This window comes from Akebia trifoliata, chromosome 13, assembly GCF_017979445.1.
Source record: "Akebia trifoliata isolate Shusen 1 chromosome 13, ASM1797944v1, whole genome shotgun sequence".
Taxonomy (NCBI): domain Eukaryota; kingdom Viridiplantae; phylum Streptophyta; class Magnoliopsida; order Ranunculales; family Lardizabalaceae; genus Akebia; species Akebia trifoliata.
The window spans coordinates 7,335,799-7,387,203 of NC_141387.1; the positions used below are offsets into that span (position 1 = coordinate 7,335,799).

General features: G+C 34.4%; 2 protein-coding genes across 2 annotated transcripts; both read left to right on the plus strand.

The window, feature by feature from the left end:
- The first annotated feature begins 14,654 nt into the window (after window positions 1-14,654).
- HPY2 (RING/U-box superfamily protein) lies at window positions 14,655-26,738 on the plus strand. Its single transcript, XM_086421762.1, has 7 exons — window positions 14,655-14,825; window positions 14,908-14,979; window positions 22,507-22,617; window positions 22,745-22,855; window positions 24,722-24,861; window positions 26,107-26,192; window positions 26,286-26,738. Exons 1-7 carry the CDS (start codon window positions 14,730-14,732, stop codon window positions 26,426-26,428), a joined length of 759 nt encoding a protein of 252 aa, XP_086277888.1. The 5' UTR covers window positions 14,655-14,729; the 3' UTR covers window positions 26,429-26,738.
- Window positions 26,739-31,666: 4,928 nt separating this feature from the next.
- On the plus strand, window positions 31,667-48,216 carry LOC147387643 (P-loop containing nucleoside triphosphate hydrolases superfamily protein). The gene is made up of 6 exons (XM_086420000.1): window positions 31,667-33,411; window positions 36,644-36,784; window positions 36,901-38,644; window positions 40,559-40,788; window positions 45,752-46,734; window positions 46,817-48,216. The coding sequence occupies exons 1-6, from the start codon at window positions 32,026-32,028 to the stop codon at window positions 48,018-48,020; spliced, it is 5,688 nt and encodes a 1,895-aa protein (XP_086276126.1). The 5' UTR covers window positions 31,667-32,025; the 3' UTR covers window positions 48,021-48,216.
- Window positions 48,217-51,405: the final 3,189 nt, after the last annotated feature.

A 51,405-nucleotide genomic window follows, 5' to 3' on the forward strand; every position in this document is an offset into this window, starting at 1 on the left:
GACCAACGCATTTGATATGAGGATGGAGTTATGAACTACAATCAGCTTATAAATATGATTCCGATTCAATTATATTTCTCATATTTGATAGTAAATTTTCCTATCATCGACGGAGAAAGTTTGTTCAAGCACCTTTTAATAATTTTGTGAATTTTTTAATACATTTCATGGTAATAAATTAATTACTATTTTGAAAATATACAATTTTAAATATTTTTATGATTTTCTTTTAACCTTGTTATGGTAAAAATTTGGTTATTTTAGTGAGAAATTAGAATAACTCATTTATAATTATTTGTGTTGTAGGACTATGTTTTAAAACATTGAACTTAAGGTTGAGATGTTGGAGAAAACTAATAAAGAAAAAGGTAAGTAATATCATTGTCATATTAGTATTTCTTCTTAATTCATTTAATTATTTAATTATATATATATATTGCGAAAATCTACAAGTCAGAATCTCTCATTTTGTTAATGTATTCTCAATCTTCTTCTTTAATAATAATGTCTGCTTAAATCAGCCAAAAGTAAATATTTTTCTTTTGGATTTTACTAAATAGGAACACTAGACAAAAATTGTGAAAATATGTATTTTATTACTAAGAAACTCTAAAAAGAAAATAAGATTTATTAATTAAGCAATTCATAGTTTTAAGGAACTTAAAAAAAGAAAAACAAATGTTTATTAACTTAAGAAATTCTATTTCTTATAAAAAATAGTTCATTATATTAGAAAAGAAAAACATGTAATTTATTTTTTACTTGAATAATCCAATACCATCCGAAAGTCCATTAATTGTTAAAAATTATATTATAAAGAAAAACACTTTCCATGAATTGTTAAAAAGTATATTATAAAGAAAAACACTTTCGTTAGTGGGTTAGTAAGGAAAACTTTGGCTCCAGTTCTCTTTTAATTGGAATTGATTAGAGAAAGGTTTAATATGAAATTATATCAATAGGAATCGAAATCATTAGGTTCTATCTAATGGGTACTCACGGGTACTTGGTATTGATTTGTTTATAATTTATTTTTACACTATACACGATTTAAAGTTTTCTTATATTCAAATGAGTCGTCTTTTTCTAAAAGTTTATTAATGGTAAAGAAGATGAATTTTAATCTTTGAAAAAGAAAAAAAAAAAAAAAAACCATTAACTCATATTTTAAGTAGAAAATTTATAATTAAGTTGTTATTTGTAGTAATATGTCAATTTTAAAAGAAAAAATTATACAATAATTTGAAAAAAGAAGTTACCGTTCGATTCTTGGAGACCAGAATTGATGGGTAGAGTTGAGATAAAAATTTCATAATGGACTGATTTTTTGTGAAGATAACCTCTATGGTGAGGAAATCATCCTCACAAAAAAATCAGCCCATTTAAAAACTTCTAATCCCATCAAAATGGTTTTACAAAATAACGATAAAAATTGACGATCCACGATTCTTCAACTTATAAACTGGGGTTAGAAGTTTTAGAATTGGTTAGTTTTTTGTGAGGATGGTCTCCTCACCATAGAGATCATGCTAACAAAAAGTCAACTCAGTCCAAAACTTTTAGTCCATATAGGACAAAACACTTTGGCTATGATATATATAGTGGTTATGGTTCTAATTACCTTAAGAACCGAATCGGATCTGACCGATTGACCCTCTTAAAAAAAAGGACGAAACTCTAAGAACGTGTAAGGTTTGATTTCTTATTGGGCTAGTCAAACTATTATAATGTAAGAAACTCAAGTTTGAAAACTAATGTATATATTAAATAAGAGTCACAATAGTGCACAAGAGATATATCTCTTCTTTTTTTTGGGATACAAAGGAAAAGGATCTACAGTTCTATGTACATGCCACAAGAGCATCAGTGAAGATCGCCAAGTTTACAAGTCAGTTTACCATTAGTCATTAAATAAATAAAATCATCTCTACCATCTTCTAATTATAAATGGTTTTTTTTTACAATTGATAGGTGGGAGTACGAGCAGCCACACTTTGCAGTGGATGACATACTTGCAATAGAGTTACTATTCATACACGGTGTGACCTGCCACCCCCATTACCACCCCTAGTACTGAGTTTGTTTTTGCTGTGGGAAGTTCGTTGAACATGCCAAAAATTCAATTATTTTTTGCCGAATCAGTCGACCTCTGTCACTCTCACTCTGACTGTGTGAAAGAATAGAAGGTGAATCGAGATTTCTCCTGAATTCTCTAGCGTCTTCTTTGAGATTGGTTTCTAAAAATGTATCTGTTTGTGGAAGCTCCGCTAGGAGAGGGAGAGACAAATTTTTTATATTTATAAAAACACATAGAACAAATACTCAAACAGGAGAGAGAGAGGGATGAAAGAGTGGTCAACATTGGTTCAAATCAATCAAATAAATGGATCAAAATGGACCACTGAATCCATCCAGGCATCCATTAGTCTTTAGTCAGTAACTCGAATCCCTGTAATATGAATGCTTTAGAAATTGGGACTACCAATGGATCAGATTGAGCTTCAAATACAATCTGGTTTATTATTATTAAGATTGGATCTGGATCTGGATTGAGGCCATACCTGTTTTTCCAAGACAATAATGTAATTAATTATTTTCCTGATCCAAACTACTGTACAGGAAAAATCTCTTTATTTTGATTTTGAATTTGTTTTTAATTTTTATTTATTTATTTTTATTTTTTTTGCTTTCTTTGTTTTTCTTCCTCATTTTATAAAAACAAAGGAACGACTCTTTATTTTGAAATTAAAATAATAATAATAATCTTTATTTTTTGGGAAACATTTTGCTTTTTATGTATTATTTTAAAACTATTTTATTGTTCTTTTTCAAAATATTGTTTGGTTATTTTTTTTTTCAAAATGATTTTTTAATATTTTTTTAATCTATTTTGTGTATATTTATTTTTATATTTTATCTTTTATTTTCAATAATGATTAAATTATTGTATTTATAGAAAGGCCTAATATTTGGGATATCCGCATCTTTCATGTATGTGAGAAATTGAGAGAAATATATATATATATATATATATAATATTACAAATTAATAATCACATTTTAAAATTTTATTTATATAATTATATTGTTATTTTGAAGTTGTTTGAATGTTTCATAATTAAAAACGGTAAAACTTGTCATAAGGTAAGATAGTAAAAGAGTAAAAAAAAAATTATTTGATAAAAGGAAGAATTGATTGCTGATATGAATATTGTACGAGATGAGATTGCTCAACAGATTTATAATGTTATATATACAAGATGATGTAAAATTTTATCTAATTATTTATTATTTGTTTGATAGACATTAAGTATGTTAGTATAGAAAAAAATGAAATTGAATTTTATTTTTTTATTTTTTTAATATTAAATCCTATATTTATGCTTATTATTAATATAATAATACTTATATCAGATAAATAATATATTTTTTTTAATATTATTTTTAATATCATCCACCAAATTCTAGACATCAGGTTACCAAACAATTTAACATTTTGATAGCACAATTAGTTAAGAGCAATAGCAGCTCTAATAAAGTTAAGTGTGCAGAAGATTCTCTCACCACTACTGCCACCACTAATGTTGGTTCATCATTTACTTGCACACCTTAAGAGAACCTGGACCCACTATCACTTCCATATTGAAGTATAGGGGTGATAGGAAGAAGTTTAGTTGTTGTAGTAGTTGTATTGTTTTTTCAGTTTCTATGTTTTTCTTTTTTTACATTGTCCTCAACACTGGCATACTTAATTGAATTACAGTTGGATACATTTGTCTGTTATAATTATTTTTAGTTTTTTTTTATACATGAAATATAATGGATGAGATTTATCATCGGGATAAGTAACAAATATATGTTAATGGGATACGTATAAATCTTGACCATCAGAGTTCGTGTTTGCCCGATATAGATCATGGGTATTCTCATGAGTCATCCTTCGTGAGTCACCAAAACCCGACCCTAAATATAAAGATTGTTTCTTTCTATAACATTCAAGCATATAGAGATAATAAATAAAAAAACATTAATAAGGATGATTTGTAGAACTTGGACCCTAAAAATGGTTCTATCTACTTCAATTTATCACAACTACTCTTATCATCAATTACTTGTAAAAATGTTCATTTCCCTCTTAAAAATTCTATAATCCTCCAAGCCTGGATGTGATATAGAATTGGAAGTGATTTCACACTAAGAGAATTTGAAAATATAATTAGAAGAATTTGGCAATCATTATATTCTTCCATCTTTTGTGTTTCTATTAATTCTAAAGAAAGGGCCTGCCATGATTGATAATAGGGGCGGAACCGATATTTTCTTGTAGTGGGAGCAAATCACTTAGGTTTTTGGTTATGAAAACTCCTTGACATTTTATATATATTGGATTTGGGTATTTTTGAGGGATTAGGAGTTGCCACCTAGTTTTAGGTTCAGGCATCAATGATTGACTCCAAAAGGATTTTGGTTGATCCACGGGTAAGAGAAATGGGCAAGGGGCCAAGTTATGGGGATGTACAGTTGTGTGTCCTAAGGGGAAAAAGCTACTGTTCTAACTCATGCCATGTCAAGGGCCGTGTGTCAGAGGGGATGTCAGAAAATCACAACTCTTTAAGTAATTTAAAATTTTGAAGGATATCCTAAATTTCGTTTAGAAAGCTTGAGCCATGCTAGATTATCATTATTTTAATAATTGTTTTGTAACAACTCCCACCCATGGCCATATTCGGTCAACACATACATAGTGCACAAGTTTTGTTTTTTTTTAATTGTTTAAAATTTTTAACTTGGCTTACAAATATTCAACTTTTTTAAAGATATAAAAATTGGTTTGCAATTTTCATTTTTTTTTCTCAAATTAAATTGGTCAAAATTTCATTATTGATTTTTAAGATTGCTCAGAGGTGGAGTTTTATTCACTGATTGATGATTTGGAAAATTGATTGGTCAAAGACTCGAAAATTGATCAAAGGGTGCATTATGAATTTAAGATTGATTGAGAGGTGGATTTATCGATTTGATTGGTGATTTGTGATTTTTTAAGGTTGATTGGTTAAAAACAAATTTCATTTGATTTGTTCATTGATTGGTTCACGATTGATTCAATTGGCTTCATTGGTTAATTGGAATTATCTGATCGGAAATTGATTACTTAAATTTGTGATTGATTCAATCGAGACCATTTAATGAATTTTTAAGTTCTGATCTTTTTTAATTTTCGATTTAAGGTTTCAATTATTGGTTTGAATTTTATCATTTTATGTGATTGAATATGTCACTTTGAGATCGAAATTATTTATATTGCTATCGATTGTATGTTCCTCGACATAATGGTTTCTAATTTCGTTATGAATTTCAAGGGTAATTTGATCATTTTGACATTTTGAATATTGACAAGAAGCTCTGTTTAGTTTTAGGGTGATGATCTCTAAGTCCAAGATCTCATTTCCCCAACATCGCGTGGTCTTTGAATGCATTCGAATTCTTAAAATTTGGTGTAAATCTTATTTGGTCCCAAGGTGATTATTTATGTCTCAAACCCCGTGTTCTTAGCATTACAAGGTCTCTAAAATCGTCAAAATGTGTAGCAATCTTAAACGTGCGTGGTTTCTATGTTGAACATGGAATGTGGTAGTGATCATACACGTGCGTAACTTCTATGCTGAGTGTGATAATAAATGGGAGAAACCACAAAGGACTTGGGGAATCAGAGGAATTTGAAAGGAGTTTAGAGAGGCTTCAATCAAACTATTTCAATCTTTTAAATTTTCCTTTGCTCGTCATTAGGAATCCACATCAAGTGGTCGTTGGATCAGACAAATGCAAAATGAGGTGTCATGGGGTATGTAATTAGTTGAAAGTACAAGGGTATCTCAAAAGTTGGGGGGAGGGGGGTGGCAGATGGGGAGGGTGGCAAGGGAGTTTGGGCAAGTGGCATGTAATTAGTTGAAAATGTAGGGTCTCTCAATGTTTAGTGGGGGCAATTTCCCCCACTGCATCCTTGCTAGCTTTGCCCCTCGGAGTATCATCCCTTACTTTTTTTTCTTTTTTCCAAACCTATGCATGCAATGCACGAGGAATCTACTTAAGTGAGCTAAGTGTAGTGATAATCACAAGCGTTACATTAATCTCATGTTCTAATAAAGCAAATAAAAAAGTGGATTAGAATAAACAATGGTGGAGGTGGGGCAACTAAAAGTAGAAAAAAATTGTGGGGGTAATAACAACAATTTTTTTTTATCTGCCATTGGTATATGTCTCAGTAGTTCACAAATTCTTTAATTTTGAAAATTCTTGTGTAGGCAAGTGTCTCCACTGCCCTCAATGTAAATCCGCCCCCAAGAATAAAGAAGGAGGGATAATGTAACTATAATAATATATAAAGTGCTACTTACTTATGCACCTTTGAATATTGTCTTTCTTCTTCTTCAAGGCTTATGAAAGTAAAAAGAAATCGTAGTGTCTCCTTATAATTCTCTTACCTCTAGGCGGTGATGCAATTGGTTTCTTAGAGTATCATATATTCACCCAAATCCCTTAGGTAGGGCTTGAACTCTAAGGCCTCGATTGATTTAGCTACCTAAATCTACTATCAACTTGTACTGTCAAAATTTATTGTTAGAAGCTGAAACACTGAAAAGCTTATTTGATAGAGTTTTGTAAAAGTGATGTGTTGTTTACCAGAATCTGGTAATTGTTGTTTGATACAGTTTCTAGAATCTGGTGTATTACGATAAAATGACCAGAATACCCTTAAAGTTGATAATGCACCTAGTATACATTAAAAATTATCAGAATACCCCTATAAATATATAATTACACTAAATGTATATAAATATAATAAAATTATATAAAAATAAAAAAATAATTTTATTAATTTTAAAATATTTACAATTCTAAAAAAAATATATATAAAAAAATTTATAATTCTATAGAAATTTCGACAGCATCTCCTATTAAAAATAGACATATGAAATTTTCCTGATAAGTAAAATACCTGCATAATACGCAATCTAACATAATGCACCCAGAATGCATAAAAATTTACTAAAATACCCCTATAAATATATAATTACATTAACCATATAAAAGAAGAAATAGACATGCTTCTACAAGGTAGACAATGTTATTAATGGGTATCAATATTTTAAAAAACACAAGCTTTATACGAGACTTTCTACTTCTTTCTGCTTCCTTAAGGCAAGGTAGGAGCCTCAAGACGGTGCTAGGCATTCTACACAAAGACTAATGTAGCTATGTAATTAAATGTGTGGTGAAATAGTGTGAAGTAATACAAGTGAAGTTTTAGTGACATTTTTATTGTATCAAAGTTATGTTATTCTTATTCTATCTCTTCCATGGTTTTAAAGTACTTGGCATGTACGCGTGTCTTTGTTATTTTATTTCTTTGTCACACACATAACCACACATATAAGGGATCTTGGTGGTTATTTTATTTCTTTGTTATACACTTGGCCACACATGTTAGGTATCTTGTTTTGTAGAACCCAATTTGGTTCTAAAATTGGATTCTGGTTTGAGCCCGATTCTCATTTCTAACACCTCGGGAGATTTCGAAACCATAGGCATGTTAAGAATGCCAAGCCCAATTGAAGTTGCTCCCTCTTCCCCCTCTGCTGAAAAATAAAGTAACTATGGGGGAAAACTAGTTTTGTCCTTGACCTGCAGGCACTCGTGCATAATCGTCTTCCCATACACTTCATAAATTAGTTTATCTTCTCGAAATCTTGGTAGAGCACAAGGTACTCTGAGTTGGGACTTATGAGTTATTACTGAGTAGGACAAACCCATAAACCATAACCCACAACCCACAACCCACAACCTATCGATTGCATCCATTCCATGGTTTAAAATATCGTAATGTATCGAAATGTATTGGTTAATACGTATCGATATTGGCCAATACCAATACGAAACATTCACCCTAAAAGATTGAATTTATCGGGTTTGTATCAAAATGTCGGCTGATACCATATTGATTTTTTTCATTAATCGAAACATTTAATTAATAAAATTAACAATCATAATTCCAAAATCCCTTACATACTTAGGCTTAAAATAGTATGGACAAAATGAAATTTAGTTCTTATAAGTATTTCCCAATAACATAAACCCAAATATATGCATGAAAAACACCCACTAAGTATAAAATTCCACAATCCCCTAAATTAAATAAAAATAAAACCAACAATTATGTTAAATAAAGGAAACAAACAACACAACCATATCTATTGAATCTAATAACAATTGTAGGAATTTAAGCTTAAATACTAATTGAACAGTTAAGCTCTATACTTGAATCGATGCGAGTCCTTTACCTGAGATTTTAATAGGGACAATAATCATAGTAGAATAAGAATAATACCAATTCATACTCATACTCAAATTCGCAGTGCCATTCGACGCAACAATTGTGATCCCCGTGTCACCGGGCTTAACATACAAAGAAGAAACATTGATTTGATTAATAGTGATATTCGATAAAGACATATGAACACTTCCAATAAGTGGGATTTTTACAGATTTTTGAAATTCGGGTAATTGAAGAGGAGTTTGAGACAAAATTGTCTTTTTTATAAGAATATCTTTAGCAAAATCAAGACCCTTTTTAGAGAGGACTACATAAATGAACCCTTCTTCATTGGATTGAAAATAGGTATTTGTAGGAATGAAGAACAAAGCTATGAGAATGAAGAAAATAGTGGGTGCCATGAAATTTTGGGGAGAAACCCAGATGGGGAAACAACTAAGTTTAAAGAAGAGGAACAAAGGTGAAGAAACTAAAGAGAAGTTGTTGATGGTGAGATGATGACTAAAGAATTGAAATCACATGGATGGAACTTTAAAGAACTAATTTTGTTTGTTTAGGGAGAAACCCAAATGGGGAAACAATCTGAGAAGATGAAGATATGAGATAAACAAAAGTGAAGAGACTCAATTCTCAAGAAAAGCTACTGAAGGTGAGATGGGGATTGGGGACTAAAGAGTTGATTGTCGTCAATGGGTTCGATTCAGTGCTGTGGTGGTAGTCGTCGATGGGTTTCAATCGAAAATATGGTGGTGGTCGTCGTCGAGGTGGGTCGTCGCTACTGTCAAAATCGATGAGAGTGAGAAAGTGATAAGAATGAATGACAGTAGAGATTTTATCGCGGATTGTGACGCCCCGCCAAACACTAACACAAAGTCCCATGTCAAATCTTGAAGCACAAGGTGGCACCTCAAAATTTTGGCATGAACTCCTCTGTTTATGTTAGCATTCCAAGGCGTTCAACCTGCACCTAATAGACGACATACATAATCCTACATATATACATACAAAATATAATACTAGCGGAAGCCTATATACATCTAATAACGTACGAAAATAAGAGTGTAGAAGAAAAAGTTAATATATACGATTATATCGAAATTTCTCACTCTAACAAAATTCCTAACACTCAAAATCAAAATCTATATTACTACTTGGACAATCTGACTCTACTAAGTATAGCCCAGTGCTTACCATGAAAAGGACTTTGATCGTCTATCTGACCCATTAGATGATCCTCACTTGTGCTCTAGACCTGTCTCGCCAAACTCTGAATCTGAAATTAAAAAAATGGAGGAAAAAAGGGTGAGTCACAATGGTTATCTAGTAGTGAAGCAAATAATTTCTACGAATAACCTCTCCTAAAATAAACGAATAAACATACTGAATCATTTTAAGATATGCAAAGTTTTACAGAGAAAACTACGATTAATTGGTATATATAGTCAGGGATGAGCAATTAAACATTTTAAAACTCACATTACATCAATCAATAGTACCCACTATAACATTTTCTTTTTATACAAATCTAATTGACCCAAATATAAACATTAAGTTTGCATTTCATTTTATATATCAAAATAAGGCAACAAATATATAATACACAATGGTGGAGTGGTGGAATTAGAGAATTTGGATTAACGATTGGATTACTCCTAGTCAGGACATAATGTTTCATAATAAAGTATTAGTTCCTGATTTTGTGGCTGATCGTTGTTTACCACACTTGCGGGATCATTCATCCGGTTCAGGTTGACCGTTTGACGTGATCATAAGCAATGAGTCTCTTTTCGATGTGTCAAAACGTTCGACTACTATAGATTGTTAGTGATCACTGACTAATCATCTTCGTTTATGTCTATCATGCGTGCATGTGATTCCAAAATATACAAATCATTCGTATACGACCACCTTTACATTACAAGTTCATTGGTAAATAGAGAAAGGAATAAACCCGGATTCTAATTGTGACTCCACTCTCATACACGTCCCATACCACGTATAAGCTTGGTAATCCCTACCGTACATTTTAAGATGATACATCATGACGTACTATCCCTTTAAGCATTCACAGACTTTTTAACAGCTCACAAAATAACTATATATATATATATATATTTTTCTTTTAAAAATAAAAGAGAAATAAAAAATACAAGGTTAAGAATAGATATCCAGTTTCCTATCATATAACTGCGGTCACTCGGCCTAAAATAAATAACAGAACTTGGAACCTCTACACCAACAGAATTTAAATAAACATGCAACTAATCATTATCCTTAGATATCCCTTCACTAACCTACATACATCATTACAATGTAAAACGCAGACATCATCCTTCGGATGTAATTCTTGGATTTTACCGTTTCATCCCATTTTCCTCTTATTTTTTTAATTTTTGCAGTTTTCAATCTGTCAAACAAGATATTCACTTTCTGATATTTATCAACTCAATATGAGTTCATTGAATATTAAATCATTTTTCAACTATGAAATTCATTTTTTTCAATAACATTAAAAAATTCAAAACTTAGATCAAAATGGGGTCCGAGCGGTGCATAAAACCCAACTGACGAAAATAACTCGATGAAATATGCTACCAATGTATAATTTGTTATAAAATACAATTAAACATATCAACTATGCAAGTTCTGACGTGAATTTGAAATAATTAATTGAATTCTATATCTTTGAAAACACATCACAAATTTTTAATAAAATCTTAAATGCAATTTTCATAATCTACGATTACTAATAGAAATTGAGAGTTCCTTACTATCTCTGTGCGATGAGATCGAAACATGTGCACGAAAATCGAGACGATTGGCGCAAAAATCTAGATGGATCAAATTTTGAGGTGACTGATTTTTTAATCTAATCTAGTGATCTCGAAGATCTCGATGCCGTCGTCCTTTCTCCCTTTTGTGGTAGAGAATGGTTTGACCCCAAAATAGATGAAATTTAGGGTCGAAGGTACGAAACCCCCATATCACATACAACTGTTTTTTGATGATATGGGATGAAAAATATGAGAAAAATAAATTAAATTGGGTAGGTTTTGTAGAGGTCGAGGCTGCAGACATTTTTTTCTTCTGCGTCGGAAGTCGAAAACGGATTGTTCGTGACGAATCTGAGTTGAAAAGTCGAGGAAAAAATCAAAATTAAAAAAAAAACGTTGGCTAGTTTTAAATGACGATGAATAGTGAAAAATTTTAAAAATTTATTTATATAAATTTTTAGGACGAAATCAGTATTTTACATATTATTTCGTTTAAAGATAACTTGACCATCCGGACTCTAAAAATAGCGAATGTATATTTTATTTTGTCTAATTTTTCATTCTGGATATAATTGTATGATCAATTTCTACAAATTATATCTCTAACAAAAATTTACAATTTTGACCCAATGGGATCCTAAAATTGACGTCGTTTTCATTTAACGATAATTCAACTTTTTGATCTCCAAAAATGACAAGTAAATAGTCCATTTTTTATAATTTTTCGTTATGAACCCAATGGTATGATAGAATCTTAACAATTCTTGTTCTAGCAAAAAGTCATTATTTTAGTCTGGTCCGACTCGATAATCAAGGATTTTGTAATTTTTTGTTCGGACTCGCATTTGAGCATGCTTACAAGCTAAAATATGTTTTTTGATCATTTTGAATCCAATGGTAAGGTCAGATTTCATTAAAAATGATCAGAACAAAATGCTACAATTTTACCCTAAGTCCCACTTTTAGGATTTTCTCAAACTTCCACTTTATTTTTTTCTTCGAGACACGAATCGAAAACTTAGGGTTTTACACGGACTGTGCATAGAAATATAATAAATGACGAAGGGTAATTTCATCATTTCAGTCCAGCGTTTTAAAACGCGGTTGTGCGAAGCTCCTCTCGTGTGATTTTCAAAATAATGATTTTTATAACAAATTTACGTTTAAAATTTCGAAACGCGAATTTTGGAGCTGTTATCTAACACGCAAAATTTTGGAAAATTCGACTTTTTGATGCAAACGCAAAAAAATTTGCGTTTAGAAACGGAATCAATCAGGCCCTAAACCTCTCCCTTTTAGATGGAGGCCTTGTCCACTATGCCCAACATTCGTTATAGTGCAATTATTAGTTAATGGATCTTGTCATATGAAATATAAACTTGTGTTTTCTTTTTAATGTATGAACTTGCTTTTTGGTGAGATTGATAAATGAGAAAAATGTAATAATGAGAGAGTAGAAAATGAAAAAGTTAAGACTAGACAAATCTATACTAAATAACCAAATTGGTTCCATGCTAATAGGACTATTTCATGACATAAAATGCAGATGTTTTGAGATAAATAACATCCCCTTCCTTTTCTTATTTTATTGATTGAAAATTCTATATGATGTTATTTCGAAAGTTAATTTCGCAAACAAATTAACATTACATGGCATGAGTTTATAAGAAAATTACTTATAATGTTTATTCATTATATAATGGTGTTGTAACATCACTTTTACTAAAAATGCAGAGTTGTGCAGGAGTAGCATTGAAATGTACGTTGTGGGGGACATTTCTGACATGGATGTGTGTCAGAACCATAAATGCTTTTCATCGAGATACAAGTGAGATCTCGATGAAAGCATTTATAGTTTTGATACACATCCATGTGAGAAATGTCTCCCATGATGTACATTTTAATATTACTTCATCATTATCCAAAAGTATATTAGATGACTTGATATGTCGTACGAAATGAGATGGCTCCAAAAGTCCACTTGATGTCCACATGTTTTAAAACCATGGTGGATTAGAAGCATGGTTTCAAATCTTGTCTGAGATCGATATTACTTGCCCAAGTCATCTTGCTCTTGTCCACTAATGAGATGGTCATGATTTTATATTATTTGATTCAAATAACTATTTTTATGATTGAAATATTTATTATTTTAATTTAAAAAATGATATTTATGATTAATGTGAACTTATAATCTATCTTATTTTATGACTATCCATATGTATACATATATTATAATAAGTAACTATAAGCCAAGTTAAATGGTTTATCTCTTCCGATATAACTTGATCTTGCCCATGAACAAGATGAGATGCCAAATTGAGATCGAGAAAGTGGATAGGAAGTAGGGCTTAAAATGGGTCAGACCTGGGTGAGACATGAGTGTATTCAGATGCAAGTTTTAAAAAAATATTTAATTGAATTTGAATTCATATTTGAACCAGACTCAAATCCTAGTAGATAAAATCATATTTGAATCATTTTGCTTTCAATTAATCCATATCCAACCCAATCTAAATCATGCCATTTAATTTCAAATCGTTCAACAAATTTTTTGCTAACCTCTTTGCCAAGTACTATGATATTTTATTTTATCATTATAATCATTCTATTTTAGAAGAATTCATATTATAATATAGTAGTAAAAAATAATATTTTGAAAATATAAAAACATAATTTTCAAAACAATATATGGTTGGGATATAAGAATGAATCCATATCCAACCTAGATCAAGGGACATCAAACTAGGGATGCAACTTGATCCAGTTCAAATCGAGAATCGAACCAAAAGATAGCTTTAAATTGGTTTGAAACAAGTTGTAGTTCTGTTTTAGGTTTAGAAAATGGAGAATCGGTCGATTTGGTTCGGTTCTTGGTTTAAGGTTTGTATAAAACCGAACCAAGTCGAGAATCAAGCCTTCTAAAATAAATAAATAAATATATTCATTTATTATGAATTGTTTTTGGAGCTAGGACATATATAAATGTCTTCTTTTTGGAGAAATCAAGAGAGCTATTATTGCCACACCAACTTTTATTAAAATCACATCAATTCCCATATAAACCACCAAAGAATTGCAAATAGCTGGCATGTCGTTAATAAAAATTGGTGTGGCAATAACAACACTCTAAATTAATAAAAAAAATTATGAATAAACTAATGGTTTACTGTATGAAATTTTATGTTTATTATTTATTTATTTTGTTAAAAATATGTTGTTTCCAACTAAGTTTATAGGATGTTGGAAACTCATAAAATCAATTTAGTCTGGTTTGGGTTAATTTGGTTCTATTGGCATTTCGGTTTGTTTCTAGTTCTTATTTATTGGAATCGACCTATGTTGGATCGATTTAGCCACAAACTGAACCGAGTTGCACCCTACATCAAACCATAGTCTAGCCATTTTTTTATAATTCGGATCCAGTACAAGGATCCAAACCCGTTAAATTCGGGGTTTCGGATCCCATTTTATGCTCTAGATTAGGAAGAAATTAATTCTTCCACGTACATCTCACGTGTCCGACTGATTATTCTCCCCTGTTTTCCCTCCTAAGCATTTCTTACGAATTGATGCTCGACGTTGGAAGCAGAGAGATTGCGCACAAGTGTTGGTAGAAAAAGAATGGCGTCGACCTCGGCTGCTCGTGGTGATGGAGGAGTTTCGAGAATCAGAAACGCATCTTCTACCCTTTACTCCGAAAACCAGTCCCTCATCACTGTAACTCTCTCTCTCTCTCTCTCTCTCTCTAGTACATTTTTTTTTATTTATAAATTTATTGAACACCAACTGTTTGTTGTAGGAAATTCGGAAATTTTTGTCTGTGGCAAAGGGAATTGCGGTGGATTTAGAGAAAGATGGACAGTCCCAAATGGTAATCATTCCGATCAAACCCTAATGGCGAATCCTTGCAATTTTGGTTGTTGTTTGTTTAATTATGGATATTTTTAAATATTACATGCCCACTTAAATAATTAGTAATTTTAGTAGTTATTGTTAAGATTTCTATGCAGCGGAGTCTAAATTTTCTTGAGCTTTTATTATTGCGGACACATAAAACAAAGAGAAGCACGTCACACGCTATACCACACGTAGAAGATGGAGGAGAGAGCAATAAAATAATATAAAACTTTATTATCTCTAAAGAAAAATTCAGCACACATACTAACTCATGGCTATAGGTGTCTTCGTATCGAAAACAAATTAAACTCCTATCTCAACTAGAATTCTTAAAATGATCTAGTTCTATAAAACAATCATAATCTAACGCAAATAAAATCCCAATCTAACTCTATTTAATTAAAAACAATCCTAATTTAACACAAATAGAATCCTAATATAACTTAAAGTTTAATCTAATCTAGGAATCATTCCACCGATCCAATAGTTGTAGGTCAGTGATGACTCTAACACTCTTCCTCAGCGCCGACTCTTTATTCATAATGCCAAGTTGCTATTGAAATTTAGAGAACTTCGGAAAAGAAAATTCCTTTGAGAAAATGTCCGCCGTCTGTTCTTCTGTATTAACTGGGAGAAGACTGATATCACCTTTTAGTACCTTCTCTCTAATGAAATGATGATGCACTTCAATGTGCTTCGTACGAGCATGAAACACTGGATTTTTCATCGAATCGCTTTCATTGTCGCAGTATAGTTCAATTGAATAGTTATTCTGTTGCTTGATGTTTGACATCAATTGCATGAGCCATTCACATTCTTGTGTTGCCATAGTTGTTGCTTTGTATTTTGCTTCGGTCGTCAAAAGTGATACTGTTGGTTGTCTTTTCCTACACCAAGATGTTGTTCCCGAACTCAAGCTGAATGCATATCCAGTAGTTGATCTGCGTGTTGATAAATCACCTGCGTAATCTGCATCACAGTACCCAACTACTTCATATGAGACTCCTTTTTCATAAAGAATCCTAAAATCAACTGTGCCTTTTACATATCATAAGATGCGCCGAATTGCTTCCAAGTATGGCTTCCTCAGATTTTGCATTAATCTGCTTATCATTCCAACTTCATAAGCAATATATGGTCGTGTCAGCGTTAAATAAATTAAGCTTCTAACTAACTGTCGATCCATGGTTCCATCCTCCAGTAGCTCTCCCACATCACTTTCCAACTTGCTATTTATTTCTGTTGGGGTTGAGATTGACTTGCAGTTTACCATCCCAAACTTGTCTAGCAAGTCTGTAGAATACTTCTTTTGGCACAAGAACACTCCATTATCACATCGATCTACTTCTAAACCAAGGAAGTGTCTGAGCTCCTTAAACTCCTTCATCTCAAACCTCACTGAAAAACTATCACGAATTAATATAACTTCCTTTGTGTCATCTCCAGTAATGATGAGATCATTCACGTAGATTGACACAATGGTAATCTACCCATTTTGTTGCTTGACAAATAGGCTCGAATCTACTAGCGCCACTACGTAACCACTAAAAACTAAAAATTCTGCAATCTTGCCGTACCAAACTTGTGATGCTTGTTTCAAACCATAAAGAGCTTTTCGTAACTTACAGACATGGTCTAGTTTCTGTTGGTCCTCAAATCCATGTAGTTGCTCCATAAATATCTCTTTATCAATCTCTCCGTGCAAAAATGCATTCTTAACATCCAATTGCCAAAGCTTCCACCCTTTAGTTGTTGCAATTGCAATCAACACACGTATAAAAGTGATTTTTGCAACTAAACTGAATGTTTCGTCAAAGTCAATTCCATATTGTTGACTAAATCCGCGTGCCACTAAATGTGCCTTGTAACGATCTATTGTTCCATTTGACAGTCTCTTCACCTTGTACACCCAATTACATGTAACTAGTTTTACTCCTTGAGGACGTGAGACCAATTCTCATGTTTCATTCTTGATCAAGGCAGTGAACTCTTCACCCATTGTGATTTTTCACTCATTAACTCCTTCTGCTGCTTCAAAAGAAGTCGGTTCCTCTATGTTGTGGGCTTCCAAGTTGTACAATAAATTTTCTCTCCTATAATGATTTCTGCAAAAGCACTATCTGTGTATTTGAGGTCAGGTCTTATACGTGAAGATCTCCAAGGCTTCAGTTTTGCATCTCCCTCCACGGTCTCAAGCTGTAAAAGACGTTTTTCTTCTGATGTCATGTTCTTTGGTGAACTGATTCCAATTTTCCAAGGGTCATTACGACTTCTTGGAGAACTTTCGGGCTCAACAGCATTACCAACCTTTGTCACTAGAGTGCCTGATCAACCTCCCCCTACTTTGATTCATCTTTATTGAGATAAATTTGAACTTCATCTTCAAACTCTAACGAATCTGGTAACAAAATATTGTCGTTTGATCTCCATGATGATGCTTCATCGAAGATTACATCCTGTGAGACATAGATCTTCCCTGTTGACGAATCACAACACCTCCAACCTTTTCTCTTGGAATCGTAACCCACAAAGATGCACCTCAACGCCCTTTTATTAAGTTTTGTTCGTAGATTTTTTGTAAAAAAAAAAACTTAACAAACACACCCAAAAACACGGAGATGTTTTACTATTGGTTTCTGTCCAAGTAGTTTCTTGTGCAGAGATAGAAACCCGAGCCAAAGTTGCAGCAGCCGATTGATCACATACATTGCTGTTGTCATTGACTCAACCCAAAATTGTGGTTGCACGTTTTTAGAGTGTAACATGCATCGACACGTGTTACCTAAATGTCAATTCTTCCGTTCAGTTACTTCGTTCTGTTGTGGCGTATTTACACAAGTGAGTTTCCTTCTAATTTTGTGTTGTTTCAAGTACTCGTTGAACTCCTCTGAGGTATATTCTCCACCATTGTTGGACCGTATACAACAAATGTTATGCCCGACCAATGTCTTTGCCTCCACATGAAATTCCTTGAACTTCTTGAATGCTTTAAATATTTCTTTTAAGAAGTACGCCCAAACATACCTTGAGAAGTGGTCGATGAAAATGATCATGTAGCGTTTTTCACTTATTGACGAGTACTTCACCTTACCAAATACATTAGTGTGTACTAGCTCCAATGGTTCTTTCGACTGAAACTTTGATTCTTCAAAAGGCAGTCGATGCGCTTTTCCGAACTGAAATCCTGCACATAGTATGTCTAAATGAAAATCAAGCTTTGGAAGTCCTCTGACAAATTCAGGTTTCGCCATCTTATGGAGCTTTTTGTATCCCGCATGCCCTAACCAACCATGCCAAAGGTTCGGTGTCTTCCACAATGATAACATGACTTTTTAATCTGCTTATCCTGTGCCTTTTTGTCATTCTTTCCGTTGATGTTGGTATCACCCCCGTTCTTTAATCCACTTTTGTTGCAATTCGATTAAAATTTGCTTCGTCACTTACTTTTGGAATCTTTAGAAAACATGGGTTCTTCCTTGTCTTTAGTCTTCAAGGTACCGGTTTTGACAAGCACCATCTCGTGACTAATGAGCAAATTTTCTAACTCATCCACAAAAGGTTGTGTCGCCCACTCGGCAATAGCCGCCACGTATGCCGCATACTCTAGCCAGAGACCGTTGATCAAGAGTCTCCTCATCTTGGCATTCGAGATTTTATTCTCTGGATCCAACATGGACAATTCCCTGCACACAGTCTCCATGCGAAGGAAATACTCTACCATCGAAAGTTTTCCTTGTTCTAGACTTCCAATTTCCTTTTCTAATAGTTGAAGGCAATGTGTGTTTTTCTTTGAGAATAGACCTGCAAAAATATCACACGCCTCTTTTGGTGTTTTCACATTCGAAATACGAATTAGCATGTCGTTATCCATGGATTGCTTTAGTGCATAGAGAGCTCTACCCACCTTGGCATTCCACTTTGTTTTCGATGTAGGGTCTTCTGGTGGCACCATGTTGTCTCCACACATCATGTCCCAGAGCTCGTGACCCATCATATACGATTCCTTATACATGATTTCCATAAACCATAGTTGGAGTTGTTGAGTTTTCACAAAAATGAGAAACCCGAGTCACCAGTCATCTTCTTCAATAAAATCGTTGCGTAGCCGTGCCGAAAACTCTCCCAATGAATCGTCCCGTTCTGATACCAATTGTTAAGATTTCTATGCAGCGGAGTCGAAATTTTCTTGAGCTTATATTATTGCGGACATATAAAACAAAAAGAAGGACATCACTCACTACACCACATGTAGAAGATGGAGGGGAGAAGTTGGGAGAGAACAATAAAATAATATAAAACTTTATTATCTCTAAAGTGAAATTCAGCACACATACCAACTCATGGCTATGGGTGTCTTTACATAGAAAACAAATTAAACTCCTATATCAACTAGAATTCTTAAAATAATCTAACTCTATAAAAACAATCTAACTCTATAAAAACAATCCTAATCTAACACAAATAAAATCCTAATCTAATTCTATTTAATTAAAAACAATCCTAATCTAACACAAATAGAATCCTAATCTAACTCTATTTAATTAAAAAACAATCATAATCTAACACAAATAGATTCCTAATATAACTTAAAGTTTAATCTAATCTAGGAATCATTCCACCGATCCAATAGTTGTAGGTCGGTGATGCCTGTAACAGTTATTAGATTGGATATTTAGTATCTTGTCTAATGGGATTGAATTGATTTGAATTAGGGGTTTTAGATTTTTAATTGAAGAAATAATTGGGAGAAGTACATTAGGAGGTTTTACCCGTTGGAAGAGGCGAGATGTAAAGAGTAATGCCCTTGAAGTGATTACTTTCGTTATGTCAGGTCTATTATACATAAGGATGGAAAGATTGGATGGTTAAAGTTGAGGTGCACTTCTAGAGTGTTATGTGACAGACACTTATGATCAAATTAAAAAGAAAATTTTATGAGATGGTAGTAAGATCAACTATGCTTGTGAAGCTGAATGTTGGGCGCTAAGAAGTATCGTGTTAATAAATTGAGTGTAATAGAGATGAGGATGTTGAAATGGATAAGTGAAAAGACTAGAAAAGATAAAGTTAGAAATGATAGCTTTCAGGAAAATGTAGTAGTTATACTAGGAGATAAATTAAGAGAAAGTCAATGGAGATGGTTTGGGAGTGTTTAGCCAAGGCTGATTGTAGCCTTAATTAGAAATATTCAAGTTGAAGGTTTAAAGAGAGAAAAGATGATCCATAAAAAGGTTTATGGATTTAGTAAAAATAAATGTGAAGTTATGAACCCACTTTCAATAATAGAAGACTTGGCTCTGGATAAGGTGAAACAAAGGAACATGATTGTTTTGCCGACCATAAATTTTTGGGGATAAGACTTTGTTGTTTTTGAAGAATTGGTTATGCCATAATGGTTTCTTGGCAGAATAAATCCACAGATGTATAATCATCTCTGAAAGAATGGTTGCCAAACGAGGCCTAAAATTATATTAGTTTTTCTTATTTTCAAGTTTATAACGTGATCCCAACCACCATTGATCTATTAGTAAACTAGTTACATCACATGCCTACTTTTAATCACTACAACAAAGGGATGTTATGGATCCGTGAACCATCATCAAGGTTGCTAAGTTACTACCATGCATCACGACACTTCATGGCATGCCAATGTTACCTTAGCACTTCCAATTTTCAAGTTTTTTTGTTTTTCTAGCACGACATAACACTCCATGGCACTTGCCATACATATGGTGGGACAATTTCCCCTAATTTTGAATTAACATCAAGAGTGTTGTTCCCAAATCTTAGGTTCAAACCCCCTTAAACCCGACTTCACTTGCCAACCACTAACCCTTTACATATAAAAAAAAGTTTAACTACAAAAAAAAACTAAGATTGTGGATGATGTAGTCTAGTAACTTGGATAGCATCCCAATGTTATCTTGGCACTTTTGATTTTCAAGTAGTTGCCATGTCGTCCTGACACAACATTGCATGGCACTTTTCATACACATGGTTGATCCAATTTTCCCGAGTTAGGGTCAACATCAAGAGTGTGGATCATAATTTATGTTTACCTATTAAAAGAAAAGAACTTAAGAGTGTGGATATCATATTCTGGTATCTTGGGGAGCATCCAACTCAAAGTTTCCGTCATATGCCTCAAATTTTTTTTTTATACCACTTAGAATGATATGTTATGTTGCAAGTTAATATTTTATGGCCGTGCCACCAAAGTGGAATATCTGGAGATGGTCATATCGAACATGTTGACACTTAATACTCATGTCATATGTCAAGGTAACACTATTGTTGACCCAATCCAACTTGTTGACCATTCAATGGTAACATTGATCCTTAAGTAATCCAACCATTAAAAAAGATCTCTGACAGGACGAGAGAGAATAAGAAATTTTTGATAGAAACAATACAGTTAATACATGAGACTTCAAGGAATGTTTCCTATTAATAAGGAAATGCTCAAAAAGAGTGAAGTAATGTTCAACCATCTTTTAGAGATGTTTCCATGTTCTTCTGAAGAGAGTCCAACCATATGAAGTGATAACTATCCAAAGCTTTCCTTAGTAGGAAGAAATCGATATTGTCAAGATCATCAAAGATGACAATACTCAACTCAAGATTGATGACATTTTAACAATTAAGAACCCTCATTTTTCTTTGCTTTATTCAAGATTGTTAATGTATGGTAATTTTGAATGACATTCAACAATTGCCTTTGTGTTCCATATTGACTTTGAGGTGTATGTTATCTTTTAGAAGCACCAAGACAGAGACATGCAAATATGCAATATCAGAGAGTTGTTGACCGTGTTTTTTTTTTTCTGATAAGTATAGAATTTTATTGATAAGGGGACAAGAAGTCCACAAAAACAATACAACAAGAAGCAGACAGCAAAGCAAAAAGCAACAAAATCACTCCCTAATTACATTTCCCTATCTAAACATAAAGTTTTCAAAAAAGAAGCCCCTAAACTCCTTGAGCATGTTGTTGCAAGCAGATCATTGTTGACTACATGAGAAAAGTGCCAACAAAACACATATTAAAATGGATATGCTTGCTTTGAACACATTCTGGGATCTTGGTAGTTGAGACGTTGAGGTGAGGTTGTTTTCAAGAGGGGTGGAATGTTAGGATGCCGTTTTCAAGAGTGATGGAATGTAGGTACCTTAGTATTAGTATTAAAGAGTAAAACAATATTATAGGGAGAGTTATACAATAATGGGTTAATTGTTCAATTTAGAGATTAAGGCTTGGATTAGGAATTTGATTTGGATTTGGATTGTGGTGAATATATACAATTTTTGGTTTTTGAATTGATATAAAATACGCATTGTTTTTTCATGTAAAAAATCAATCAAGAATTTTCTGCATTTTCTTGAAAATTCTAGGAGGTCCCAAACCCTCGAAGTTGGTCCTTACTTTTCATCTTTTGTCTCTGTATTATATGATTTACAGTCACTAGGAATCTATGTTCCTAATAGTTTTTTATCAGTGCAGGTGAAAGAACTTGAAGATGGTGTCATTGAGTTGTTGGCAGCATGTGATGATTGCACAAATTTCTCTTCAGCAATTGAATCTGTTGGAAACAATTATCAACCTGGAGAAGAGGTGCTTTTCTCTCTCTCTCTCTCTATATATATATATATATATATATATGATTTTAGTATTTTTATTTCTTTCTATGTGCCCTAATGTTTTTTTTCTTCTATCTTTTGGTTTGGGTTTTGAATTTTAGTTGACAGATTTTAAGAAGTTATTTGAGGAGGAAGTCGCAAAGCTCAAAGCTGGTTTGCCTTCGGTTCCACAGAACCTTCCATTTTTACGACAATTCAAGGAAGCTATCTGGGTATGCTTCTTATTAGTTTTCAAATTCTTGTTTCCTGCTTCAAATGACTGACGATGTTCACCGGACTTTGCTTTTGTTAGCTGCTCGTTACCATTTCTCTTAATTATTTATCATCAAAAGCAGTTATCTTGTTTGTGGAAATTTTTAGACTCAAAACCGTTATTAGATTCTTGTTCACTCAACATGACGTGTTATAATTCTTCATTTATCATTAATTAAATTCCTAGCAACTCGTTGGAATTCTGAATTTAGTAAGAGCCTGTTTGAAAGCACAAATTATCCAATTCTGATCACTATTGTGAAAATCCTGCCTTGACACTGGTGTTTATATCCTGATTCCAATATGCATCCCTCACCCCCCCCCCCCCCCCCCCCCCTGAGCCCACACACACACACCCCCCACTTATATTTATCAAATAAAATAAACAAGCCTATTACACTGGTATTGATCCCTGAATACAACACAAGCACACCTTTCGAATTGGTGTTGATCCCCGAAATGTGATACATAAGCACTCCTATGGGGTTGATGTTTATCTCCAGACTCCAAGCTCACATTTTTGGTTTAGCTTTGATTCCCTAATTTCAACAAATTCACACAAATACTGATTTCTTGAATGCTAGTTAAATCTCTCAAGAGAGTTTTAGTAAAGCATTTTTGACGGATGAATACTGGCCAATTTGGTTAACATGGATTACACAAGAGAGAATATTGGAAGCAGCATATGCAGTCTTTCTCTGATTTGAACCTATTTATATCTCAGAATCTGCCTATACTTCGTCTCACTTCGGAGTTGTTTAGGTAACTTTCTGTTGTTTGAAAGGCTAAGGTTGGTTCAATAATTTATCTTCCTTGCCTTGTGCATCTATTGTCCGAGCCTTTGTATATACCACTCTTGAATTCCTACTGCTTAAATACAATAAGCAGTTGTAATCGTCAATTTCTAGTGCATTAGGTTATTTCATATCAGATTGTGTAGCTCATTCTCTTTTATGCTTTTGTTGACAAAACTATGTATTACTTTTATATTTCATTTACTACTAGACATGCCCTAGTTCTTTTTTCATATATTCATCTCTGATCTCTTTGTTATTGCAGTTTGCATACTTTTTTTTTTTTTAAGTATAAGATTTTATAAATATCAAAAGAGAATACAAAGGATGCTGAGGAGGCCCCCAAGCAAGAAAGCATAAAAAAACAAGAAACAAACAGTTACAAATTACAAAGGCAATCCCATCTAAACACCGAAGAACTCCTTATGAAGCTTGGCCCAAATGAACATTAACCCAAGAACCTCCATGAACACGGAATGCTCATTACCCTCTTTTCCATGGAACACCCTGTTATTCCTCTCTTTCCAAAGCCCCCAAGCAATGGCCGAAGGAAGAATAGTCCACAAAAGTCTACTTCTATGGGAGAAGATATTATAAGACCACCCCTCAAGCATCATCAAGAAGGTATTAGGAAGAACCCAATGCATTTGGAACCGATGAAAGACAGAAACCCAAATACCACGGGAGAATGAGCAATGAAGGAAGATATGATCCACGGATTCTACTGTCTCTCATACAAAGAGGGCAACAGTTGAGAGTAATCCACCCACGGATAATCAGATTATCCAAAGTAAGATTCCTGCCCAGGGAGGCTAGCCAAACAAAGAAAGAAACCTTAGGAGGGACCAAGGTAGACCAAATGAGAGAAACCTTGCAAACTATATTTGACACTTGGCATTTTCATTACTTTATCATTATTTTTTTTTTTCTTTTTCATTTTAGACAATGGAATGGACTAACTGTATTTGTTCAGCCTAACCCCAGATATTTGGGATAAGCTTCAATGACAAAATTCTCATTACTTTTGTACAGAATGTTCACCATGCAGGTCAACCAATGCCAGGTGAAGAGCAAGAAGACATTGTAATGACCAGTACTCAGAATAACATTTTGAATATCACATGCCCATTAAGTGGAAAACCTGTTATTGAATTAGCAGATCCAGTGCGAAGGTATTATTTGGATTCGTTCTGCGCCCCCCCCCCCCCCCCCCCCCCCCCCCCCCCCCCCCCAACACACACACATTACAGGATTTCTGGGATTTTTTTAGGGAAATAACGGGTTTTTTCTGTTAGCCAACTGTAAAATCACTGGGCAGATGTGGTGGATGAATTGTGGAAAATAGTTCTGTAATGCCTTGATCAAGAAAGAAAAAACGTTTTTTTTTTTTTTTTTTGAAAGATAAACAATATATTTTAAATAAGAACGAAGATTAGCCCTCTGGCCTACAAACTGAATCCCATCTAAATAAATCTTCAAAGAGACACACTTAAATTCCTCATACAACTTGCCCCATGAAAATAAAATACCCACGATGAACCAATTACTCCTAATGCACAATAGATTTTAGATACGCTTACGGTTCACACCCTCTGTGCAAGCTATGACGTGTGATTTCTTGCAAATATATATTGTTGTGTCAGTACAAGCGTAGTTTAGTTAGCCTTACTTTATCCTCTTATTTTCTGATATATTTTGATGAGCTTCTGATTGGTACGAATGAATCTTTGTATAAGTTAATGAGGCAGTCACAGATTGAGAACTTTATTTTTTTGTTTCTAGTCTCCACTTCTTTTCATGTAAACTACGCCTAGAATTTACTTAGAGACTTAATGTTGCCAAATAATTTGTTAATGGCATGGTGGGAGTCGTTGATCTGTCCAAGGGTACTCACTGAGTTTGGGTTTCTTCCCCATCCTACCCGGCACGAAATGGCTACTTTGTGATATTTGTCTTGAATTTGGTTCGACATATATGGTTATGGACTTCATCCAATTCTTTGACAAGAGATTCACAAAAATCTACTTAGTGCTACCAAATTGGTCTTCAAACAACAAAAAGTAACAAATTTTATTCTTGAGTTGGCTGAAGTAGGGGTATTTCAACCATATTGGTCGCTTAAAAAACTAATATTTTCAGGTATGGCGTGTATCTGTAAATGTATTGGCTTGCATTATGTGTAATCTCCAGTTTGAAGAAAAATTAAAAGTTGTTAAAAGATAATAAAAAAAAAAGCCGAGATAAAAAACTGTTGTTTGTAAGTTGTTAAGGCATGCATATGTGCACAAATTTATCCGTAAAAGTCCAATATTGGGGTATGCTCATGAAAAGTAGGTCTATTTTATTGACTATTATCGATCCCCATTGCATTGGTCTCTATTTTTAAGTTTTTGACCACTCTATTTTCTTTTCTTCAGTATGGATTGTAAGCATATTTATGAAAAGGAGGCAGTGATGCACTACATAAGAACAAAGATTGCATGCCCTCGATGCCCGGTAGCAGGTAATTATTGATCCCTTTCAATTCTAACTTCACTTGTTTTTTTTTTTTTTTCCTACTTGTCTTATCCTTCACCTATGTTTTTTTTCTACTCAGGTTGTCCCAAAATACTGCAAGCAGGAAGAGTTGTATGTGACGTCTTATTGCATATTGAGATTGACGAATTGCGTTCGATGAATAACCAAAATGCACGGCCGACCGTCGTGGAAGATGTCACTGAGCTCGATGAACAAGACTGAAGTATGTCTTACAAATTACCGTTCAAGGAGTGTGTACAGTCCACCGACTCTTCTTTTTGAACAATTTACTATGTTTTACCGGTTGAAGAATGCAATATCTTTTTTGTTTCATTAATTTTCCATGGAGCCAACATCAGTGATATCTATTGTTGACCGATGTTTCATTTTGTTTCGGGATGGTTTGGCAGAACCTTCCGATTTCAGCTGAGACTGAATCGAAGCAATGCCTCTGAATGTTTTGGATTATCTCGGAATATTTTGGAATGTCTCATGATGGCTTAATCGAGACTGTCATGGTTTTTCTTTTAAACTGATTTCCTCGGAATAGTTGAATTTTGCATTTATATGTTGAGACACTGGAACCTGGCCCTTTAGATATACTCTTGAGGCAATTGTCAAGTATTGTCATCACCAAAACCCTAGGTCGAAGGCGAAGATTTTTGGGGGAAAACTAGGGGTTGAGGAGGAGGGTATTTTGATCATTTTTTTTAGTGTCTCATCGAAGAAACGAGGAGGGGTTTGTCATCACTTTGAAAATTCAGATGTATTTCAAGTATTCACCAACATTGGGAAGTGTTTATCTAAACTACCCATTTTAACCTTGGGTCGGTGGGATCCAATAGTAGGTTGTGTTTAATACCCAGTATGACTGTATGAGCAATATTTCCTCGGGGCCTTCATCACCCGCGAGGGCACTCCCTCACTTACCTGGTATGTGTGATGTGCGGGCATTGCATGTGCCCGGGGAGGGACCCATATGCCATGGCTCATCCGGTCCCCCTAGTTGGATGTAAGTCTGGACACCCCGTTATAAATAAAAAATAAAAAACTACCCATTTTAAAAATGTTACAGATTAATATGATTCATTCTAGCAAGTTATGTTAAGAAGTTCTCTTCGAGATCTTTACAACAACATTTATATCAAATATTTTGTTCATATATAAAAGAGATTTACCGGCAGATCTATCTGTTGCAATTTTATTACAAACTCCCTTACTTTATCAAGTTGGTTACCTGAGCAAACCTTGCTTTATAAATTAGGCTACTATAACTAACTTAGTAAGTTTTCAAATCTTATTAAGGGTTGTTTGCCCCATAGATTATCATCAAATTAGAAATCCAAAACCTTTTAGATTTCATGGAAAAACTCATATTCAAAAGAAAAAAAGCTTTAGAAAAAAAAAAAAATTAGCTTATTTGTTGATGTTGAAAATGGATGACTATCGAACTCTTAAATTTAAAACTAAAATTCAATGGTGAAAATTAACCTTTTTTTTCCAATTTTTTTTAAAGTTCCTAGAATTTATCTTTTATAACACTATGACATCAAATCGTGCTTTTGGATGACACAAATTCATGCGGTTAGAATCCACTCCTATGTATGTTAAATGACAAATTAATCCCATAAATTTGAATTTTATGACGTGTGTAGGGTTTGGTGGGTAGCAAACTTGATTTTTTACTAATGTATATAAAAGTAATATAATTATTTTGTCCATTCATTTACACTTTTATTATAATCATTAAGAAAAACAATATCATTACTTAAGCATCAGGTGTGCATTCCCCCTCTTATCTTTAATTATTGGTTCTTTTCTAACACCTTGTATCTAACCAATGTAGTTGACTCCATATATATATATATATATATATATATATATATATATATATATATATATCTAATAGATATATTTGTTAGGCATGACTTGGTAGCTTTTTAGATAACATTCATGTTTTTCTTATGTTAGATCCTAACCATCCAAAATTGGAGTTGAAGTGCATGTATGGTCATCAATCAAAGTTGTCCAAACATTAGCTAATCTTACCCATTTATTCAATTGTGGACGGTTCATGATGTGATTTTGGTTCTGATTGGCTTACTTAGTGTGTGTTTGGTACACTTCTAAAGTTTGAATAGAGGTGGTCCACCTTTAAAATTCAGACTTCAGAAGTTTTATTACTATTTGTTTCATTTCAGATTTCAATCTTAAGAACCAAAATTCAGAACTTTTGATTAAGTAACGGGAGAACGCTAGATGAAACTTCTGAATTCTAAATTATTATTTTTTTTCTAAAATACCCTCCTCAAAATACTAATTTCTATCACCCATCTCTTCTTTATACAAACCTTAAAGCCCTTATTTTTAACTTGTCTACTTTTCCTTTCTCTTCTACTTCTTCTTCTTTTACAACTGTGCTGTCAAGGTATCTCCACTTTTCCTTCTGATTAAGTAGTTCACATTTCAATCCATTTTTCCTTTTGATTTTGTTTGTTAAATTTGTAGGTAGATCACATCACTTTACGTGATCAGATTGCAATTAAATTAGAAAATGCATGATTGTTTATTGTTTGAGTATTACCTTGTTAGAATATAATTTTTCAAGTATGAAATTAATTTGAAAACAATACTTTTGGAGTTTTTGATTTATTAGAAATTGAAATTAGATGTGTGGATGGTTTCATTATGCATAACATGTTATGTTTTTCGGTTAACAATTTATTAGAATTACAAAAGGGTAATATTGTCAAAATGACCATCATGGTTAAAAATTATGTTTGTAACCAGAAACTTTTAAAAATGATAAACAAACAATTTTTTCAGAACAAGACTTCAGATTCCAGATTTCAGAAAACAGAAATTAGACTTCAGACTTTAGAAGTATGACCAAACCTACCCTTAATTGGATGGTTAAGATGTTATCCAGATGAAGGTTCTTAATCTCTTAATTCAATTCTTAACTATCTTATTGATTTGACTTGGGTTAGGGTTTCATCATTTAGATCAGACCTGATTATTACTTGGGGGCGATTCTAACTGGACACATTAGTACCTAATTTTGTTTACTTGTTAAAATTGGAAAAAGAAAAATGTTGAATTAATAAACAATCTTATTGAATCTAAGAAGATGAAAAGTTCACTTTTTGGATGGAAACTAGTTGACCATTTAAAAAAAAAATGAAAAAAAAATGAAAAATTATCAATTTTTTAATTTTATTTTTGGGCATGTATCTCTGGGCTTGGCCCACTCCATAGACCTTGGTCTTGTCTAAGGACTAGTCTTAGGGCACGTGCAACGCTTGCACCAGGTAAGTTAAGGTGCGCCCTCGCGCGTGGCCCCTAAGGAATTAATGCTCATATTGGGTATTGAACTCACAACCCATGAATATTAACTGCTTATTGGTCCGAAATTACCATTGAGACAACCCTTCGGGGTTAACAAAAAAATAAAAAAAATTCAATTAATTATCAAAAAATAATAAATTGAAATTTTTTTTTTGATTTAACATGTTAGACTCTTCAACATGCTTTCATATATTTTCAAATACCAAAAACTAGTTCAAATCCATGTTATTGGATTTGTTCTTAGTAAATTGTATTGCAAATTGGTACAAAGGGACTACCTTGTGATTTAGCTTGTACCATGTTGGTGGAAACAACAAACCCTTGCTATCACCCTATTTTAGGTCAATAGCATATGCTCCCTATGTTTTGATCAATATCAGAGATATTGACGTGTTTTCATATTGACGATAAGAAGCCTTGACTTATAAATCTTCTTGTTTGAAACTACTATGGTTTTATGGGGTTGAAAATGTCTCACTCTGTACAATAAAGTAAGGTCTATACTCTATACTATCCCATTTTATTGTCTGTCCTCTTTGTCTCATTTAATTTTATTGTCTTTCTTTTCTTCTCTTCTCTTTTTCAATAATATCTTCTAATTTTACTATATTTTCTCTTTTACCCCTTAATCAATATGAATCAAGTTAATTCTAGAATAACGAAGCATAAATCATCAACCCTACTTCAAAATAAACAAGGGAAAATTACTTAAAGGATTCTAGCGGAGGGATTTATTTTTATATTGTCCTTAAGTTTTGCGTGGTAGTTTGGTAAGACATTTAATAAATTTTTTATTTCTTAATGGTCCCTCATTATTGGCGAATTCATCACTTTTTTATTTACTGTCGAATGCACCACTTTTTTATTTATTGTCAAACTCGACACTTTTTTATTTAGTATTGAGTTCACAATTTTTACTGTCAATCTCACCATTATTTATTGTTGCGTTCACCACTTTTTATTTATTGTTGATCTCAATGTTTTTTATTTGTTGTAGAATTCACCATTTTTTATTTAAAAAGTGGTGAACTCGGTATTGGTAAAACTCATATATTTTCAATTTTCAAGTTTTTTAGACTAAAATACATAGAAAGATCGACTAAAAACTTGATACAACGACTTGTTTAGATGATTTCAACCTAAAAGAACCATCCTTGGTTGATTTTGATTCAAAAACTAAGAAAAAAGTGAAAAAATCCTAATTTTTTACACACATCTTAAAAATGTTTAAAAAAAGCCTTGAAAATTGCTTCTTCTTCCTTCTTAAATCATTTTCGATGGAATGGAGTCTCTGAAACTTGATTGAAATGTCAAAAATATAAATTTTTTTGGATGAAAATAATGAGTTCAAACGATTAGGGCATTTAATCATGAGAAATGTGGGAGATGAGATTGTGGACTATTAAAAAAAGAAGTAAAGTTAACTAAATGGTCAATTGGATTATTAAAAGACCATCATAAACTTAGGGATTATTTTAAAAAAAAATTCCTCCACCAAGCACTTTTAAGTAATTTTCCCAATGAATAAATTAGTGCAACAAATAACATAGGTCCAAAACCAATCTTGAAAACCAACCATGATTCCCATCTCTTTCTAATTAATTTTTAGTTGGAATATTCTTTTAATGAAAACAATCAATTTCATGAAGAAAAAAAAAAAATCTAAATTTAAAGTGTAATGATTTTGTAACTCAACCTGACAGAGTAACTCAAAAATTCAATTGACGTGTACCCTACAAGAATCATAGATTTCCCCCCATACACAACCACACATCCCCATAAAACATGTGCAATTGTGTATCTCGCGGGAAATTTTTTACAATTCTTGCATCCACCATGTTAATGTGTTTTTGAGTTACAAAATCAACGCTCAAATCTAAAATCAAACAAAATTGAGATACAAATTTTCATAATTTTTTTTTTCTCAACTTAAAAAATACTAGCCCTAATTACATTTTTAAGGCAACTGCTGGGGGGAAAAATAAAAAAAAAAACCCTAGCCCCCTATACCTATAAACAACATCATTCCAAAACTGATATTTTGTAGCCGTTGTCACACGCATACACAACACCACTCTTTCTATCAGCTATAACGTTTGGTGGGAAAACGGAAAGAAACAAAAAAAATAAAAAAACCCAAAACCCCTATACCTATAAATACTCAAAAATACTTGTTCAAGACGAGATTTTAGTTTTCTTCTCTACTTATTACAGCTTTGCTTCCGCCCTAGTCTTCGCGAAACCCACAAGATCCGAAACAAACAGATCGATTTCTAGGCTTTCGTTCGTCTTCTTCTATCTGCAACGATCGATCGATCGATCGAAAAATATCGAAAAAAAATCTAGGTCAGTTTTGATTTCTATCTTCGTTTCTTGAGTCTTTAATCCAACAATCAATCGATCAAAACTTCTCTCTTTGTATCTCTATCTTTGTTTATTTTATTTTTTTGTCTCTGTTTCTGTTTCTTGTCATGAGAGTGTCTCAGTATTCACCCGTTTCTCCGGAAAAAGCTCGTAACCGAAGGAATCCGAATCGATCGTCTTCGTCTGGGTCTGATCGATTTCGGACTCGGAAGAAGCAGAAGAGACTTGATAACATATGTGAGAAGGAGTATACTAGGAATCGAGTGATTGAAGTTGAATCAAATAGAGAGAATAATGGAGGAGGTTCGGGGAGTGTTGATTTGGGACCTGAATTGCTTCGTCGAAGCTCTCGTGTTAGGAGAGCACCGGTTGTACTTGATGCATCACCGTCACCTGTGAAGAAAAGACGGAAAATCGATAATAGTGGGGTGAGTTTGAGTAAGAAGAATGATGGGTTTGTTGAGAGGAAAGATGGGGAGGAACGATTGGAGAAGCCTTTGCAGGTTTCGAATTACGATGAGTCAGAGGAACAGGGCAGTTGGAGATTGAGGCTCAGATCTAGGGTTGACAATGCTAGTTTAGCGTTGAAGAAAAAGGGGTCGTCTCCCCATGGTAAAAGGAAGCTTTTTGATGAGTCCGATGGGATTAGAGAAGAATTGAAGGCGATGGACGGAGAAATTGGTGATAAGAGAGAAGGATATGAGAAGGGAAAGTCAACCCTAGCGAAGTCGAAGAGCGTTTCAGGTAGTGGTAACGCTAAAGGATCGGTAGGTGCTAAGAAGGAAGATCAATCAATTGGGTTGTCTAACGGAAATGAAGATGAAAACGAGACGAATGTGGAAGAGATGTTATTGCACTCAGATGAGGAAGACGGTGTGCTCTTGACAAGTGCAACGGATGATGGAAATGATAGGGTGGTTGTTGATGATAGTTCAATACAAGTAATTGAGACAGGGGAGAGCAAAATGGTGGATAACTTACGGTTGGACGAGGAGCAGAGTGGGAGTAAGGGTTTGGAGGCATTGGAGCAAAGTGATAGGCTGCTAGAGCAATCCGAACATGAGAAAGGAGGAAATTGTTTGGATATCAATACCGTGGTAGCAGACGGAGGATCTCATGGCAGCAACAATGCCCACCATAACAAGCTTGTCTGCAAACCTTCCGAAGATGAGAATGTTATAAAGGTGGTTGAGTCGAAACAGTTCTCAACTAGTACACTTGACAAGCCACCACGCATAAGAGAAGGGCGGAGATGCGGTTTGTGTGGAAGAGGTACCGATGGCAAACCTCCAAAGAGGTTGGTTCGGGATTTTGCTGAGAGTGACGATGATGCCTATGGTGGGTCATCATCTTCAGAGGAGGCTAATTATGACATATGGGATGGATTTGGTGATGAACCTGGCTGGCTCGGACGACTCTTGGGTCCAATACATGATCGTTTTGGTATTGCTGATGTCTGGGTTCACCAACACTGTGCTGTTTGGAGTCCAGAGGTGGGATTCACCGACTTAGCTGCTTTTCTTATTAAGCTTCATGCTTCTGGTTTGCTTGAGGAAAGCTGTGGATGCATGAGTTATTTTTTATGTGTTATAAATAGTAAACATGCCGATTACTAGAGGTACCATTTTTTCGCTGGCTGTACACACTTTAGGTAGTTAGCTCCCTTCTTTTATTTGTACTGATGTTGTATGAGGTGGATGAATATAATTAATAAGCATTTGCATGAATATGTTTAGGTGTTAATTTTTTTTTTTTTGAAAAGTATACAATATTGAAAGGGAGAAAACGGATTACAAGGAGGCCGAGAAAGCCTCAATATGAAAGCAAAGAAAAGAAATGAGTAACATTAGTGATTACATAAGGAGTTCCATCTAAATACAAAGTCATCAAAAGAAACACCCGCGAACTCTATGTTCTGTTTAGACCGAAGATATAGCAAGCCCAGGATCTCCAAGAAACCTGTTATTGGTTTTTATCATTTGGTGATATTTACTTTTTTATTTATTATTATAGGTAATTTGGTGATATTTACTTGACATGAGTTGTACTTGTTTCTTTGCACTTATCACACCTCTGAAAATAAAATGATTTCTTTAAAAAAATGCCTCAATACATTTAGGATCTCTGTATAGGATCTACTGGTTTTCTCAAACACTTAAGTCCTTTTATTTGGTTGAATGAATCTTATAAGTTAAAAAATTTGTTTAATAGTTGATTTGATATCAAAATATTGCATTTGGTATTTTTTTTTTTTTTATACGTTTTGGAAAACATTCCAAAACATTTCTAAACATTCAAAATTTGAATGTCAGGATAAGATTTTAGTGTATGTCCTAACTACCAATATATTTTGGTATGTTTCACGAAGCATTCTGAAATATATCGAAACATTGCAATACCATCGAAATTTTGCATTGTTTTGTTTTGGTATGTCAAAAATCGAATTTTTTTGCCAAAATACTACGAAATGGTAGGAAACTTTCAACCATGGATGTCACCAACAACCTATGATGATTAAGAGACTCCCTTTTCTTCCCACTCAAACACCAAGTATAAAAGCTTCTTATATTGCACAATGAAGGAAGAGAAAGGAATAGGATTTAATGGGTGATCGAACGTTTTACACCTGTTTGATGTAGGACAAGTAAGATGCGGAAGCTCTAATACAAAGTTTGATGTATGACATGAATTTTAAGATTTTAGGGACTAGTATGAGCATGAAGTTCAAAAGTTAGTGCAGTTGAAGGGTATGAATAGGTAATAAAGGTTGGTTGATTGGATGTAATACATAAAATATAAAAGAAGAATAGAATAAATAGAAGAAAATGTAATGGAATTGGATTGAAAAGGCTTATCACTCCAATTTGCTCCAAGCTAAATTCTAGTCACAACATTGAGAGGTATCACACCACTTAGTTGAGAAATCACTTTCTCAAAATTGGGACATCATAGAAGGTGCCACCTTGGTGAGGTTGCAAAGTTGTGTGGTAATAACATGCATGATTTAAAATTTTGTTACATTTAGGTATGTTTCGTACGAAACATTTTGAATATTCAACATTCTGAGAAGAAACGAGTACAGAATCAGAACATTGCAAGTTTCAGTTGATATTTCTTGAAAAAAGAGTGGGAGATCCAGAAGAAACATAGATAAAGAGGGTGAAGAGAGAGAAGAAAAAGAAGTACCTGCCTACTTGGATCGTCGGAGCTGCACAGTTTCAGGTTAGATCCTTCCCATCTTCTTCTCTCTCTCTCTCCTTGGTTTCGTTTTCATATTTGAGATTTGAGAAATCTATGTTCTCAAAGGGACAACATGCTCTTGACCGCGGTCTTCTCTTAAAGACTGTCTTAGTTAGACAGATCCCCTTCACATTTTGTAAATATTTGAGATACCCGTGTTTTTAAAGAATAACATGCCCTTGACCTAGGTCTCTTCTAAAAGACTTCTCAGATGTTTATAGTAATGTATCGGAATGTCTCGTTTGTCTTGGAATTTTTCAGTAATGTTTCGGTTTTTGAAAAAACCGAAACAACTGAACGAAGCAAGATTTTAAACCATGATAACACGAACCTGGGATCAAAATCTTGCCTATCAAAGAAATTTGTTTTTTGAAGGCTTAGGTATCAAGGGTTGGTCATGTAAATGGTTTTATGGATGTTAAATAGCAAAATAAAAGATCAGTGTGAAACAGGAAAAGGAAAAGGGATAAAATTGAAGTGCAGATATTATAAGATCAAATATGAGTTGATGGAGTCGCACCAATATAAGTTGTTGAAGAAGTTGATTGAGATGGTTTGGTCATGTGCAATGAAGTCCAATTACATCCTTAGTTAGAAGGAACATGCAAGTTAAAGGTTCTAAAAGAGCAAGGAAGATCGAAAACAATGTGGATTATGATTGTGAGAGCTGTAATGAGTACACCTGCAATAACAAAAGACATTGCTTTAGATAGAATTGAATGGATGAACAAGTTGTTCAGCCGTTCTAAAATTTGGGGATAGGGATTTGTTGATGACGGTATTGACAACTGCTATTTTGGCATTGTTAGATTAGGCTGTATTTTTGTATCACAAATTCCTAGCTAGTTCCTAAGTGTCTGCGGTGCCACAATAGTGTCTCTAAATATAAAAGTTGCTTTCGAAACAACTTTAAATGCCATCCAAGCTTCTCATGATAGGAAAGAGGGAGATGTTGTTTATGATTCTGAGAATTGGTGAAACAAGAAGATGGTGTAATGGATCATTTCAAGAATGGATGACCTTCATTTTCTCCTTCAAGGTTTTGTTCTCCTGCCATTTCATATTTAAAGTCTCAATTTTAAATTCATCTATGTTCATGTTAATTCAGCTACTGTTTCCCGACCAAAAACAGTCATCTTCTTTCACAAGATTGATGTGTAATTTGTTTATTGATTATCATCAGTATCTTTGCCTTATTCCAATAAATTTGGTTATTGCTTTAGTCTTAATTTTTTTCTTTGAGCTATTCTTCGCACAAACTTGCCGATGGATTTTTCCTATAGGCTGTATATTTGTAGAATTACCAGTTCTGACATATAATCTTGTAAAACGTATGCGTGTGCGTGCGTTAATAGAAGGGTAATAGGAACTGCTCCTTCTGAACGTTTTTGTCCACCCACTTGATTAATTTATTTTACTGTTTTGATTTTTTTTAGTAAATGCTCCTTTAAAAAAAAAATTCCTATGAAATTTGTGGTTTTTCAGGTGTATTTTGCTGGTCTTGGATGCCTAAAAAATGTCAGAGCAGCACTTTGCCGTGGAAGAGCATTGAAATGCAGTCGCTGTGGGAGGCCAGGAGCAACCATTGGATGTCGTGTTGATCGGTGTCCTAAAACTTACCACTTGGTTGTATAATATTTTTCCTACTAGGCATTTTTTTTTTTTTCTTGTGAATTTTGAATTGGTGTTTTCATTTTTCTTTCCAATTTTTTTTTGCTCATATTCAATCTTTGCTGCTGTAGCCTTGCGGACGAGCTGATGGTTGCATCTTTGATCATCGCAAATTTCTCATAGCTTGCATAGATCATAGATACCTTTTCCAACCTCAGGGAGATCATTATTTGCACCGACTGAAAAAATTGAAAGCTAAGAAAATGAAGTTAGAAATTAGGAAGCTTTCGCATGATGCTTGGCGGAAGGATTTTGAGGCAGAAGAAAAATGGTTAGAGAACTGTGGTGAAGATGAAGAATTTTTGAAACGTGAAGGCAAGAGGCTTAATCGTGATATCATGAGAATTGCACCTGTATACATTGGGGGTTCTTCCTCTGAAAATGAAAAACCGTGTCAGGGTTGGGAATCTGTTGCTGGTCTTCAGGATGTCATCCAAAGCATGAAGGAGGTTGTTATATTGCCTCTTCTATATCCCGAGTTCTTTAGTTCTCTAGGGCTTACACCTCCTAGAGGAGTTCTCTTACATGGTTATCCTGGGACAGGTAAAACTCTAATTGTACGTGCATTGATCAGTTCATGTGCTCGAGGTGACAAGCGGATTGCTTATTTTGCTCGTAAGGGTGCAGATTGTTTAGGAAAGTATGTTGGTGATGCTGAGCGCCAGCTAAGACTCTTGTTTCAGGTTGCTGAGAGATCTCAGCCGTCTATAATATTTTTTGATGAGATTGATGGGTTAGCACCTTGTCGCACAAGGCAGCAAGATCAAACACATAATTCAGTTGTTTCCACTTTACTAGCCCTAATGGATGGTCTAAAATCTCGAGGTTCAGTCATGGTAATTGGTGCAACGAATCGTCCTGAGGCCATTGATCCTGCTTTGAGACGACCTGGAAGATTTGATAGGGAAATTTACTTTCCGTTGCCATCAGTTGATGACAGAGCTGCTATTCTAGCACTTCATACTCAAAGGTGGCCTAAACCATTATCTGGATCATTGCTCAAGTGGATTGCACGACAAACTGCTGGCTTTGCTGGTGCAGACTTACAGGCTCTTTGTACTCAAGCAGCGATGGTTGCTTTGAAGAGGAGCTGTGCTTTGCAAGAACTCATGTCTGCTGTGGAAAAGAACACTAGTAATGGTAGTCGCCCTTCTCTTCCGTCCTTTCACGTGGAAGAAAGGGATTGGTTGGATGCTCTTGCGCACGCCCCTCCTCCATGTTCTCGTAGAGAAGCGGGAATGGCTGCAAATGATGTGGTTTCCTCTCCTCTTCATACTCATTTTATTCCTTGTCTGCTGCAGCCATTATCCCGCTTGCTTGTTTCACTTTATCTTGATGAACGCATATGGTTGCCTGCTTCTCTTTATAGAGCTGCAAAACTTATAAAAAGTGTTATTGTTTCTGCTTTGGAGAAGTTGAAAATGTCTAGTGATTTCTGGTGGTCCCATCTTCCTGATTTAATTCAAGAAGCAGAAGTTGCAAGGAAAATAGCAAGAAATCTTTCTTGTGCTGGCCTTGTAATTGTTCCATCTACTTTTGCTGATTCTGATGCATTGATTGATGATACTGATTTTGGTAATGAGAACTTTGAACGTTTCAAAATTAGTCATGCTGGTGCTCGTACTAGTTTGTTGCAGAACAAAACATCAGGATTCCGAGTATTGATTTCTGGATGTCCCAAATCTGGCCAACAACATCTTGCTGCTTGTCTTCTCCAGGGTTTTGTGGGGTGTGTTGAGATTCAAAAGGTTAATTTGGCTACAATTTCCCAAGAAGGACATGGAGATGTTGTTGAAGGCATGACCCACATATTACGTATGTTTTCTTACCACAAAGTTATATTTCAACAAGTGTAGTTGAATAGCTCTTGCACTAAATTCCACTGTTGGACAACCATCATGATGTGGAGTATTGGAGAAATACTAATTTGATAGTTTTACATGTCCATACATTTCGACCATTTTCTATTTGATTTTGACATTTGTGCAGAACAAGGTTTGAATGTTAGTCAGAAGTTCAGTTCACTTGCTAGGGTTTTGTTTGAATCGAGCAAATGTGATGAAGTGGAACTTTAGAAGTGCTCTTGTTCTTGTTACTCTTTAATTTGATGTTTGACTTATGCTAAATTGTAGTGTTTAGTTGATCGGGGAAGCCCTGAAAAGTGTCAGCTTACTGTTTATTATTCTCAGTGATTGCTCCTAAATTCATTTAAAAGGAATTTATTCTATTCTGCAGACTATTGGAAATAATCTAGTGTTATTTTAGTCCTAGTTGTTTAGTAATAGTTTTTATTCTTTTATTTCTTGTAAGGGTTTTTGTCTTTTAACTCTTTTATTGTTATAAATTCCTGCCAAGCTCTCAGATTGAGACTAGACAATTATTCTTCTCAATTCTTCTTGAACAAGCTGTGTTTTTTATTGTTTTCCAATATAAAATCATTACAACAAACCGAAGGAGGCCAAGTAGACCTATATAGAAGTATAACAAAGGAAGACCATAGGACACTGAAAAACAGAGCGGTGTTGTTGTTTATCCAACTTAGCCTTTGTGGTTTTGGTTCTAACAAGCGCCTATGTATATTCAACTATTTATATTCAGCCTTCTACCTTTTGAGCCTTGTACATCCTAGTTTTCATTACTTTTGGTTTTTTCTACCATCATTACCATGAAACATTTTCCCTTAAATCCTCTTAAATCAAGGGGATTTCTGTTGTTCCAATTGCCAACCTTTCTCGATATCAGTTATTAATAGCTTTCAACTTTCCATATCTTTGTCCCATTCTCTTTGTTGAGTTTGGTTTTGACTTTAGATACTGAATTCTTTCTACTGTTATTGCACCTAACTTTTGATTGGTAACGGAGGAATATTTTGTCAAAGTTATAGAAAAATGTATCATGTAAGGGAAACACATTTCTAATTACTCCTAGACTAACATCAAAATCCTCCATGAACAACAGTTGTTCTTGCATCTACCTTGATTTCTTAACTAATAATCCTCTTATGTTACGCATCTACTATTTGCTGTATTTTTTTTATAATATATACTATGTCTTGATTGAATGTTAGGATGAATCTTCTGCCCTGATTGCATCACATTGACAGTCAGTGTAGAGCGTTTGCCAAATCTCTTCATTTGAATTACGCTTCGTTGTTCAAGACTGAATGGTGAAACAGGATTCATGTTGCCAACTTCTTCAAATTGTTGGGATAAGGCTTTGCTGATGAACACAAGGATATTTTTCTTCCTTGTTGTATTCTCTATGTATTTGTTGGATTTCAATTCTTAATGTTTTTATTAATCCACTGCAATCTGTTTTTCGGAAATTTATTCACAGCAACTTCAGATAGTTTTTCTATTATTACTGCTAGGTACAAAGCTGAATGTAGATCTGTTCAAAGTTACTGGGTTGATTGACGTCGGGAATATAATATAAAATATATTATTACTTATCAATACATCTATATATGTAAATATTATATTGTTTCCACAGATAGTAATCCTGCTGTGCGTTGGAGCTTTTGAATATTGTTATTCTTTTCATGAGTATAGAAATTTTATGGGTTGCTTCTTGAATTGCTTTGAGCTCATTCAACTTAAATGCTGATGCCACAATATGCATGAACATGGTAAACAATTGCATGCAAGAATTCGTGCATGTAGCATTAGGCTGCTTATAACTTTATTCCATGTCTGGTGATCCTCACATCTATCTTTTTTTCTTCGGCAGTAAAATGTGCGAGCAAGGGCCTGTGCTTAATTTACATGCCCAGAATTGATTTGTGGGCTATGGAGACACAGCATCAAGTTGATGAGAAGGAGAGTTATTTCTCTGAGAATACATGCAAATCAGCAGATACAGACCCGCTCCATGATTCTCAGAAAACTGCCTCATGGGCATGGAATTCATTTATCGAGCAAGTGGATTCCATGTGTTTGCCTGCATCCTTGATGATTCTGGTATGATTGTGACTCGATTACAGTTATTATATATCAGTTGACGTTCACCTAATTCTTATAGACTATATACTTTGGTTAAGCAGAAACATCATAGCTTTCAGTTCTTCTATGAAAGTTTAGAGCTTTGATTACTTTGAGCAAGCATCCAAAACTTTGTTTCATATTATTCTTTGTCACTTATTATGAGGTCTGACTATGACTTGTGAAATTTCTGCGTTGTTTAACTAACTCGCTTTTAGGTATTTTCTAGTGCAACAATCGCGATGTCTTTGCACATTGAAATGTATTCATAGTAACCAAGTTAACATTTTGACTCATTTAGCTTCGTCAATGTGGGCCCACTTTTTCACTCTATTCAATATTTGTTGGACTCTTCCTTCCTCAGTGGCTAGCCTATTTCCCAGCTCATTGTGTCACCCATTCAATGCTTGAGGAGGGATCCAATGGATTAAGCTTCCATTTACGATATGTTGGAGCTTTCGGAAGGAGCGCAACATAAGAGTCTTTGAAGGGGTTTTAGGGGTCCCTACAAGATACTCTTATGGCTGTAATGACAAATCTTTTTCCTTGAGGGAAGTTGTATGAAGAATTCAAAGGGGCATTCTTTGAGGTGGGACCCTTTAGGAAGATGTAGTGTGGTAATTGGTGTTCCATGTTACTAGTGGTGTTTTGTGGGATCGAAGTTGTATGGTTGGTATCCACATTGTTGTCACCCTTTCATCCTTTCTCCCTTGGTTTGGTCTTATCGACCATTAAGAAGTTAGGGCTGTTCTAATCCTTTTTGCATTTTGAATCCTTTAATAATAATAATAATAATGCTTAATAAGCTAAAATTATGCCGTGTGAATTGTCTTTACCCATAAAAAAAAGTTATGGTGTTTAATGAAATAATGCCACTTCAACTACTCAATTTCCATCCTTGTACGCTTGCTCTTTGAAAAAAAAAACTTTGTAAGGCAGTGTTTGATTCGGTACGGGAATACGGACTCTTGGGATCTGGTATTTAGGAGGAACTTCAATGATTGGGAATTGACGGAGGTTACATCTCTTCTAGATCTCCTTAATTCGATCCAATTCAGAGAGAACGAGCAGGACAGAAGGGAGTGGGTCAAGGCTAAGGATAAGAAGTTCTCTGTTAAGTCTTTCTATTATTGTTTGTTGCCGTCGGGTGAGGTTTCGTTCTCACCATCTGTTGTTTGGTCCGCTCATGTTCCTTCTAAGGTGTCGTTCTTTCTATGGCTTGCCTCTTTGGGTAGAATTTTCACTTTGGATAATTTGATCAATCGAGGGTGGATTACTCCAAACTTTTGTTTTCTTTGTTCTAGGGATGGGGAGTTTGTTACCCAAGTTTTTGGATGTTTTTCTTATCTCGCTTCCAGGTGGATTGGGTTTTTCCCTTATCTTTTTCTGAACTTCTAGAGGGGTGGAGCTTCAATATCTTCTATTCTAGAAAGAGGCTTCTCTGGGCTATCCTGCTTTTTGCCATTGCTTGGGGTCTTTGGAGAGAGAGTGCAACAACAGGGTATTCCATTGCAAGGAAAGCTCGTCTCATACAGTGATCTTAGAGATTTTGGGGCTTCTCTTCTTGTGGTCAAAGATGAGTAAAGACTTTGAGGGAGTGTGTTTCCAAGATTTTATTTTTAATTGGGATATTTTTGGTGACAGTTAGCTCCCCGTGGGACGTGTATTTTTGCTTTCTTTCTTCTTTTCCCTTGTTTCTCGAATCTTGTTGTTTGGGGGTTACCTCAGCCTCCCTATCTTCTTTTCATTTATACAATTTACATTTATAAAAAAAAAAAACTATAAACAACACCTTTTCCAGTCATTGTCAACTTTTAGTTAATTGAATTTTTTAGTACAAGATGATATATACCCTTTTGTATCTTTGTGGCACTTTACCTGAACGATACGTCTCAACCAAGACATCATGCTAAGTTGAATCATGGTTCCAAGGAAAATAATTCTTTTTTGGATCTTGTATGCGAAGTAGAGTGTAGGGAAACAATAGTGTTTGATCTATTCTCGGCAATTGTTTAGAAATTCCAATTGTCTCCATTGAGTTGGACATCATAAAATTGCCATCAAACAATTCTTCTTAAAGGCGGTTTTTGGGATCAGGTCATCAGTTAACATTAGTTGATGACTAGGATATTGAGTGATCAGGGGTTTAACTGAATTCTTCAATCATTTGCAACCATGTTTTAGTTATTTTAGTATGGTTGAGAAAAACTGTCTTGGCAAGATTTGTTAGCAATTAGACCTTATATCGGAACGTTGAAGTGGAAATATAACTGATGGGACAAAATTGGTCTACACAATCAACTTCCAACAAGTGAAAGGATGGTTGGAGAAATCATCCTTCATATTGAAACTCAAGGATGATTTTTATTTTACAAGGGGAAGAAGGATGGTTGGAGAAATAATCCCTCATACTGAAACTCTGAGGATTTTTTATATTTTACAAGGGGAGAATAAAGCAGTCAGCTACCAAGGGTCAAAACTTATTGGTTGAATCTCCGCTTAGTAATCTGTTTGATGTTGCAAAGAGCTCCTTCTCCTAAAATGTTATTTCTATGCTTTTGTTGAGACTTTTTTTTTTTTTTTTTTCTGGGCCTCAAAAGTTGGTAGGAATTTAGTAGTAAGGCAAGTGTTGGGATTTAGGGCAAGTAGTGCTAGGATTACATTTAAGTTTTTGATTTATTTTGTTGTTGAGGCTATTCTTATTCTTTTTTTTTTTTTTGCTTTCTTGTAAATATTTGTGAAATGAGCATTATAAAGGGAATTTTTCTTTTGTTCTTGTGGGTGTTTTGACTGGACCACTAGCAGAACTTTTTTTTTCTACGTTCTCTTCCCCAAAGAATTGTGTCCTATTGCGGTTGAATTTCATAGCGATTTGATATTGGTTCCCTTCATACTCTGTTTTTTTTAGTATACCTTTTATTTATTTTTTGATAAGTGTAATATATTGAGAACAGGAAAAAGAGTTTACAAAGAGGCCGAGAGAGCCTCACAAGGGATAACAAGAAAACAAAAAGCTACAGTGTTAGTGATTACATAAAGAACTCCATCTAAAAACAAAATCATCAAAAGTAATCCCTGCAAATTCTATGTTCTGTTTAGACCAAAGGTAAAGGAGGCTCAAGATTTCCAAGATACCTATATGAGAGCTTTTAATCTTACTATTGAACACCCTGTTGTTTCTCCCATTCCATACCCCCAAGCAATAGCTGAGGGAAGCACTGCCCACAGGAACCTTTTCCTGGTGTGGAAAGCATTACTGGTCCATTCAATCAACAACGAGGAAAGACCCAATTAATACAGAATAGACCAAGAAAGTAAGTCCAGATATTGTAAGAAAAGGAACAATGCAAAAGAATATGATCAATAGATTCCCCTTCCCTCAAACAAAGGGGACAACAATTGGGAGTGATCCAACCCCGGGTAATTAAATTGTCCATCGTTAGAATTCTACCACGAGAAGCCAACCAAATGAAAAATGAAACTTTAGAGGGGACTGACTTAGATCAAATGATTGTACCTGAGAGGGATCGTTCTGATTACAGAAAAGCTTGTCTCCTCATTAAACGATGAGATCCCATGCAAATACAAAATCTACGAAGAAAGCACTCTACAATAGTACAATCATAGATAAAAGACCCTTCGTACATGAGAGCTTAAACATTGTGCCTATTCCTCTTTTCCCTTAACAGCCCCTTCAATTTATTTTCTTCGTAGTTGCAACAAACCACAAACGAGAGAAACCTCCAAAGCAGCAGACTAGAAGAGGATGCAACAGTGAACGAACTTTGAAAAAATCTGTCATAGACCCTGGCAAAATCCAACTCATCTCAAGGAGGGAGAAGAACAAGTGAACTTCCCTAGCCAAGTCATAATGAAGCGGGAGATGGTTACTGATTCACCACTAGCCTTGCGAATAGAGTAGAAATCAATAATATTTTTTTCCAGTCAAAAAGTGAAGTAAATTGTAATCAAACATGGTTGGCCTTTTTGAAAACCATCTTCTTCAATACTTGATTCAAATGGTTCTTAAAAACTCACTCAATCTTTCATAACATATGCTATTCCTACGCCTTGTATTTACCAGGTTCTTTTGTGGCCAATCGAATGATTTAGAGTCGGAATCTTCTCTGAAAAATTGAAAAAGATAAACAGAAAAAGTCAATCATAATTATATAACAAAACACAACTGTAGGGTCCACCATTGCTACAGTTTTGTGAGAGATTAACGTCCTATCGTTCATAGTTACCATAGTTTTGTAGGAGACACGTGTCACAGTGATGTGGGGATAATCATGATGTGGAGTTCACTTTATTGTCTTTATTCTTTACCCCCTCTAACTTTACTATAATCTCTCTTTTACCCCTTTAACCTACTTATTATTTTTTGTCTTTTACCCCCAACCCCTACCTCCAATTTTTTTTTATAAAACCCCTTAACTTTATTTTTTTCCACTTTTACCCATTAACCCCAAGGAGGATGGCTGTGTCGTAGGGACAGGCGAACTCTAGTAATAAGCATACAACAAGGGGATGTCATTGCCATCTCTAGTAATGGCTTCTTCCAAACACAAATGAAAGAGTTTTTATGCATGTTGGAAGATATAGTGTCAGTTTTGGGGAAAAAAGATTGATTCATCGTCTGTGACATCCACCCATGAATTGCTGAAAACAAGGTTAAGTTTATCAAAATTAAAAAAGTTTTTCTAGGACATTGCATATCAAAACTCCAACTGGTTCCATGTCCACTTGATCTTTTCCATCATCTATGCTTATTTCAGCAACTAGTACTGTTCACAATATGTTTTGTAATTTTGTTGCTGCTGGTAGTTTATTTCTTACATTTTTGTTCTGTTTTTTTTTTCCCTTGGCAACTCATATTTTGTTATGTGGGAAAGAACTGTTCGAAATTTGTCTTTTTTTTTTTTTTTCGGGGTGCCTGCAGGCTACTTCTGAGTTGCCAAGTCAAGATCTCCCTCTTAGAATTGGTCAGTTCTTCACAAGTGATGTGGTAAATTGTAATGATTCAGCTCCTTCAGAACACACAGTACCAAGATTCCTAGTGCAGATTGATGGGAATTTCAGTTGTGACACTGTGATCGATTCTTCTGCGACTGAGTTATTATGGGGTTTAGTTCAACAGTATGTTCAGATGATTCATCACAGAGCTCATAATGGCAATACGCCAAAGGAATATAAAATTTGTGATGCCACCGAAGGTAATCCAACAATTGAACTTCACGATACTTTGAATGGTGCAACCATTGACTGCCCCGAGCCAGTGATTTCTAGAAGGACAACTTCTAAGGGAGATGCTTCTTGTAATGGTAATAAAGTACTGGACCACATAAATGGTGATGTGCAATGTCCTCCGATATTGAAAACTTCTGATTGCCAGGAAGATGGGTTTAGACAACATTATCCCCAAGATTCTGTTCCGATAATTTACTCCACCAATAGAAATGTAAAAGGTAAATCAAGCTTGCTGTTAGCAATATCCACATTTGGATATCAAATTCTTCGATATCCTCATTTTGCTGAACTTTGTTGGGTTACATCAAAGTTAAAAGAAGGACCTTTTACAGACATAAATGGACCTTGGAAAGGTTGGCCTTTTAATGCTTGTATCATACGTCCCAATAACTCATCAGAAAAGCTACCTGTTGGATGTAGCTCTGGCAATCTTAAGAACAAAGAATATTCTGGTGTAGTTAGAGGCCTAATGGCTGTTGGCATGTTGGCATATAAAGGTGTTTACACATCAGTAAGAGACGTTTCCTTTGAAGTTCATAAAGTTCTGGAGCTTTTAGTTGGATGGGTTAATGCTAAAATTCTGGGTGGAAGAGATAGATATCGGTTTCTTCGCCTTCTATCACAAGTGGCTTTTCTGGAAGACATGGTAAACAGTTGGGCTTACACACTACGGAGGTATGGTTGTTTTATTACTGTTACTTCGCTTCCAATTTATCGCCACAAGTTTACCACCTGACATTATTTCCTTGCTTTGCAGTTTAGATCGGGACAATCAAGTGCCACTGTCAAACCCTGGAACAATGATTGGGTTTCCGGATAATTATGATGCATCTAAGTGTAGTCCTGTTGGAAGTAATGCATGCAAGCCAAATATTTCTCAAAAAGGCTCCCATGAAGTGAATGTGCCGGAACATGGTTCCCAAAGACTGGAAACTGACAATAGTGAATTTGTAGATTCCAACAAAGGAGTTACTCATCTTGGTCTGGCTAATTCTGAGGTGAGATTGACAATCTCCGAAGACCCTTTTCAACGGATGGCTTCCTTGGTTCATTCTTCTCCTGGTTTACATTTTCAAAGTTCTTCCTCAACTGTGGATCCATTGGCCAGTGAAAACACTTTGAATGCACAGAATAAGACAAATCATATTGCAATGTGTCGTGAAGGTTTTGGGTCCTCAAAACAATCTAATGGTCTAGAGGTGAAAGAATCCGTTCTCCCTTCGGGTGATGGTGTGTGCATTCACGATGGAACGGTTGGCATTATGAACTCAAGTGCCAGAAAAGTCAGCTACCAGTGTAACGGTTTGTCAACGGCAGAGATGGGTCTCCCATCTGAGGGTGGTGTGCCTAATCCTGAAGAAATTGTTGGAGATGTGAACTTTACCTTAAACAAAAATAGCGATGGTTTGGCTGCCTCTGGGGTGACATGTTTGTACAGCTGTTGCTCTGACTGCTTACATGCGGTGTATGTTCTGATTCGAAAAATTCTTATTCATAAGAGGGAGACAATTGGTAGCTGTTGGACGGTAGAGGATGTTCATGATGTTGTTGCATCGTGTTCTGTTAGTCTTCTATCAGCAGTTAGAGAATTTTGTGTTGCTGAAAATATCAACAACTCAGAGTTCTCCGATGGGAAATTAAAAGAAGAAAATCATGGAAAATTTTGCGCTTGTCCAGATGTGGATCTTTTCCAGCTCAAGGAAGCTAACAAATGCGAAAATTCAGGAAATAGGGTGGTTGTGCCAATGGAATGTAATTTTCACTCAGAAAGCAAGAATGTTACTGCAAGAACAAGTGCCTTTATGGATTCTGAAGTTGGGTTAGGATTAAATTTTTTGTTTAAAGACAATGTACTGATCTCTTCAGATCTTGTCAAGGATGTGTTACTTCACTGCAAATTTGAGAAGTTGTGCCTTGGTTCTCTTATACGGATATTAATGATCAAGCAGCCTTTGGATTGACATGATATTGTCAGCTTGAATAGTCTTAGTAATGTTGGAGATGTTACGACACATTTTTTTTGGGGTGTGGATAAGTGTGAACTTCATTGGGCATTGGAGATATATGTGTAAGTCAAAATTTTGTAGTGTTCAGTTGAAATTAAATCCAATTCTTACTTTTGCTTCATGACTTTATTATTATTATTATTTTTTTGTACTGTACATTCCAGCAAGAAATGATGATATCTGGATGAGTTTCTTGCTGATTTTCTTTTCTACAATGTCATTCATGCCTTCATATTTTTCATGCTCCCAATGAATTTATTCCCTATACAGAACTTGATGTACCTGAGAATTGATTCCCCCCCCCCCCCCCACACACACATTTAGTATAAATGTACATTCCATAGCAGTGGTTTTCCTATATTGGAACAGGTGTAGATCGAGCTAGTTTTGAAACAAAAAGCAGGATAGAGAGAAATAAACAAATAATTCTTCACTGAATTCAAAATCAAACTTCTTGTTCAAAAATAAAGAAAAGGAAACTTTACTTGACTATAAACTTTCACTAACGAACACCTAGGATTCTACTATCATGTGAAACCACCGCCTTGAATTCATTGTTCGTACTAGTCAAAATTTATATTTGATATGATTTGCTTGGTGTCTGAGGTGAAAGTGCTCTATCCTCTCCCATACACAATGGAATTTCATCTACCCATGTAGTTGTCACAGAAAGGCCACCTTAAAATCCTAGATACTAAGTACCACTCTTACATAAGGGATTTGATAGGATGGATAATCTCTTGATCCTCATCCTCTCTTCCTTTGCTTCTTTCCTACCAACAAAACCTAACCTCTAAAGAAAAGAAAATGAAGAAACTTTGAAAGCTATCAATGACTAATCTTGGCAAGTTCCAGTTAATCCTAAACAGAGAAAATAGGGTACCTCGAACTACCTTAGCCAAGTAATAATGAAGAAGGAGATGATCAACTGATCCCACCACTAACAAAAGTCCACAATAATCTTTTTACAGCTTCACATATTTATCTATTCCTAAGTTGCTGTCCATGTATAAAGAATGCCACTTTGGAGGGGACTTTAGATAAACACATTACTGGAGATCTAGAGGATGCATGTAAAAGTGTTTAGAAAGAACTGGTAACATTTTCCATCTTGGTTCCTTGTCCACGGCAGCCTATCCTTATTTAGCTTCAATTTATCAGTGCGATCCTGGAGTATGTATGGGTCATGTGTGGAAATAAAATTGAAGGTGTATTAAGAAGACAAAGTGAAAACGCTAACTGTTACTGTTCTTCTGAATTGATATATTGCTGACACCATAGTGTATTCATAGGAGTAGCTTTGATAGGAGATAAACTGAGATAAAGTCAACTGAGATGGTTTGAGCACATTCAACGAAAGCTGATTACAACTTCAGTTAGAAGGAATATGCAAGTTGAAGATTCTAACAAAAACGAGAGGAAGACCCAAAAGATATTAGATTGAGGTAGTGAAAGCAGATATGAACACAGTTTTAGTAATAGAAGATGTGACTCTGCATAGAATTGAATTAAGGAACAAGATTTGTTCAAGTGACCCTAAACCTTTGGGATAAGGTATTCAGGGATGATGATGAAGCTGAACTTGAATCCACAATCAAAGTTTATTCAGGGATATCTTAATCTAATATTTTTCAATGGTGACGAGATACGACCATGCTTCCCTAACTATTTCTTGAATGTTGCATACAATGTTTTCCATATCATTTCTTACATGCTTCTCACGTTGGGGAAATTAGACTTCATTGGTTTCTAGGAAACACCTTCCCTTGTGTGAACTTGTTGGTTAAATGCTATTTGAATAAAAATCTTCGATATTTACAACTTCTAGTGGTAACTATTGGTTCTTATCATTGAAACCTTCGATGATGTCCTCTGCAATTTATGCATTTCTTGAAGCACCTGTTAATGCAAGTGCATCTCTTTGCGTTAATGTCTTTTGTTGCACCTCTTTGGAAACTCAAAAAGCCCCCCCTTTTTTTTTCCTTTTAAGAAGTCGTGATTTTTTCATATTTAAAGCTTCTTTCTTTATATACAAGAACGAAGAGTGCATCATCTTTCAATCGGGTAGAATCTGTCTCATGCTTTAACTATTTAATTATTTCTAGGTCAATTATTTTAGTCCATTTATATTTTCATTGAAAGCATAATTGTTCTCCAACAAAATAAATTTATGATAACTTTGATTAGACTAGGATTCAATATAATTGGGAAAGAAAGAGCTTGTGTATTGTAAGTACAATTGCATTCCATCCACGATTTGTATTTTTCTGAAATTGTTCTAAAATGAAATCTGAGGATGAAGAACATGACCCTTATTATCACAAAAAGAAGCCAGAGAGAGAGCTTCTCAAATATTCAGGCCAAGGTTATCGAACCTAAACTCATCCAGAATTCAACTTATTTTACTCTTCCAATTTCTAGTCAACCTACTAAGTTCATTCTTTGATTTTAAGATGAAAAGCTTGGGCTAGGCATCCAAGAAAAAATGGTTAAAAGCGCTCTTGATAGCATTGTCATTCCCCAGATTTAAGATCTAGATTTTCTCAAATTTCAAGGATGGAGCAAAACATAAAATAGAATAAATCAAAAGTCAAGATCTTCAAAGCTTAAATACGATATGAATTTTTTCTAAATAATTTTAACAAATTTTTTTCTAAAAATTGAACTTATGAAAAATTTTCACATGTAGAAATATATATATATATATATAATAAAAATCGATATATCTATTGTATTCCAACCATCATATCATAACGAATATATATACCATTTCAAATAAACAAAAAAAAAAATTATAATTACAATCCAGAAATGTACATACATCAATTACATATCAATCGACAGTTATTTACGTCATAAACACTAATTTTTCACTCTGGACATATACGTACAAGAAGACACAACACACATAATGCTAATATATACAAGAAAGTTCAAAAGTACACAAAATAGTTCCACTAAATTTCAATTTCAGTTCACATATAGAAGAACTAGTGTTTATCATCATAATCTTACGATCCCTTTATATAATGTTCTCTATCAGAATAGGCATTTCGATAACTAGGATATCTATAATATTTTGTTGGTAAGGTGAGTAACAAGAAAATTACTCAATATTAGACTTACATTTCAAATTAATAGTCCTAATATGAATGGATAAAAAGTTAATCTATTATATATAATGCGGGTTTTTAAATAAGTAAACAAAAATAAATAACACTCGAAATATGCTAATCTTTAATAAAACAGTAATAAAATATTTTCATTTAATAAAAAATCAAAAGAAACATAAACATAAAAATATCAATCTTGATGGTATATTTGATAAGAAGGACGAAGT

Coding starts and splice junctions, on each gene's coding strand:
- HPY2 (XM_086421762.1), top strand. CDS start 14,730: ATGGCGTCGACCTCGGCTGCTCGTGGTGATGGAGGAGTTTCGAGAATC. Junction 24,862..26,106: donor TTAGCAGATCCAGTGCGAAG/GTATTATTTGGA, acceptor TCTTTTCTTCAG/TATGGATTGTAAGCATATTT. Junction 26,193..26,285: donor CCCTCGATGCCCGGTAGCAG/GTAATTATTGAT, acceptor TTTTCTACTCAG/GTTGTCCCAAAATACTGCAA.
- LOC147387643 (XM_086420000.1), top strand. CDS start 32,026: ATGAGAGTGTCTCAGTATTCACCCGTTTCTCCGGAAAAAGCTCGTAAC. Junction 33,412..36,643: donor GTGCTGTTTGGAGTCCAGAG/GTGGGATTCACC, acceptor GTGGTTTTTCAG/GTGTATTTTGCTGGTCTTGG. Junction 38,645..40,558: donor AGGCATGACCCACATATTAC/GTATGTTTTCTT, acceptor TTTCTTCGGCAG/TAAAATGTGCGAGCAAGGGC.